This window comes from Ranitomeya variabilis, chromosome 4 (assembly GCF_051348905.1).
Source record: "Ranitomeya variabilis isolate aRanVar5 chromosome 4, aRanVar5.hap1, whole genome shotgun sequence".
NCBI lineage: Eukaryota > Metazoa > Chordata > Amphibia > Anura > Dendrobatidae > Ranitomeya > Ranitomeya variabilis.
The window spans coordinates 640,585,341-640,657,429 of NC_135235.1; the positions used below are offsets into that span (position 1 = coordinate 640,585,341).

Consider the following 72,089-nt stretch of genomic DNA (forward strand, 5'->3'; position numbering starts at 1 on the left):
ACCCCTCACACGAGTAAATAAGTGGAGATTCTTCGTCCGGAGACCTGTGTGAGAAGACATGGCATGGTGATGGAGGAAGAAGCGACAGATGGGGTTGATAGGACGGCCGGTGGTTGGCGAGGCCCGCTAGTCCGCATTTTAGCGCAGTGAGATTCCCAAACTAAGGCTTGTTGATTGCGCAAGTGGTGGTTCATGCATGTAGTTGTCAAATTATTGCAAATTTTGCCTCTACTGAGTTTATATTTGCAAATTTGACATATAATGTGGGTCATTCTTTGTGGTGTCATAAAGGCCCTCTCTAGGCAACCCTTGCTGCCCATGCAAACTGCACAATCATGATCGGTGCTGGCCACAGCCTGAGTTGGGGCTCAGGATGCAGTGATTGTCATGTTTGTGTGTGGGAAGCCGCAACGTAACCTCCTCATCTTCCTCCTCCTCCTCCACCACCTCCACCTCCTCTGATGAGCTACTCAGCTGTGTACCTGTCACGATTCATTATTGGAATCGTGGCAGCTCTGGTTCTGTTATAATATAAATGTTGCTTTTTCCTTTTGGTCCAGCAAGGGTTAGTGTCAATCCTTGCTGACAGGTACTTTTTGGCTGGTCAGCTGATGTTGGGTGGTGGCCACTCCCACCATCCTTTAAATAGTCACATGACTCATCAGGTGACTGTTGGTTATAGAGGTAGTGTTTGAAGAACAGCCTGGAGTGAAGAGCTTGGGTGTATTGGTATATTTCTGCAGCTGTTGGAGTTCAAAATCCTGGTGCTGTATTGTTTGCTGTTGTAGTGCTTTAGGATGAGTATTTTGTAACTTTGTCTTTGTCTGTCTTATGTTTGTCACTTCCCCTTTGTTTTTACCATCTGTAGTGGTAAGGCCAGCATCCTTGCCACTCAGTGCTCTAGCCAGGGTATATTGAGCTGACAATCAGGGACAAGGCACATGACAGCGGTGGAGAAAATGGATGTGCATAAGGCATTAGGGGAGCTTAAGGACAAGTACAGGTTGGTGTCATGAGGTGTCCCATCCCTCGCTCCCTATTCCTAAGACATTCCTCTGCCCTTTCTATCCTGTCATTGTATGCTGTGGCGTCCGACGGATTTACCCGAGTCCGATCATGACAGTACCTCTGGGTTCACGCTAACTGGGATCTACATCCTCATCGACATCCTCTCTGTTCTCACACTCCTCACCCTGAGAGTTACCCTCGTCCTCTTCCTGGCCTGACACCACAGTACAGTCCTTGTGCGCCTCAGATCTCAGATATATGAGTCTCATCAGGATTACCTCCACCCTTGGTGGTTAACGTCTGGTGATGAGGGTCTGGATTCTGCTTGGACCTTACTTTGTCTGGCCCCTGATCCAACATGAAAAATTTGAGGCATCAGTGTAAATGCTTTCCTCTTCTGGATACTGTGATTCTTCGGATCATACCTCTGATGCCCATGGAATAGAATGTGTGATCAGCTCTGCAGAATAGCCCATCTGTTGTTCCCCAAAATAAGTTGGTCACTTGGAAATTTGTGACGCAGGGGAAAACAAGGTTGATTGGTGTGCCACCTCTGAGGATTGTACTGTGTGTGATGTTAAGGAAAAGGAGGTTAGGCCACTTGATGCAACTCTTGCCATCCAATGGAGCACATTCTTTTTCTGAGCTTCATCTATAAAACATATCGCTGTGCGGCTGCCAAGAAAGAGAGTTAAGTAGGCCGTCCAGTAACAAATGTTGTCAGTGGTCTTTGGATAGGACGAGATGCGGTGATTGTTCAGTTGAGCTTTCATTAACATTAACACCTAACCCAAGTACACGTCGAACACCAAGCCTATGCCCTCTTCTGTTTTTAGCTAACTGTGCCTCGTGGCTACACCCCAATATTAGGCCTAACGATTTTTAAGTGGAAATCTGGCTTTTAGATTTGCCACTGAAACACAGTTTTATCACAAATGATTTAAAGTTGGTAATTGACCCTCCAGGCTACACCCCAATATAAGGCCTAATGATTTTTAAGTGGAAATTTGGCCTTCTGATTTGCCACTGAAGCACAGTTTTATCACAAATGATTTGTAGTAGCAAATGGTGCCTCTGGAAACTGCCATACAGTTTTTGCACAATCTAGTTCGATGCTGGGAGATCGATTTCACACAGGACAGGATTCTATCTAGTTAGCTGACAAGTTCACTTTCTGCAGTAGCACTAGCGCAGGAGCGACATCTCTGCACTGTAACACTGTGACAATGGGGCCAGCAAAACAAGATGTCCACTTTTTATATTGCCAGAGACATGTGACTTTTGCAGCCAATCACATAAGACTTTGTGTCATGACATTGTGGATGATTTCTGCGCCCTGATGCCAGAATCGACATACATAAAGTCAAGTGGGAAAAAAAAGAGCGTGCTGCTCCTCTAACCTCTCCACACCCCCTCCCCTCATCAAACATCTCCCCTCACTCCCTATCGCTCATCAAACATCACCACTATCTAGTCAAAGTAATAACAAAATCATTAGTGGAAATGCATAGATTAAACGAACTGCGACCGAATTTTGCCGACTTTGAGTAAAAATGCTTGTGACACAGAACATGAATATGCTATATTCATGACAAATTTGAGATTGGTGAACGTTTTCCAAACAAGTTCACTCATTTCCATTACTGACAACGCCGGTTCTGTCGTCCCGATCTCTGTGGATGTTCCCTGCACTTTATAACTTCATGTCTTGTTTTTATGTAATATTTAAGAAAGTTTCAGATAATTTAGATTTTCCTTTTAGATTTTTTCTGTGTTTTTGGTGCTGGATTGGAGATATTATGTAATAAATCTCTGTATGTGACTATAATTGGATTGTGTGTTATACCAGGGGCAGGACGGGGCCATAACTGGATGTTGTGATCATGTGAAGCCGGTAACAGCTCCGGAGATTTCTTACATGGGATCTTTATGATGTTACATCGTCATCTTCTCCCCATTCAGGTCCCTACAATATCGGATCCTCTCAGTGGAGATCTTCTATATAAGAGAATTCTCCTGAGTGACCCTACAAGGATGAATAGGGACAGGGACAAGATGGCGGAGAGGATATTACACCTCACCCTACAGATCCTCTTCCGGCTTACTGGAGAGGTGAGAGATTCTGATGACGTCACATTACATCATTCTTATCTATGGGAATAACAGATGGACAGAACTGGAGAGGTGAGGACTCTGGGAATGTCTGTAGTGAGATTTATTAATGTGCCTCTCCATAACCAGGATTACACAGTAGTGAAGAAGACCTCTAGTGAGCGCTGTCAGGCCCCTGTGTCCGAGGGATGGGGAAGACCCCTGAGCCCAATCACAGGGCCTCCACCTCATCCCCTGATACATGAGGACATCAATGACCAGAAGATCCTAGAACTCACCTACAAGATGATTGAGCTGCTGACTGGAGAGGTGACACTGCTGGGAATGCTGGGACATTATACAGTAACAATATGGAGGGATCGGGGTGATGATGGTATCATTGTATGTGTCAGGTTCCTATAAGGTGTCAGGATGTCACCGTCTATTTCTCCATGGAGGAGTGGGAGTATTTAGAAGGACATAAACATCTGTACCAGGATGTCATAATGGAGGGTCCCCAGCCCCTCATATCACCAGGTAATAGACAGGACTATATACACATGACCTATAATTATCTTTGTGAAAATAATTAAATCAATTCCAGTATGTGTTTTCTCCAGTTCTATCCAGTAAGAGGACAACACCAGAGAGATGTCCCCGTCCTCTTCTTCCACAGGAAAGTAAACAAGAAAATCCCAATGTTCCTCAGCATCATCAGGTAGATTAAGACAAGATGCCATTAAATCTTCCTTATTATGTGTAGAAGGTCTTGTGTTAAGTTCTCTTTTATCCCCCAGTATTATACTCTGAATGGTAATTTATTAGAGACACGTCCCTCTTCATGGGTGGAAATTTGACTTGTGACCCTGAAGTGCAGCAGGAAGTAATATGAAATTATCTGTTTTGGTGTGAATCCACACAAGAATGGGATAATCGAGCAATCTGAGTAAGGCTACTTTCACACTAGCGTCGTTTGCAATACGTTGCAATGCGTTGTTCAGGAGAAAAAACGCATCCTGCAAAGTTGTCTGCAGGATGCGTTTTTTCCCCATAGACTTACATTACCGACGCATTGCGATGTATTGCCACACGTCGCAACCGTCGTGCGACGGTTGCGTTGTGTTTTGGCGGACCGCCGACACAATAAAACGTTACATGTAACGTTTTTTTGTGCGTCGAGTCTGCCATTTTCGACCGCGCATGCGCGGCCGAAGCTCCGCCCCCTCCTCCCCTTGCAATGGGGCAGCGGAAGCGTCGTAAGACTGCTTCCGCTGCCCACGTCGGGCATTTCTTTCACAGCATGTGTCGGTACTTCGGCCCGACGCACTGCGACGGGCCCGTACCGACGCTAGTGTGAAAGCAGCCTAACTTTGAACAAGTCAAGGTAATTTCAGACACTGCTAATCTGAAGAGGTTTTTTTTAGGCACATTCAGCATTAATCCGTGTATTCTTCCTATCAGGTGTCAACATTTTAGGCTGGTGGAGGTGGAGTGATTGTGCAGAGAATGTTTTAATGGCATATTCTGGGTCCTCAGGTTCCTGGATGTTCTACACTAGATCTTACAGTAGAAGGACAATGCACCATGCCACAAGAGTAATATAGTCATGAAATACTTCCCTGACCTTTATATTATTAATTAAAAAGAGCATCTAAGGGAGGACGTAGAATTGGTTGTTTAGGGCATGCACGTGCCTCCATCAAATTTGTGGTAACTACTAGAAGCTGTCCTATTGACATGGACCAATATTTCTGCAGAACTATTTCATTATCTAGTGGAATCTGTGACAGGATGATTTGCTGAGGTTGTGAAGCTCCAATGTTCTACTAGATGTCACTAATAATGTGGCCATTCGATGTATGTTTAATACTTGGTGGACATGAGAGGATAAAGCTAATCATGGACATTAGATGTTGTCTGGATCTTCACACAATTTTCTGGTTATGAAGACTGCTGGCTAGAATTAGGAGCCAACAGGCCAGATTTATGCAGGAGACCTGCAGCTATGTGATAACTATTGCTGTCATGTTATTTGTGATCGACATGATAATTTTTTATCTTTTCTGCTTTTCTAAATCATTACTATCAACTTCTCCATCTGTCTGTGATTTTTACAATATCTGTTTCAGGGTAAAGATCTGCCCCATATTAATACTACAGAGACATATGTGAGGGGTGATGAGAGGTGTAAAGAGGAGATTCCCACAGATAAACTCACAGGTGAGTAGTGACCACTAAATGCTGAGAAGTCACAGATTCCTCTGTCAGTGGCCGCTTCCATCTTAGGTTCAAATTTTGTGTTTTGTTTACATGTTTTTTTATGTGGGTTTATGGATTCAGATGAAATGCTTAAACGGAAAAAAGTTTGTTACACTATTTTGCGTGGTCTTCTCTGTAGAAGTGATCATTTGTATTCACAGCCCTAACACTGGACACGGTGGTTAATGGATGTGTCTAAATTTATGTTTGTCAGTTCCAGGGACTCCAAACTCTGGACTGATATGAAGGGCAGAAACATTACCAGTGAGCCGCAGGCAGCACTGTTCTGTCCAAGATCATTTTATCAACCTTATAACCTCAGTAGCATTCTTCTTTATAATCTATAATATACTGGTTAGTGATGGACGAGCACTAAAATGCTCGGGTGCTCGTTGCTCGGGTCGAGCATATTGAAATGGTCTGGTGCTCGACCCGAGCAAAGAGCCCAATGTAAGTCTATGGGAAACCCGAGCATTTTTGCCGCAACCCCGGAGAGGGTCTTTTTAGGGTCTTAAAACGTGGAAATTGATGGGAACAGTGCACTACTGACATGTGAACATCATGGAGAAGACCCCTGGATGCATTTCTGACTCCCAGGCCACAGCTGTGAACAATGTTGTCAGAGTCTTACGCCACTTTTCCAGCAAAACATACAAAAACGAAACCAAAAGTGTTTTTCCTGGGAAATATGTTAAGGAACATCCTTTCCAGGGTAATGACTTGTATGTAAGGCAAAATAAATAACCAAAAATGCTCCTCCACACCTTGGGCTATGTTCGCACGTAGCGTTTTTGATGCTTTTTTCAACTTTAACATTGCTTTCAACCAAGACAAATGCATTCACTAGGAAATGTCATTTTAACATTTTACAACCTTATTTGGCCATGTGGTGTGTGACACATTCTGTTTCATTTTTGAAGGCGGGACTGTTAACCCCTTAATGACCAGAGGTATTTTTGGTTTTGCATTTTCATTTTTGCTCCCCTTCTTCACAGAGCCATAACTTTTTTATTTTTTCGGTCAAAATTTCCATGTAAGGGTTTGTTTTTTGCGGAGCAAGTTTTTCTTTTGAACAACACCATTGATTTTAACATATCTTGTAATGGAAAATGGGAAAAAAACTCAAAGTGCAGTGCAATTGCAAAAAAGTGCAATCCCACAGTTGTTTTTTTTTTTTTGGTTTTTTTACTATGTTAACTGAATGCTAAACCTGACCTGAGTGTCCAGGTCATGACGAGTTCATAGACACCAAACATCACTGCACCCAGCAGGGAGTACGGCGGCGTCTAAAAAGCACTAAAGTTGACAAATCCCCAAGCTCGGATGGCATACACCCCCGAGTACTGCAGGAATTCAGTACAATCATTGATGGAGCATTATTTTTAATCTTCAAAGATTCCATAATAACAGGGTCTGTGCCACAGGACTGGCGTATAGCAAATGTGGTGCCAATATTCAAAAAGGGGACAAAAACTGAACTAGGAAATTATAGGCCAGTAAGCACGTCTACTGTGGGTAAAATCCTGGAGGGCATTCTAAGGGATGCTATACTGGAGTATCTGAAGAGGAATAACCTCATGACCCAGTATCAGCACGGGATTACTAGGGACCGTTCATGTCAGACTAATCTGATCAGTTTCTATGACGAGGTAATGACGAGGTAAGTTCTGGACAGGGCCAATGAAGCACAGTGGACGTAGTATATAGGGACTTTTCAAAAGCTATTGATATGAAACAACAAAAGGTTGATACATAAAATGAGTACAATGGGGATAGGGGAAAATACACCATGTTCCAAATTATTATGCAAATGACATTTCTCTCGGATTTTCCTAAATGGTCGGTGCAAATGACATTCAGTCTAATAAGGGTATGTGTCCACGTTCAGGAAACGCTGCGTTTTTGACGCAGCGCTGAGCCGCAGCGTCAAAAACGCAGCGTCCAGATGTTACAGCATAGTGGAGGGGATTTCATGAAATCCCGTCTCCACTGTGCAGTAAAAAAACGCATGCGTTTTTCCCGCGAAAACGCACATGCGGTGCGTTTTTTCAGAACGCAGCATGTTGCTACAATGAGCAAAACACGCAGGAACACCGCAGGTGACCTGCCCGTGACCTCAGGTGCATTTTTGGTCAGGATTTTACCTGCATAAAATCCTGACCAAAGCCTGAAGCAAACCTGAACGTGGACACATACCTTAAAAGTCACCACCCGTTAGAGTATACATGGAATTTTATTGAAGAAACCTCCCCATGATAACAGTATAATCTCCAAAATAAATAAAAACTCAAAATGCACTGTTCCAAATCATTAAACACAGCAGAATTTCTAAACATTTGATATGTTTCAAAGAACTGAAAATGCTCATTTGTGGAATTTGCAGCATTAGGAGGTCACATTCACTGAACAAAAAATCTATTTAACTCCGAAACATCCTAACAGGCCAAGTTACATGTTAACATAGGAACTCTTCTTTGATATCACCTTCACAATTCTTGCATCCATTGAACTTGTGAGTTTTTGGAGAGTTCTGCTTGTATTTCTTTGCATGAAGTCAGAATAGCCTCCCAGAGCTGCTGTTTTGATGTGAACTGCCTCCCACCCTCATAGATCTTTTGCTTGATGATACTCCAAAGGTTCTCTATAGGGTTGAGGTCAGGGGAAGATGGTGGCCACACCATGAGTTTATCTCCTTTTATGCCCATAGCAGCCAATGACTCAAAGGTATTCTTTGCAGCATGAGTTGGTGCATTGTCATGCATGAAGATGATTTTGCTCCTGAAGGCACGTTTCTGCTTTTTATACCATGGAAGAAAGTTGTCAGTCAGAAACTCTATATACTTGCAGAGGTTATTTTCACACCTTCAGGAACCTTAAAGGGCCCTACCAGCTGTTGCCCCATGATGCCGGCCCAAAACATGACTCCTCCACCTCCTTGCTGATGTTGCAGCCTTGTTGGGACATGGTGGCCATCCACCAGCTATCCACTACTCCATCCATCTGGACCATCCAGGGTTGCTCGACACTCATCAGTAAACAAGACTGTTTGAAAATTAGTCTTCATGTATGTCTGGTCCCACTGCAACCATTTCTGCTTGTGAACACTGTTTAGGGGTGGCCGAATAGTAGGTTTATGATCCAACGCAAGCCTTTGAAGGATCCTACACCTTGAGGTTCAAGGGACTCCAGAGGCACCATAGCTTCAAATATCTGTTTGCTGGTTTGTAATGGCTATTTAGCATCTGCTCTCTTAATCCGATGAACTTGCCTGGCAGAAACCTTCCTCATTATGCCTTTATCAGCACGAACATGTCTTTGCTCAGATTCAGCCACAAATCTCTTAACAGTACGATGATCACACTTAAGTTTTCAGGAAATATCTAATGTTTTCATCCCTTGACCAAGGCATTGCACTATTTGATGCGTTTCGGCAGCAGAGAGATCCTTTTTCTTTCCCATGTTACTTGAAAACTGTGGTCTGCTTAATAAAGTGGAACCTCATTTTTAAGTAGTTTTCCTTTAATTAGAAAATATAGGAAAACTGACTGAACAGCGATCTAGTCTGAACTGGTGCATAACCAAAAAGAGTCATATAGCAAATAGATCAATGGCTGCACTCAAGATTTACTGTGCTATGGCAAGGAAAGGTGCAATATATGAAATGTGAATAGCATAATGGCTAGGGAAATTTATGAAAAAACACATGAGATTCTTAGCACAAGATTTGGCCAAAAGTTGTGAGCCCATCCACTAAACGTCAAGGTAATCTCAGAACGGATGGGTACCTGAGCTGACTGCCTAGTGTGAACACTTACCTATGGCTAATAACATGGTAAAGCCTGCTTTTATAGGAAGCTCAGAACCAACTGTGTGTGGATGTAATTAAAATCACAGCATGGTGAAGGGCGGGGCGTTCAAGTCAGAAAAAATAGTACATAGTAAATATAGGAAAACTGACTGATCAGCGATCTAGTCTGAACTGGTGCATGACCAAAAAAAGTCATATAGCAAATAGATCAATGGCTGCACTCAAAATTTACTGTGCTAAGGCAAGGAAATGTGCAATATATGAAATGTGAACAGCATAATGGCTAGGGAAATTTATGAAAAAACACATGAGATTCTTAGCACAAGATTTGGCCAGAAGTTGTGAGCCCATCCACCAAACGTCAAGGTAATCTCAGAACGGATGGGTACCTGAGCTGACTGCCTAGTGTGAACACTTACCTATGGCTAATAACATGGTAAAGCCTGCTTTTATAGGAAGCTCAGAACCAACTGTGTGTGGATGTAATTAAAATCATAGCATGGTGAAGGGCGAGGCGTTCAAGTCAGAAAAAATAGTACATAGTAAATATAGGAAAACTGACTGAACAGCGATCTAGTCTGAACTGGTGCATAACCAAAAAAAGTCATATAGCAAATAGATCAATGGCTGCACTCAAAATTTACTGTGCTAAGGCAAGGAAATGTGCAATATATGAAATGTGAATAGCATAATGGCTAGGGAAATTTATGAAAAAACACATGAGATTCTTAGCACAAGATTTGGCCAAAAGTTGTGAGCCCATCCACCAAACGTCAAGGTAATCTCAGAACGGATGGGTACCTGAGCTGACTGCCTAGTGTGAACACTTACCTATGGCTAATAACATGGTAAAGCCTGCTTTTATAGGAAGCTCAGAACCAACTGTGTGTGGATGTAATTAAAATCACAGCATGGTGAAGGGCGAGGCGTTCAAGTCAGAAAAAATAGTACATAGTAAATATAGGAAAACTGACTGAACAGCGATCTAGTCTGAACTGGTGCATTACCAAAAAAAGTCATATAGCAAAAACCAGTTCTGCAACTTGCCGTACAGGTCTCTACCTGTCTCTTTATATTCACCAGTCCGAAAAGGTCCCTACCTGTTTCCATATACCCTCCAGTCTGAACAGGATCTTACCTGTCTCCATACACCTCTGCCAGAGTGCCAGCCGCACCCGCCTGTCTGCCAGAGTGCCAGTTGTGCCCGTCTGCCTGCCTGCATCTCCGTCAAGCCAGTCTGCCCGTCAGGGCCTCTGCCGTACCCATCCATCAGCCAGTGTCACTGCCGTGCCTGCCTGTGTCCTGTCCCCCAGTGGGATCAGCATCCAAAGTTAGACTCCACCCTGGAGTGGTACCTGGTAGCTACCTGCCGCACAAGTCTGACCTCACCATCAGAGGCTCCAGCGAACACCTAGGAAGCTACTTAGTTATGCCGCTTCCAGGGAAGTCTGGTCTGTGGTCCAGTGGGGCTACGCACGCCAGCGCCAACCAGTCTGGGCGCAAGCGATACACATATGGTCACACAAGGGATCTGAGGATATCATCTCGGTACCTAATGGCAGTCAGGCTACCTCTGGTGAGCACATGGAGGGCTGTGTTGCCCTCCAAAGAAATGCCACCCCAGACCATTACTGACCCGCTGCCAAACCGGTAATGCTGAAGGACGTTGCAGGCAACAGATCGCTCTCCATGGCTTCTCCAGACTCTGTCATGTCTGTCACGTGCTCAGTGTGAACCTGCTTTCATCTCTGAAGATAACAGGGCGCTAGTGGCGAATTAGCCAATCCTGGTGTTCTGTGGCAAATGCCAAGTGTCCTGCACAGTGTTGGGCTGTGAGCACAACCCCCATCTGTGGATGTCGGGCACTCAGACCATCCTCATGGAGTCGGTTTATAACTGTTTATGCAGACACATGCACATTTGTGGCCTGCTGGAGGTCATTTTGCAGGGTTCTGGCAGTGCTCCTCCTGTTCCTCCTTGTACAAAGGTAGAAATGTATAATCACTGCACTCTTACTATGGAAAATATTTGTTTCCAGTGAAAAGTTTATTCAATTTTTAGAAGTGATGTAGCGATAAGCAAAGACAGCGATAGGCAAAAACAACGTTTCGGCCAACCCGTGGCCTTGTTCACAATATTGCCTTATTTAAGGTTCTTTCTAGTATACGGTATTGTTGAGTTATCTGATTAGGTTTAGAGATGTGTGTGCCGGCATAGTATTAATGCGATTTGTGCCTGGTATGTGGTGGCTGAAATGGCATCGCCGTACGAGGTAGAAGGCAAATAGCTGAAAAAAGATGTGGAGCCAGCCAGATCCAAAATGTGGTATAGCTGTATTGTGCTTGTGCCCAAAAGGGGAATATGCAGAGGTACAGCGCGGTCCTAGTAGTTGGAGAAATGTCACACGTCCTGTGGGTAACACAGTCCTGGTCATGGGAACCAGCGTTGGTGGCTGAGTGGAGCTGACACAATTCGTGTTTAAGCAGGGAAGAGGCTGCTGCACAAAGGCTGAGGTAGCGGTCCTGCTGCTGAGTTGTTGCCCTCCTACGTCCCTCTCCACATCTCCTGGTGTACTGGCATGTCTCCTGGTGGCGCCTCTGGACACTACGCTGACAGACACAGCAAACCTTCTTGCCACAGCTCGCATTGATGTGCCATCCTGGATGAGCTGCACTACCTGAGCCACTTGTGTGGGTTGTAGAGTCTACAACCACGAGGGTGATGCTACCACGAGTGTGAAAGCACAACCAACATTCAAAAGTCACCAAAACATCAGCCAGAAAGCATTGGTACTGAGATGTGGTCTGTGGTCCCCACCTGCAGAACCACTCCTTTATTGAGGGTGTCTTGATAATAGCCAATCATTTCCATCTGTTGTCTATTCCATTTGCACAACAGCATGTGAAATTGATTGTCAAACAGTGTTGCTGCCTAAGTGGACAATTTGATTTCACAGAAGTATGATTAACTTGGAGTTATAGTCTGTTGTTTGTGTTCCCTTTATTTTGAGCAGTGTATATAGATTTCATAACTTTCCCAAATTACTAAGAAAACATTTTCAGCACTACTGCATCGTACTACTGTACTCAATGTGTTATATATTTTGGGAGTCGGAGTCGGTCCATTTTATGCCAACTCCACCGACTTGCTTTCAGCATCCGACTGGCATGCAGTTATACAGGTCCTTCTCAAAAAATTAGCATATAGTGTTAAATTTCATTATTTACCATAATGTAATGATTACAATTAAACTTTCATATATTATAGATTCATTATCCACCAACTGAAATTTGTCAGGTCTTTTATTGTTTTAATACTGATGATTTTGGCATACAACTCCTGATAACCCAAAAAACCTGTCTCAATAAATTAGCATATCAAGAAAAGGTTCTCTAAACGACCTATTACCCTAATCTTCTGAATCAACTAATTAACTCTAAACACATGCAAAAGATACCTGAGGCTTTTAAAAACTCCCTGCCTGGTTCATTACTCAAAACCCCCATCATGGGTAAGACTAGCGACCTGACAGATGTCAAGAAGGCCATCATTGACACCCTCAAGCAAGAGGGTAAGACCCAGAAAGAAATTTCTCAACAAATAGGCTGTTCCCAGAGTGCTGTATCAAGGCACCTCAATGGTAAGTCTGTTGGAAGGAAACAATGTGGCAGAAAACGCTGTACAATGAGAAGAGGTGACCGGAACCTGAGGAAGATTGTGGAGAAGGACCGATTCCAGACCTTGGGGAACCTGAGGAAGCAGTGGACTGAGTCTGGTGTGGAAACATCCAGAGCCACCGTGCACAGGCGTGTGCAGGAAATGGGCTACAGGTGCCGCATTCCCCAGGTAAAGCCACTTTTGAACCATAAACAGCGGCAGAAGCGCCTGACCTGGGCTACAGAGAAGCAGCACTGGACTGTTGCCAAGTGGTCCCAAGTACTTTTTTCTGATGAAAGCAAATTTTGCATGTCATTCGGAAATCAAGGTGCCAGAGTCTGGAGGAAGACTGGGGAGAAGGAAATGCCAAAATGCCTGAAGTCCAGTGTCAAGTACCCACAGTCAGTGATGGTGTGGGGTGCCATGTCAGCTGCTGGTGTTGGTCCACTGTGTTTCATCAAGGGCAGGGTCAATGCAGCTAGCTATCAGGAGATTTTGGAGCACTTCATGCTTCCATCGGCTGAAATGCTTTATGGAGATGAAGATTTCATTTTTCAGCACGACCTGGCACCTGCTCACAGCGCCAAAACCACTGGTAAATGGTTTACTGACCATGGTATTACTGTGCTCAATTGGCCTGCCAACTCTCCTGACCTGAACCCCATAGAGAATCTGTGGGATATTGTGAAGAGAAAGTTGAGAGACGCAAGACCCAACACTCTGGATGAGCTTAAGGCCGCTATTGAAGCATCCTGGGCCTCCATAACATCTCAGCAGTGTCACAGGCTGATTGCCTCCATGCCACGCCGCATTGAAGCAGTCATTTCTGCCAAAGGATTCCCGACCAAGTATTGAGTGCATAACTGAACATTATTATTTGATGGTTTTTTTGTTTGGTATTAAAAAAACACTTTTATTTGATTGGTCGGGTGAAATATGCTAATTTATTGAGACAGGTTTTTTGGGTTATCAGGAGTTGTATGCCAAAATCATCAGTATTAAAACAATAAAAGACCTAACAAATTTCAGTTGGTGGATAATGAATCTATAATATATGAAAGTTTAATTGTAATCATTACATTATGGTAAATAATGAAATTTAACACTATATGCTAATTTTTTGAGAAGGACCTGTATAACTATACCATTGTTATCATGCCGTACACACACGGCTCCTCTTCGTGCACATTGTCCACACGCAGCTCCACTCCTTACACCTCGTACACACAAGGCTCTGCTACATCCACCCTGTAAACCCCTCCTGACCCCACACAGAAACTTCCCCTCATCCAGCACCATGACAACCAGCACAGCAGAGTCCTGCATACACTGAGGCCCCTGATCATGTGACCCCTGACTCCTCCCCTCCTGTGACCTCATCCCAGGTCCTGTGCGCACAGAACAGCCATATATGTGGTGTGCGGCTCTGCAGGTGGAGGTAGGTGCTGGAGATTCCCCATTACTGGGCGCAGGGGACATTAACCCCCTCAGTGCTGAGAACATTTAGGTGTTTTTTGTGTTGCTGTGCTCTTAAGATACATAACTTTTTTCCTTTCCTCTGATATGGCTGCCCCCTCCTCCCTCCCAGCTATGAAGTACAGGGATACATAGTACACTCAATATAATGCCCCCACAGTACCACAGCCCACACACAGGATGATACCCACACAGCACCACACCCCAGACCAGACAGAGGATGATGCCCCACAGTGCCGCAGCCCACACACAGGATGATACCTCCACAGTGCCGCACCCCACACAGGATGATGCCCCCACAGTGCCGCACCCCACACAGGATGATGCCCCCACAGTGCCGCACCCCACACAGGATGATGCCCCCACGGTGCCGCACCCCACACAGGATGATGCCCCCACAGTGCCGCAGCCCACACACAGGATGATGCCCCCACAGTGCCGCACCCCACACACAGGATGATGCCCCCACAATGCCGCAGCCCACACACAGGATGATGCCCCCACAGTGCCGCAGCCTACACACAGGATGATGCCCCCACAGTGCCGCAGCCTACGCACAGGATGATGCCCCCACAGTGCCGCAGCCTACGCACAGGATGATGACCCCACAGTACCGCACCCCACACAGGATGATGCCCCCACAGTGCCGCACCCCACACAGGATGATGCCCCCACGGTGCCGCACCCCACACAGGATGATGCCCCCACAGTGCCGCAGCCCACACACAGGATGATGCCCCCACAGTGCCGCAGCCCACACACAGGATGATGCCCCCACAGTGCCGCACCCCACACACAGGATGATGCCCCCACAATGCCGCAGCCCACACACAGGATGATGCCCCCACAGTGCCGCAGCCTACACACAGGATGATGCCCCCACAGTGCCGCAGCCTACGCACAGGATGATGCCCCCACAGTGCCGCAGCCCACACAGGATGATGCCCCCACAGTGCCGCAGCCTACGCACAGGATGATGCCCCCACAGTGCCGCAGCCTACGCACAGGATGATGCCCCCACAGTGCCGCAGCCTACGCACAGGATGATGCCCCCACAGTACCGCACCCCACACAGGATGATGCCCCCACAGTGCCGCACCCCACACAGGATGATGCCCCCACAGTGCCACACCCCACACAGGATGATCTCTTCATTCTCCTCATAATACTACATGCAGTAATAAATAGAGTAGAATGCTTCTGCGCTGAGTGCAGAAGATCTACGAGTTCTGCTCTGCGCTGCGTGTGTGAATCAGTACAGCCATGATGATATAGTGATTACAGTGGCAGATCGCTAATAGCAGCAGACAATGCACCTGCAATGGGGCCCATGAGTCGCGGGGCCAGCAGGCCCTCCATCTGGGGTCATTCTTTCCATAGTGCTAGGATCCTGGATGCAGATACAGTTGAAAGGGATGATAGAACAGGGAACCATCAGCTCATTGCTCCATCATTCACTGTGTGCATCTGAGCTGTGTGTCTCATACTGTGGGGGATCATACTATGTGGGGGCCATCTTACTGTGTGAGAGCTGTAGTGCAATTATACTGTATAGTGCCTTAATGTTTGGAAGGGAAATGTTGGGGCATCATACTGTAAATATACTATGTTGGTAGCACTCTGGGGCAACATACTTTGTTGGAGGCACGGTGGTGTCGTCATACTGCGATTCGGGGACATGAAAGGGTTATCATTGTGGGTGAATACACTAAGGGACTCCAATAGGGGCACAATTACTTTGTGCCACAGTACATGTCCCACTTCCTGTCTTTAAAACTTTGGACATTGGATTCATGCCCTTTTGTGACTGCGCCTATGTGCCATAACCTGCCTTAAATATATATTTTGTGGAGGTAGGGTTGGTAATTAGAACTTCTGTTGTGGGGCTCCGTGATTTCGATACATGGCCCTGGTGACATTATTGCTCCTACATTGCTGAGACTGACGCACAGATGAAGGACGGAGATGCAGATGGAATAGCGAGATACCACGGACCTCCCAAGTCAGGATCCCAAATCTGGGATGGTTAAACTGAACCCAGCATAGTAGGGGGGCATGTATGTAGGTATGGATGTGGGGCAATTATCTGCATTAGGAGCTGGATACTGTAATAGAAGCATGTTGGGTACATAAAATTCCAGAAGTTAAAACTTTTTAACCTTTTTTATCAATGCCACTGTACTTTGTCGCTTGTTTCTTGGTAGGAGTCATAATGTTTAATGAAACCCTTCTAGATTGTTGTCGTTATATCCATGGCTACCATGGCAATTCATGTGAACATATCTCAGTGCGCCAACGGGTTGACAGAAGAAGTCCAGACACTACCGCAATTCGAGCTATCTCCGATCATGGCAGCAGGATCCCTGTAATTAATCAATTGTTTTTTAAGGGACTCACCTTCATATAGTATAAATCACAGAGATCGAACAGGGTTAGAAGCCATGCCCTGGTGATCACTATGATTAATAATAGGCCAAGGGGTAAAAACTTCAGTTACATCGAGGTACAGGAAGTGGTAAACTCTTCACTTAAATCTACCCAATCAGTGTTTGTTATTTTTCTATATTTTCACATACAGTATATTAGAGAGTAGTATGTGACTATTAGGCCACATTCACACTTTCGGTATTTGGTCACTATGTTATCTTAGTATTTGTAAGCCAAGACAAGTAGTGGAACAATCAGAGGACAAGTATAATAGAAATACGTCACCACTTCTGGTGGAGGAGGCCCACAAATGAAATGAATGGCAAATAGAGTTGAAGACCGGTTGGCTGCGGTTGTTTTAGTGTGGGATCCACGCCTAGTTAATTTTAGCGAATGTTACGTCACCCACGTTGGATGTGTAAAAGCGGATGCACCTGTCTGTGATGCGCCCCCTGCTGTGCTAAACACACGTTCCAACAGTACACTTGCTGCAGGGAAGGCATATACCTCCAAAGCACAAAGGGCAAGCTCACGCCATGTGTCCAATTTGGAGAACGAGAAATTAAATGGGGGAAACCCATCTGTTAGTACGTGGAGACGTGTGGACAGGTAGTCTTCCACCATGTTGCTTTTATGCTGCCTTCACTTAATACGAGCCATATCAGATGGTAGTATTGGGGCATCTCATAAAGTTTTCCATATTTCGGCCCTGCTAACCCTGCCTTCTGAGGTGCTGGCGGTGCCCCAGCTGTGTTGATGACTTCCTCTTCCTCCTTGTTGTTCCACTGAGCCCCCGCTGTCAGGTGAGAAAGCCATTAGTAGTTTTTCTACCAGCGTGTGCTTGTATCCACACGTTTGGCAATCCCTCTACAGCAGTGTTCCCCAACTCCAGTCCTCAAGAGCCACCAACAGGTCATGTTTTCAGGATTTCCTTAGTATTGCCCAGGTGATGGACTTGTTGCCTGTGTAGGTTCTGCAATTATCACCTGAGCAATACTAAGAAAATCCTGAAAACATGACCTGTTGGTGGCTCTTGAGGACTGGAGTTGGGGAACACTGCTCTACAGTTATGGAAGTAATGATGGTATACTGTCCTTGTAGAGGAGATTCGTCAGGATGGCCACTCAGTAATCTGCACTTGTAACAATACGGGCAACTCAGTGGTCATTCCGAAGGCACTGCAGCATGTATTGGCTCATGTGTGCCAGGGTGCCCAGAGATGACAACAAGCTGTCATTGGTGGGACGTATATCATCTAGGTATTCTGTATCCCCGCAGCCATGCTCCAGTGATGCCCGTGAGCTGCTCTGAGTGCCACACTGCTGTGAAAATGGTTGTTCCTCTTCCCCCGCCGCCTCCTCATCACTCTTCCCCCACCGCCTCCTCATCATCCACCATCATTGGTGGAACATTCAAAGCAGTGCTACGAGGCACACACGTCCTGCAGGAGGCCTACTAATTGGTGGTGAAGTGATGTTCTGCAGAGCAACTCATCCGTGTGTGCTGCAGCTGAAACTCCACTATTGTCTACTATTGCTCGCACAGTCTCTCCAGCATATGCAAGGCAGAGTTCCACTTTGTTGCTATGTCACATATCAGCCGATGATCGGGAAAGCAGAAGTTGAGCAGCAGGGTGAGAACACCGGTAGTTTTTAGGAAACTCTGCACCACCAAGTTTAGCACATGCGCCAGGCAAGGGATCGGCATCAAACTGGCCAGCCCCAGAGCTGCAATGAGATTTCGCCTGTTATCGCACACCACCAGGCCAGGCAAGAAGTTCGCCCGGAGCAACCACTCATCTGTCTGATGTTTGATCCCAGTCCACAACTCCTGCGCATTGTGGGATTTGTCCCAAAACAGAGGAGGTTAAGAACATCCTGCTGTCATTTCCCCCTGGCTATGCTCAAGTTGGTTGTGCTGGTCTTCCTGTGACCGAATGCTGAGGTGGTGGAGGAAGAAGAGTAGAAGGAGGAGGGAACCTGAACAGATAAACGTCCAGCAATACTAGGTGGTGGTAGAACATGAGGTAGAACGCACTCCACCTCTGCCCTAGCTGCCACTACATTTACCCAGGGGTCAATTAGGGAGATATAACGTTCCTGGTCGTGCTTACTGGTCCACGTATTGGTGGTCATGTGGACTTTGCAACTGATGGCGTTGCACTGTGCATTCTTGATTTAGGCTGCAACATGTTTGTGCAGGGCAGGGATGGCCTGCCTGGAAAGGTAGTGGCGGCTGGGAACAATGTGCTGTGGGACGGCCACCGACATCATTTAAAAAAAAAAAAAACTGTACTACTCCACCAGCCGGTATGGCAGCATTTCAAAGGAGTAAAATTTTGAAATGCTGTCATTCATGACCATGGTTCGCGGATGGCTAGGTTGGTATCTCCTCTTTTTCTCAAGGATTTGGGAAATGGAAAGCTGAACACTTTCATGGAATGGTGGGGAGCTGCACGGTGACACTAGTGGTGGTGATGCTGTCACATCCTCTAAATGCAGGGAGGCAGGTGGCACTGTTGATCATGAGCAGGAGGAAGAGGCTGAGACCGCAGCTGAAGAAGGAGTAGGAGGAGGCTCAGATCTGTCATTGTTTATAAGGTGTGTATTCCACTGCACCTCATTCTTGGAATTCAGATGCCTCGTCATACAAGTGATGCTCAGGTTCAGATCATTTATACCTTGCTTCAGGGTCTGTCGCCACAAAGTGCAAACCACCTGTCCCTTGCCAGCAGCACTTTCTCTGAAGAAATGCCATGCCAGGAAGCTCTTTCAGGCTGTCTATGGTTTGCTTATAGCAGCGGCATGATGGGCAGTAGCAGACGATGTACTGGCAAGGGACTGCCTGCTGTGCCTTTTCACCCTGCTCCCTCTTGCTGTTGTGGGTGGCAGCGTGGTCACCTCCTTCCTCCAAACTGCGCATGTCACTAAGATGGCCTCCGCTCCATGTAAGGTCTAGGACCTCATTATCCCCTGCGTCGTCTTCCACCGACTCCTTAACCCTGCCCTCCTTGCCAGTCTGCAGATTGCATAAATACGCTTCAGTTGGCAACTGAGTTTCATCATCATCTGACATGTGCTATGATGGTCCACTGACTTTGGGCACTAGCCCTCCCATGTACTCCTCCAACCTAACTAATGGTTGGTCATCAGTGCACTCATTCTCTTCCACTTTTGGAGCAGGTGCAGGTGAATGCGCCATGGAACCCAAGCCATCAGAGTCATCAAAAAGCATAAGAGACTTCTGCATGACTTAGGGCTCACACTGCTTAGCTGATTTTCAAGGGAGTGAGGTGGAAGCCGGATTACCATGGTCTTCTGGTGACAACTTTGCACTTTCTTCGCTGGACCGGGTGGAAGATAATGCAAAGGAATTGGAGCCACTCTCAGCCACCCAATCGAACACCTTTTCAACATCTTGTGGTCTCACCATTCGTGCAGCAGTATTCGAGCCTACGAAAGAACGCATAACGTCCTATCGCCTGCGTGCACCAGAGGAAGGTGTAATTGAGCACGTAGCAGGTACAGAGCCACCCAGTCCTCGCCCTGCATCATCTACACCACAAACATGAGCACCATGTCCATGTGCCTTATTTGATGCTCTCCTCATTTTTGTAAGTTTATTTTGTATACACTAATCTCAAAGAGATGGCGGAAGAGTTAATTTATTTATTTGCAGCGGTACTAGAAAAAACACTGCGGTCCTGAAAACTTATGTATTTGGACTAAAAATTGCAAGTAGACAGCTGATGCCAATTATTTATTTCCCAGACTCATATAAACCATACAACCTGAAAAATTAGTTTTGGGGCCTAGAAATGGCAACGACATGGCTGATGCGATATATTGATTTGCATGAGTACTAGAAAACAAACAAGGCCTTAAAAATTGTTTTTGGGGCCTACAAATGGCAACAAGATGGCTGATGCCATATATTGTTTTGCAAAAATACTAGAATACACACACCAGGCCTGAAATATTATTTTTGGGGACTACTAATACCAATGAGACGACTGATGCCAATCATTTATTTCTCAGACTAATAGAAAACACACAGTGGCTTCAAAGGCAGTACTCCCACAGGCGTGGGGTGCAAAGTACACACAGCAGCTTCACAGCAGTACTGCCACAGGCTGGGGTGCAGAGTAGACACAGCGGCTTCAAGGACAGTACTCCCACAGGCGGGCGGTGCAGAATACACACAGTGGCAGGGCGCTACGATAGGCTATGCCGATAGACAGAAATGAGGGAAGAGATTAAACAACTACAAGATGGATTTCATCAACCGAGATATCATTTTAATCAGTACAATGGTGCCAACCTGACACTGTCTGTAGGTTCCTCAGCTGCTGACAGGTTCCCTTTAAGGTTGGCCGAAGAATTTGTCCTAGTTTTTAATTTTTGCCCTCTGTGTATATGAGATTGACATTACTGTATTATATTTAGGACTATGGAGAGTGCATTATACTATATAGAAGACTTTGGCCTGTGCATTATAATGTATGGAGGACTCTGCAGTGCATTATACTATATGCAGGACTATGGGCTGTGCATTATACTGTATGGAGGACTATAGGCTGTGCATTATACTATATGAAGGACTATGGGCTGTGCATTATACTATATGAAGGACTATGGGCTGTGCATTATACGATATGAAGGGCATGTGCTGCTGTGTATTATATAATTATGGAGGACTATCGGCTGTGCATGATATATGGAGGTGCATTTTACTATATGGAGGAAATTAGGGGTCATTAAATATGGAGGACCTTGGAGGGTGCATTATATTATAATACCATTGTAATTGTGCAAATCTAATGCATTCTGCTGTACTTTGTGGTGTTCCTTGTCCATGAGATGTAGTGCATTTGATTAGTATAATGTAAAATGCCCATTCTACCACACTTAAGGCCCCGTCTCACATAGCGAGATCGCTAGCGAGATCGCTGCTGAGTCACAAGTTTTGTGACGCAACAGCGACCTCAGTAGCGATCTCGCTATGTGTGACACGTACCAGCGACCAGGCCCCTGCTGTGAGATCGCTGGTCGTGTCGGAATGGCCTGGCCCGTTTTTTGGTCGTTGAGGTCCCGCTGACATCGCTGAATCGGTGTGTGTGACACCGATCCAGCGATGTCTTCACTGGTAACCAGGGTAAACATCGGGTTACTAAGCGCAGGGCCGCGCTTAGTAACCCGATGTTTACCCTGGTTACCAGCGTAAATGTAAAAAAAAACAAACAGTACATACTCACCATCTGATGTCCGTCAGGTCCCTTGCGGTCTGCTTCCCACACTGACTGAGCGCCGCAAAGTGAAAGTACAGCACAGCAGTGACGTCACCGCTGCGCTCTGCTCTCACTGTACGGCGGCACTCAGTCAGAGCGGGAAGCAGACGGCAAGGGACCTGACGGACATCAGATGGTGAGTATGTACTGTTTGTTTTTTTTGGTAACCAGGGTAAACATCGGGTTACTAAGCGCGGCCCTGCGCTTAGTAACCCGATGTTTACCCTGGTTACCCGGGTGCTGCAGGGGGACTTCGGCATCGTTGAAGACAGTTTCAACGATGCCGAAGTCGTTCCCCTGATCGTTGGTCGCTGGAGAGAGCTGTCTGTGTGACAGCTCCCCAGCGACTTACCAACGATCACGGCCAGGTCGTATCGCTGGTCGTGATCGTTGGTAAATCGCTATGTGTGACGGGGCCTTTAGAAGCTACATGATCACGGTAGATCCCACCAGACAACTGAGCTGTAACCCAGCTTTTCCACTGCTTATAAACTGTAAATGATCATGACTAAGTGGGTAAGCTGGTTTGCTGAGACTTGGGTCTTTGTTGAATGATAATACTTTCTCCTCCATATTTCCATGTCTTTGTCATGTTTAAATTGTCTTATCAAGAGAACAATAGCATTGTCATCCTGTGAGTTTTTCCAATCAACCACTTACTACTATAATTAGATTACTTTACAGCAAAAGTAAAATTGAGATTCCTGTGTTGTCCCTTAAGGACCTTTAAGAGTATGTCAGTAAACGCTGCAGATTGGACGCTGCGTACATCCACAGCGTCCAAATGTTACAGCATAGTGGATGGGATTTCAATAAAGATATTATAAAGGAGACAATATCATATGTACAATACAGATTACAAATAAAATGGGATTAAAATTGAAAAGAACAATAGTGTGAAGGTGTGAGAGAGTTAGCTTGGCGGCCACAGAGGAGTATATTGCAGTAGTCGAGGTGGGACATGATGATGCACTAACATTTTAGTTAATAGAGGGTTGAGGAAAGGACAGACTTTGGAGATAAGTCAAGGGTCACTCTGAGGCAGTGGACTTCAGGTACTGCGTAAAGCATAGTGTCATTAATTGGGATATATCATTGTGGGGGGTTAGGTGAAATGGAGGAAGATGATGAGTTCAGTTTTGTCCACACTGAGTTTTAGGAAGCGAGAGAAGAAGGAGTATATGGAGTATATGGCTGGTAGACACTCTGGGATTCTGGACAGTAGAGAGACAGTGTCTGGGCTAGAGCAGGAAATCTGATTGTCATCAGAGTATAGTTGTTATTGGAACCCTGGGACTTTAGGAGTTGTCCGAGGCCAGAGGTATAGATTGAGAGGACAGAGCATTAAGGGACACTAACAGATGGAGGGATGAGGAGATAGTGTGGGAGTATGAGATGCTAACTGTGCGTTTACAATGGTATGAGGAGATCCATAAGAGTTCAACGTCTTTGACACCAAGGGAAAAGAGGATTTGTAGTATGAGAGAGTTGTTGACTGTGTCAAAGGCGGAGGACAGGTTTAGAAGGAGTAGTATAGAGAATTGTCTGTTAGGTTTGGTAGTAAGTAAAACGAACAACAAAATATATTTACATATGCAAAAAAGAAAAAAAATATAACGGCACTGCTGTGGGGCCAGACAACCATATGCTGAATGGAGTGCTTTCCGGATAGAGACCGCCTCTATGGACTCCGGGTGCTCATGCAAAAACAGGGTGTATGCAGCAAAGAAGAAAAATGCAGATAGCACTCACCGGTCCTTAAAACTTCATCCTTTATTCGAACTTTAAAATGTCATGGCCAGAGGAACAGGTTGCTGGGATGTGCGAGCTGGTGTAAGACGACGGCCGTTTTGCGCCACTTAGCGCTTCAACGGGTCTAACCGTCAATAGACCCGTTGAAGCGCTAAGTGGCGCGAAACGGCCATCGTCTTACACCAGCTCGCACATCCCAGCAACCTGTTCCTCTGGCCATGACATTTTAAAGTTCGAATAAAGGATGACGTTTTAAGGACCGGTGAGTGCTATCTGCATGTTTCTTCTTTGCAACAAAATATATTTGTTTTGAATAGATTTTCTCACCAATAATGTTGCTTCTGCTGCTTACAAGAAAATAAAACAGATACACTTTATATCTCAACATAGGTTTTCCCGCTTATTACAGAATTTTCCTGATTGACTCGTCAAGAATGGATAGGGACAAGATGGCGGAGAAGATATTACACCTCTCGCTAGAGATCCTATTCCAGCTTACTGGAGAGGTGAGAGATTCTGATGACGTCACACTACATCATTCTTATCTATGGGGATAACAGATGGACAGAACTGGAGAGGTGAGGACTCTGGGAATGTCTGTAGTGAGATTTATTAATGTGTCTCTCCATAACCAGGATTACACAGTAGTGAAGAAGACCTCTAGTGAGCGCTGTCAGGCTCCTACGTCTGAGGGATGGGGAAGACCCCTGCTAAATGAGTTCATGAATGATCAGACGATCCTGAAACTGACATACAAGATGATTGAGCTGCTGACTGGAGAGGTGACACTGCTGGGACATTATACAGTAATGCTATGAAGGTATCAGGGATGACGGTATCATTGTATGTGTCAGGTTCCTATAAGGTGTCAGGATGTCACCGTCTATTTCTCCATGGAGGAGTGGGAGTATTTAGAAGGACACAAAGATCTGTACAAGGACGTCATGATGGAAGTTCCCCAGCCCCCCGCATCTCCAGGTAATAGACCGAATTTAATACACAAAACCTATAATTATCTGTATGTAAAGATTGAATTTAGTCCCTGTATTCGTTTCCTCCAGTTCTATCCAGTAAGAGGACAACGCCAGAGAGATGTCCCCGTCCTCTTTTTCCACAGGACTGTAAACAAGAAACTCACAACATTCCTCAGAATCATCAGGTATCAGATGGAGAGAAGGTGTCATGAAATCAATTAGGAGGTTGCCTGTAACATAGCAAGGGGGGTCTTTGAATAATATTTTTAACCAGTTATCCTTGTGTAGAATATGGTGAAGTTTCTTAGCCATTTTTCTCAGTATTTCAAGCTGTGGGTTGTAGGTCACTACTAGAGGTACACGATTTTCCTCTTTTTTTCTGTATTGAAGTACTTGCCTTCTAGGGATCCTTGTGGCCCTAATGATCTGATCATCAATGGAGGTGGGATGGTAACCTTGGTTTAAAAATGACAGTTTAAGCTGGGTTAGGTGTTTATCCCTGTCCTTAGGACTGGAACAGATACGGTTATATCTGAGGGCCTGGCTGAAGACAATGGACTTTTTAATGTGTTTTGGATGGAAGCTGTCCCATCTGAGGTATGTGGGACGGTCAATTGGTTTCCGCTACACTGATGTTTGAAACGAACCATTTTGGACTTTTATGGTGGTGTCTAGAAAGTTGATTTTTGTTTTTGAGTGGCGCAATGTCAAGTTTATGGTATGGTGAAATTTGTTGAATTTTTCATGGAAATTTAGAAGTTTTTGTTCGGACTCAGTCCAGATTATTAAGATAACATCGATTTAACGGAAATAGGCAAAGGGTTTGATGCAGCAGGATGTTAAAAAGTCATTTTACACTTTAGCCATGCAGTGGTTGGCATACTGGGGTGCCATTTTACTTCCCATAGCAGTGCCGGTGCGTTGTAAATATAGCTCCTCACTGAAAGAGATAAAGTTGTGAGTGAGGATGAATTATTATTATTATTATTTATTTATATAGCACCATTAATTCCATGGTGCTGTACATGAGAAAGGGGTTACATACAGGGTTATAGATATCATTTACAGTAAACACGTTTACAGTGACACACTGGTACAGAGGGGAGAGGACCCTGTCCTTGCGGACTTACATTCTATGGGATAGTGGGGAAGAGACAGAAGGTCGGGGTGAATCTGGTGTTATCACAGACTCGGAAGGGATCCCATTGTCCTCAAGAAACATTCAGAAGGCGGTTAGTCCATCTTCGTATTGGATGTTAGAATATAAGGATTCAACATCCATGGTGGATAAGATGGTGCTTTCGGGGAGGGGACCTATCGTGGATAGCTTATCTGTAGTGCCCTGTATGTAGCTGGCTGTCTTCCTTACCAGCGGCTTAAGGATGTATTCTACCCACCATGAGATTTTTTCAGTGAGTGTTCCCACCCCTGAGATGATTAGTATCCCTTGGTTGCCTGGCTTATGAATCTTGGGAAGCATACAGAAAGTACCCATCAGTTGTCTGTGTGCCTCTTTGATGTAGTCGGTTATATTAAAGAGAACTATGGCACTACCTTTATCCGCAGGCTTAATAGTGATCTCCCTGTTGTTCTTCAGGCCGTGAATCGCCTTTCTCTCCTGCAAGCTGATATTAGATGTTTCCTTTGCTTTTTTACTCAATATTGTGGACCGCACCGAATGTCTAAATGAGACAATATGTTGGTCCAAAATGGTGTTGCGGCCAGAATTAGGTGTCCAGTCAGAATTTTTCTTATTCTGTAGTCTGACTTGAGTTTGGCTGTCCAGATGTCCCAAGTCATCTTTGGCAGAGAAGAACTTTCTCAGTCTAAGTCTCCTGAAGTATTGTTCCATGTCACTACAAAGTTCTGTTTTGTCTAGAGATTTTGTAGGACAGAATAATAATAATCTTTATTTATATAGCGCCAACATATTCCGCAGCGCTTTACAGTTTAACAGAGACCTCTGGAAAGTACATTGATTTCTAGATTAGTGGGGTTGTGAGATAACAAATTAATAACACAGCTGACTGTACCTGTGTCCTTCTGGCAGTTATGCCCCATGCTGTAGTGTTTAAGAGAATCCTGACTGGTGCTGGAGCATAATCCTGCTTTCAGTCGAAGCCTGTGGAGTTTCTTTTTCTTGTTGTATATTAGGTACGACTGCAGGGTTGTATAGTCAACTGCATTTTCTGCTTATATCTGGTGGCAATGACAGGATAAAACTGATCATAGACATTAGATGTCTGGATCTTCTCACAATTTTCTTTTTATGGAGACTACTGGTTAGAATTAGGAGCCAACAGGCTTATACAGATTAATACAGGAGACCTGCAGCTATGTGATAATTACTGTTGTCATTGTGGTTGTCATGTTCATGTACTTACAACCTCTCCATCTGCCTGTGACTTTTACAGTATTTCTTTCAGGATGAAGATCTGACCCATATTAATACTACAGAGACATATATGAGGGGTGATGAGCAGTGTAAAGAGGAGATTCTTACATTTAACTACCCAGGTGAGTAGTAACTTTTGAAAGCAGAAAAGTTACAAATTCTGCTGTATTCCCTGACTTTCACAATTATGTTTAGTTATTTAGGGTTTGTTTGTACAGATTTAGCCTTTAAAGAAAAAAATATTCTATTTTAAACTATTTGCATAGACATCTATCCTCTGCAGTCATAGCACCCTCCTGACCTGCCGCAGAGGAGATACTTGGACATTATGCTCAATGTGTGTCCATTAACTGAACAAGTATAGACTATGTTGGAAATGTTTCCTTGTGGACCATCAGTTGCCATTTTCTTCTATGATGCAGAACTCCACAGTGTGAATATGTGAACAGCTGATCACTTAATAGCACTGACTTACTTTACAAGTAATTAATATAACGTGAAACAATTGGCTTAAAAAGGGAAGTGAAAAATTGAAAAAGTAGAAGCTGGTGGCCTAACATCATAATCCAATAGTCGCTGATTTGTCTACCGTCTTAGTTAATGCTATAAAATATAGAATAATATGAATATAATTTCAAGTTTTTGAAAACATATCGGTTTTATTCTTGGCAGATGACTGGACCAGCCGATCGGAGGGACATATGATATTTTCAGATTTTGATGCAAATGATTATGACATCACACCAAATACATGTGAAGAGCATGACATTATCCCAGATGCACCTCTAGCCCTTCATAGAAAAGATCTATCATCAGATCATTTTCAACAGGTTCTCTCTTCTGCAGCATCAAAGAACAATATGCAAAACAAAAGACTTGTTACAGATCAGAGAATTCAAACCGAGGAAAAGCCATATTCATGTTCAGAATGTGGGAAACGTTATAGCAAGAATTACCAACTTGTCACACATCGGAGAATTCACACAGGGGAAAAGCCATTTTCATGCTCAGAATGTGGGAAATGTTTTACAGAAAAATCATACCTTGTTACTCATCAGAAAAGTCATTCAGGAGAGAAGCCTTTTTCATGTTCAGAATGTGGGAAATGTTTTAATCGGAAAACAATTCTTGTTACACATCAGAGAATTCACACTGGAGAAAAGCCATTTTCATGCTCAGAATGTGGGAAATGTTTTACAGAAAAATCCTATCTTATTACACATCAGAGAAGTCACACAGGGGAGAAGCCATTTTCATGTTTAGAATGTGGAAAATGTTTTTGTCAGAAATCAAACCTTGTTACACATCAGAGAATTCATACTGGGGAAAAGCCATTTTCATGTTTAGAATGTGGGATATTTTTTAATCAGAAAACAAATCTCGTCACACATCAGAGAATTCACAAAGGGGAGAAGCCATTTTCATGCTTAGAATGTGGAAAACGGTTTACAGAGAAAAAACATCTTGTTGCACATCAGAACACTCACACAGGGGAGAAGCCGTATTCATGTTCAGAATGTGGAAAAAGTTTTAACGAGAAATCACAGCTTCTTAAACATCAAATAAATCACACAGGGGAAAAGCCATTCTCATGTTCAGAATGTGGAAAATGTTTTACAGAGAAATCATCTCTTGTTAGACATCAAAGATCGCACATTACAACTTAACCTTTTTTTGTATTTTATTGACAACCTGCACAAGAAAAATACAAGTTATTGTAATATTACAAGTCTACAAGAGAAAAAATACACAATTTAGAGCACAAAACTATAATTAGAAAGTATATATGATTACCAATCACCGTTTTGTTATTGAAAAATTTTTTAAAAACACAGCTATATGTGAATATGTGAATAAATTATATAGAATAATTAACATCTATATATACTGTTTAGTTACAACTTTAAATGATTGTCTGGTGCTGCTCTCTTCTGTCGAGTTTGACACCTGCAATGGAGAAAAGCACCTCTACATGACTAGGACCGTTTGTGAAGCCACCATCCAACTCCTAACTAGTCTCTTCTATTTAACAGGCTAATCTAATAATTAGATGAGACAAGAGTCCTACACAAAAAATCCAAGGGGTAGCAAATCAAAAGTAGGAATTGACTGCTCTCGCAAAACCAAAATACAAAATAAAACAATTATATGTGGTGCACAAGTGCAGTGACAAAAGAGCATGCATCCCAACGCTTAAAGACAAGGGAAAGGTAAATGGGAAATAAAAAGAATGTCCTTATGGTCCCCATCTACAATTACCCTTAGCACAGTATGATTCCCCCAATACAATATGATGTCAAAACCATGGTTCATGTGTACCCACCAATGCAGTATGAGGCCCTCACAGTGCCCCTAATATACATTATGCCTCCGGTAGTCCCACCAATATAGTCTGATGGCCCACAGTACGCCAAACAGTCTATGACTTCCTCATAGTGGACGCAATACAGAATGAGCAATTCAGTGTGCTCTTTAATCCAGTTTTGTGCTCCTCCTCACCTCGTATTAAAATGCACTGAAACAATAGAAAAGCTACTCACCCAGCCCCATTCGCACCATGCGCTGATCTGGTCTTTGCTGTTTTGTGAATTGAGGCACCACCCAACAGTCATGATCTAGAGGCATGATCTCTCCATTTGTGCAGACTGAATAGGGGGAACAAGGAACTGTCTGCCTGAGGAAGCAGATAATTGTGAAACTGGGAAACGAATCAGGGTTGTTCGACACCGAGTTCTCCTGGCTCACAAGCCCCTATAGCAGCCACCTGATCTGCAGCTGGTAACAGTATACCACTGGATGAGATCAGTTAAAAATCATATCGTTGCCTCAGAAACTTTCCTGATCATGTACAGTAACATCTCCCGACCCCTGATGTCAGATGAAAAGGAGAAGAGAGGCACTAGACAACCCTTTTTTGTTAATTTGTTACCAATCATTATTAAAAACTGATCTTAAAACTTGTTCGAATCTATATTTTTATTCTTTAGATGTTAAGATATTGTCTTAATGTATAATAGAAAAATTATATTGTTGTACGGTTTTAGCCAGAAAAATCGATGTAAATACTTTCATGTCCAAAGATGACAAAAATAATCTAGGAAGGAGACCTTTATTGGCTAACCATTCTTCTTCTTAACCAATGAATGTATCACGCCTAGAATACTTTTGTTATTTTTGGGCATAAAGGGATTTACAAAGACATTGCCTTAGAATCTATGGCGTTGAGGGAGAGCAAAGGAAGCATTACATAGTATGATGGAAAAATAATAATTTAGAATTTAAATCTGTTATTTCTAAGTCCTATAAGCAGGACAACATGTGGGGATGTAGCAATTAAATCCCATAGGGAGAAACCAACTGTAGTGATCTTAAAATGGACTCCCAAAGGCATTCTCTTCTGTAGATCTTTCACAAAGTCTAGGCCACGTGCACATGCTGCGGAAAGGGGTGCGGATTTTTCCACACTGATTCTGGTAAATCCACAGGAAAACCGCACTGCGGAATTACTGCGGATTTACCCCGGTTTTCGTGCGGATTCCACCTGCGGTTTTACAACTGCGGATTCCTATTGAGGAGCAGGTGTAAACTGCTGCGGAATCCGCACAAAGAATTGACATGCTTCGGAATGTAAACCGCTGCGTTTCCGCAGCATGTGCACTGTGGATTTTGTTTTCCATAGGTTTACATGGTTCTGTAAACTCATGGAAAACTGCTGTGAATCCGCAGCAGCGTGTGCACATACCCTTACAATGGGGAAAAAAATTAGGAGAAGCAGAGTAGTGTACAATAATATTTGAGGATTTGAGGAGGTTCTAGGTATAGAGGACTTTAATAAATTGCTGAAAAATAACCTTATGCAGCATCAATAGTAAAAAGATCTAATGTTAAAAAAAAATAAAAAACAGTGATATACTCACCGTCCGTCGGCCCCTCGGATCCAGAACAGGCCTTTCCCGCTCCTCGCGACGCTCCGATGACCGCTCCATGCATTGTGATCTCGCGAGATGATGACGTAGCGTGTTATGATCCTTAGTGGCTGAGGATCACAGATTTGACCAGCTAAGTAACTGAACATAGGACGAGCTCTGGGAATGTGGTATCTGGACTGACCGCAATCCTAATCCTATCCAACACACACTAAAGGTAGCCGGTGAACGTGCCTAGAATTCCTAGACGTCTCGACTCAGCCTGAGAAACTAGCTACCCCTAAAGAGAGAGTAAAGACCTCACTTGCCTCAGAGAAAATACCCCAAAGGTATGGAAAGCCCCCCACAAATAATAACGGTGAGTTATGGAAAAATACAAACGCAGAAATGAAACAGATTAAGCAAATGAGGCCCGCTAATCGCTAGATAGCAGAAGATAGATAGGAAGCTATGCGGTCAGTAAAAAACCCTATACAAAAATATCCACGCTGAGAATACAAGAACCCCCACACCAACTAACGGTGTGAAGGGAGAAACTCAGTTCCCCAGAGCTACCAGCAAGCGAGGAAATCACATGTTAGCAAGCTGGACAGAACTAATCATTAACAAAGAAACATAGAACGCTGATGAACAAAAAATGAACAAACAGAAACTTAGCTTCTCTTGGAGAGACCGGTAACGAGTGTAGTCAGGGGAAATCAGAATAGCACTGAATACATCGACAGCAAGCAACAACTGAAAATCCAGGTGAGCTAAATAGGGAACCAACTAGCAGATAACGAGACAGCAGATCCCAGCCACAAACCTGCAGAATGACAAAAAGAGCCACCAGAGGGAGCCCAAAGATAGCACTCACACAGTACCACTTGTGACCACAAGAGGGAGCCCAAGAACAGAGTTCACAACAGTAGCGGTCTCGCGAGACCGCAATGCACTCTTTGGACCGGAGCGCGCGAGGAGCATCGGTAAACTCTTCGCCTGGATCCGGGGGCCAACGGAAGGTGAGTATATAAATATTTTTTTATTTTAATTCTTTTTTTTATAGGGATATGATGCCCACATTGCTATATACTACATGGGCCGTGCAATATACTACGTGGGCCGTGCAATATACTACATGGGCTGTGCAATATACTACGTGGGCTGTGCAATATACTATCTGGGCTGTGCAATATACTACGTGGGCTGTGCAATATACTGCGTGGGCTGTGCAATACACTGCGTGGGCTGTGCAATATAATACGTGGCTGTGCAATATACTACGTGGCTGTGCTATATACTATGTGGGTTGTGCTAAATACTACGTGGGCTGTGTTATACACTGTGGGCTGTTATATACTACGTGGCTTGTGTTATACACTATGTGGGCTGTGTTATACACTACGTGGGCTGTGTTATATACTGCGTGCGTGGGCTGTTATATACTACGTGAGCTGTGTTATATGCTATGTGGGCTGTTATTCACTCCATGGGCTGTGCTATATACTACGTGGCTGTGCTATATACTCCGTGGGCTGTGTTATATACTATGTGGCTGTGCTGTATACTCCGTGGGCTGTGCTATATACTACGTGGCTGTGCAATATACTACGTGGATGTGCTATTTACTACATGGGCTGTTATATACTACGTGGCTGTGCTATATACTACGTGGCCGGCCGCGAACAGTCAGCGACAGGCACAGTCCCGTGTATTCAGTGTATTATTCTAAAATCTTCATAAATAAACTACATACATATTCTAGAATACCCGATGCGTTAGAATCGAGCTACCATCTAGTCTTCAATAAATGCACAAGTTTATGTTGATATTTTGGACACTTTTCTTATCCCATCAATTGAAAGGATGTTTGGGGATGATGAAATCACTTTTCAAGATGGTAATGCATCCTGCCATAGAGCAAAAACTGTGCAAACATTCTTTGAAAAAAAGACACATAAGGTCAATGTAATGGCCTGCAAATAGTCCAGATCTCAATCCAATTGAAAATCTTTGTTGGAAGTTGAAGAAAATGGTCCATGACAAGACTCCAACCTGCAAAGCTGATCTGGCAACAGCAAACAGAGAAATCTTTGACGAAAGAAAAAGAAAAAAGAGGGACGGCACTACCTTCCAACTTGGAGACCTTCAGCCTCTGTGCACATCAAGTTCTTTCATGCAGAAAAGCAGTCCAAATTCCACCACAAGCTACCGGGTGCTCCTCCAGAAATCACATGAAAATCAGTGCATTGCATAAGAAAGGAAGGAGGGCACTCACTGATCTGAAGCTTGACTTTGCTTTATTAAATGTTCATTAAAACATCATGGCCGGAAGAGTAAACAAGGAGCTCCTGTGAGCATTGTGAAGACGACGGTCGTTTCGCGCTCTCACTGCGCTTCCACGGGTCTGTATTATATGATACAGACCCGTGGAAGCACAGTGAGAGCGCGAAATGGTGAGCAATCAGAGAAAGTTGGAGCCAGATTGATGAAGAGTACTGTTTGACACTCATTAAGTCCATGCCTCAGAGACTGCAAGCTGTTATAAAAGCCAGAGGTGGTGCCACAAAATACTAGCGATGTTTGGGTGTGTTTTTTGTTTGATTTTCATGATTCCATAATTTTTTCCTCAGAATTGAGTGATTCCATGATTTTCCCCCTATGCTTGGTTAAAAAAAAGTAACCATTAATGACTACCACATTTTTTGTTCTTGATTTCTTTTAGTGTTTCTTAAAGCCAGAAAGTTGCCATTTGAAATGACTTTAGTTTTGTTCTATGTCTGTGATCTGCTTTTATTCTACAGAATTAAACAACTGAATGAACTTCCTCCAAGGCCAGTGATTCCATAATTTTTGCCAGGGGTTGTAGAATTCATTTGTTTGAGGCTATCCTGAAATTCATAAAAAAAAAAAATTCCCCGTTTGAAAATGCTGCTTGCGCACCAGCAACTATTGGTCATCAATTGAACTCAGGTTGTTCAGTAAAGTTGGACTGGTTATAAAGCTAGTGTCCCCTGATTTGTGTGCAGCTGATCTTGGACCAAAGGACATGGAGGCCTCCGGACAAATACACGCACGGCTCTGCTCTGCACAACACACACGCTCGGCTCCGTACACCTCATACACACACGGCTCTGCTACATCCACCCTGTAAACCCCTCCTGACCCCACACAGGAACTTCCCCTCATCCAGCACCATGACAACCAGCACAGCAGAGTCCTGCATACACTGAGGCCCCTGATCATGTGACCCCTGACTCCTCCCCTCCTGTGACCTCATCACAGGTCCTGTGCGCACAGAACAGCCATATATGTGGTGTGCGGCTCTGCAGGTGGAGGTAGGTGCCTGAGATTCCCCATTACTGGGTGACATTAACCCTTTTAGTGCTGAGGCTGTTATATAATGATGTAATGACATAATTGCGTCTTCTGCGCTGACCTGAGTTGGTGCGGAGGTCGCAGATACAGGTGATATGAGGACATGACACCCAGGCAGTTTCCACATCTGATGATGTCCCCCAGGATGTGGGGAGGAACGGTGGATACATAGAATTCCAGTTGTGGTCTAATTTTTTTTTTTTTGCTTTATGATGAGTTCTATTTCTAGTGGAGCCGACCCATTGAAACAAGTCGTGGGACGCCAATGGGGCAAAACATCGGCCCCTCCCTCCATCTAATCACCAAAGGGTTAAAGGCCAAGATTGGAGTTATCTCTGATCATGGCTGCTACAACTAGATTCCGTGGTCCATTATAGGTCATGGTGCTTACCTCCACCTTAATCACAATGGTTACATAGTCTTAGAAGCTGCCCCTTTTTTGTAAGGCAAGCCCTGCATGTGTTGTGGCTGTCTAACAGCTCCGGGGGCATTTTTCGAGCACGACAAAGATACTCGGTTAGCACCCGAGCGTGAAGGATAACACCTTATCTGAGGATGTTCCCTCATCACTACTGGCCAATCCACAGCCCGCCTATGTTAATCTTCTGGAATCATTCACTCTCTCCACAGGGGTGTCCCTCATCATCAAACACCTAGAGGTGCATCTCACAAAACTAGAATGTCATCAGTTAATTTATTTCAGTTCTTCAATATAAAAAGTGAAACTCATATATTATATAGCGTCATTACAAACAGAGTGATCTATTTCATGTGTTTATTTCTGTTAATGTTGATGATTATGGCTTACAGCCAATGAAAACCCAAAAGTCATTATCTCAGTAAATTAGAATACTTTATAACACCAGCTTGAAACATGATTATAAAGTCTGAAATATTGGCCTACTGAAATGTATGTTCAGTAAATGCACTCAATACTTGGTCGTGGCTCCTTTGCATCAATTACTGCATCAATGCGGCGTTGCATGGAGGTGATCGGCTTGTGGCAATGCTGAGGTGTTATGGAAGCCCAGGTTGCTTTGATAGCAGCCTTCAGCTCGTCTGCATTGTTGGGTCTGGTGTCTCTCATCTTCCTCTTGACAATATCCCACAGATTCTCTATGAGGTTAAGGTCAGGCGAGTTTGCTGGCGTGCACATAGTACAGACTGAAACGCGGATGTGTGAAACTGACCTTACATTAGGGAAGATAAACTAATCACTTATTTCAGTTCCACTTGTGATTTTGTCCTGAGGAAGAAGGTGTATATACTTTGCAACGCGACAACAAACTGTATTTTATCCGATTCTTCATTGGCTCCATGCATCTTCTTTTGCCCGAACAGGCAGCGCAGGATTAACCCCATCTCCTCCCCATACATTGTATTGTACATCCAAATGGGTCTGCAGGAGCCTTTTTAAGTGATTTCTGTATGTGGTTGTTGCACAACCAGAGCCAGGTGAGTAATTCCGTCACCCACCCGTCCTATCTTTTAACCGGTTAAGACCCTATTGCACGATTGTTTTCTTTCTGCTCTACCACTTTAAACCAGGAGATTCACAGCTAGTCCGAGGTTCTATCTCTGTCAGTGACCTCAGATATAATGGAGGAGGCTCTGTCTCTGTCAGTGACCTCAGATATAATGGAGGAGGCTCTATCTCTGTCAGTGACCTCAGATATAATGGAGGAGGCTCTATCTCTGTCAGTGACCTCAGATATAATGGAGGAGGCTCTATCCCTGTCAGTGACCTCAGATATAATGGAGGAGGTTCTATCTCTGTCAGTGACCTCAGATATAACGGAGGAGGCTCTATCTCTGTCAGTGACCTCAGATATAATGGAGGAGGCTCTATCTCTGTCAGTGACCTCAGATATAATGGAGGAGGTTCTATCTCTGTCAGTGACCTCAGATATAACGGAGGAGGCTCTATCTCTGTTAGTGACCTCAGATATAACGGAGGAGGCTCTATCTCTGTTAGTGACCTCAGATATAATGGAGGAGGCTCTATCTCTGTTAGTGACCTCAGATATAATGGAGGAGGCTCTATCTCTGTTAGTGACCTCAGATATAATGGAGGAGGCTCTATCTCTGTCAGTGACCTCAGATATAATGGAGGAGGCTCTATCTCTGTCAGTGACCTCAGATATAATGGAGGAGGCTCTATCTCTGTCAGTGACCTCAGATATAATGGAGGAGGCTCTATCCCTGTCAGTGACCTCAGATATAATGGAGGAGGCTCTATCTCTGTCAGTGACCTCAGATATAATGGAGGAGGCTCTATCTCTGTCAGTGACCTCAGATATAATGGAGGAGGCTCTATCTCTGTCAGTGACCTCAGATATAATGGAGGAGGCTCTATCTCTGTCAGTGACCTCAGATATAATGGAGGAGGCTCTATCTCTGTCAGTGACCTCAGATATAATGGAGGAGGCTCTATGTCAGTGACCTCAGATATAATGGAGGAGGCTCTATCTCTGTCAGTGACCTCAGATATAATGGAGGAGGCTCTATCTCTGTCAGTGACCTCAGATATAATGGAGGAGGCTCTATCTCTGTCGGTGACCTCAGATATAATAGAGGAGGCTCTATCTCTGTCAGTGACCTCAGATATAATGGAGGAGGCAGGCTCTATCTCTGTCTGTGACCTCAGATATAATGGAGGAGGCTCTTTCTGTCAGTGACCTCCGATATAATGGAGGAGGCTATATCTGTCGGTGACCTCAGATATAATGGAGGAGGCTCTATCTCTGTCAGTGACCTCAGATATAACGGAGGAGGCTCCATCTCTGTCAGTGACCTCAGATATAATGGAGGAGGCTCTATCTCTGTCGGTGACCTCAGATATAATAGAGGAGGCTCTATCTCTGTCAGTGACCTCAGATATAATGGAGGAGGCAGGCTCTATCTCTGTCTGTAGCCTCAGATATAATGGAGGAGGCTCTATCTCTGTCAGTGACCTCAGATATAATGGAAGAGGCTCTGTCTGTCAGTGGCCTCAGATATAATGGAGGAGGCTCTATCTCTGTCAGTGACCTCAGATATAATGGAGGAGGCTCTATCTCTGTCAGTGACCTCAGATATAATGGAGGAGGCTCTATCTCTGTCAGTGACCTCAGATATAATGGAGGAGGCTCTATCTCTGTCAGTGACCTCAGATATAATGGAGGAGGCTCTATCTCTGTCAGTGACCTCAGATATAATGGAGGAGGCTCTATCTCTGTCAGTGACCTCAGATATAATGGAGGAGGCTCTATCTCTGTTCGTGACCTCAGATATAATGGAAGAGGCTCTGTCTGTCAGTTACCTCAGAAATAATGGAGGAGGCTCTATCTCTGTCAGTGACCTCAGATATAATGGAAGAGGCTCTATCTCTGTCAGTGACCTCAGATATAATGGAGGAGGCTCTATCTCTGTCAGTGACCTCAGATATAATGGAGGAGGCTCTAACTCTGTCAGTGACCTCAGATATATATATAATGGAGGAGGCTCTATGTCAGTGACCTCAGATATAATGGAGGAGGCTCTGTCAGTGACCTCAGATATAATGGAGGAGGCTCTGTCAGTGACCTCAGATATAATGGAGGAGGCTCTATCTCTGTCAGTGACCTCAGATAGAATGGAGGAGGCTCTATCTCTGTCAGTGACCTCAGATATAATGGAGGAGGCTCTGTCTGTGACCTCCGATGTAATGTAGAATGCAGGATTCACTAAACCATCTCAGACAGATGTCTGTCCAGCCTGTGTTTGAAGACTTCCTTTGAAGGGGAACTGTTCCACTCATTGGTCACCCTCACTGTCAAAAAGTTTTTTCTACTTAATAATCTGTATGTTCTTCCTTTCAGTTTCATTCCATTGCTTCTTATGATTCCATGTGCAAATGAGAATAAGGATGATCCCTCAACACTGTGACATCCCTTCAGATATTTGTAGACAGTTATTAAGTCTCCTCTCAGCCTTCTTTTTTGCAAGCTAAACATTCCCAAATCCTTTAACCGTTTCTTGTAGGACATACTTTGAAGTCCACTCCCCATCCTAGTAACTCTCTGAACTTGCTCCAATTTTTCAGTCTTTTTTAAAATGTGGTGTCCAGAATTGGACACAGTAATGCAGATGATGCCTGACCAAGGATGAGTAGAGGGGCATAATTACTTCACGTGATCTAGATTCTTTGCTTCTCTTATTGCATCCCACAACTGTGTTGCCTTTTTTGCTGTTGCATCACACTGTTGACTCGTGCAGTGTGTGATCTATTAGCATACCCAAGTCTTTTTCACACATGCTGTTGCTTAGTTCTATTCCTCCCATTCTGTAGATGTATTTTTTATTTTTCTTGCCACGCTGTGAAATCTTGCATTTCTCCCTGTTAAATACCATTCTATTAGTCGCTTCCCACTGTTCAAGCTTATCTAGATCCTTCTGAATCCTTTCTCTGTCTTCTCTAGTGTTAGCTATCCCTTCTAGCTTTCAGTTGTTTGCAAATTTAATTAGTTTACCTTCAGTTCTCTTATCTAGATCATTTATAAAAATGTTGAACAACACTGGAGCTAGGACAGGCCCTACCCCACTTGAAACAATCTTACAATTGGATGTGCAACCACTTATTACTACTCTTTAAGTACGATCACTGAGCCAGTTATGAATGCACCTGTCCATAGCCTTGTCAATCCCATACTTGGTCATTTTTTCAATAAGGATAGTATGAGATACTTTATCAAATGCTTTGCTGAAGTCGAGATATGCTATATCTGCCACATTTTCCTAATCCATCCAGTCAGTGATTCCATCATAGAAGGAAATGCAATTAGTCTGACTTGACTTGTTTGTTATAAACCCATGCTTGCTCTCTTTTATTACTGTTACTTTGTTCACAGCTCTTTCCTGGTACAAAAGTAAGGCTCATTGGCCTGTAATTTCCAGGCTTTATCATCTTTCCTTTTTTGAAGAGAAGGGCAACATTTGCCCTGGGTATACCATATTTTTTGGACTACAAGATGCACTTTTTTCCTCCAAAAATGTGAAGGAAAATGGAGGGTGCGTTTTATAGTCTGGATGTACCAGCTATGGCTGTGGTGGGGGAGTTGCAACGGCGAGGCAGCGGGTCATAGAGGTAGGAGCCGACTGCTGAGGCTAACTCATGTGCCCGCTGCTAAAGAAAAATTAATATTAACTGCATTCCATGCCCATGGTCGTGGAAGGCAAGGAATATTCATTTCTTTTTAATAGCATCCTGGTATGATTGGCCCCCATCCCCGTCCTGGTATGCATGGCCCTATCCTTATCCTGGTATGATTGGCCCCCACCCCCATCCTGGTATGAATGGCCCCATCCGAAAACATTAAAAAAACAAGCAAACCATTACACTTACCTTCCCGGTGCTCCCTTTCAGCTTCTTGTTCCGATGACCCCAGCTGCTTTATGCTTGTAAGCAGCGCATGGCAGGGACATCATGCACTGCTTGCTAGCCGAAGGGCAGCTGCCAGAGTACTCGCTGCTCTGCATGCCTGGACTGTATTCGTGGAGAGCAGTGAGTATTCATTGCTCTTTAATAGCAATCACAGTGTCAGCTGGAGCCTTCCTGCAGCTGCAGGCGGTCACGTGTGCTAAAGGGAATGAATATTCACCGTATTCCCACCCATGGGAGTGGAATGCGGTGAATATTAATTTCTCTTATAAAGCAGCTGCTGGCATCGGAATAAGACACTGCGAGGGAGTGCCGGTAAGGTAAGTGTAATGTTTTGTTTTTTTTAATGTTTTCTGATGGGGCCATGCATACCAGTTTAAGGATGGGGCCCTGCATTCCAGGGTAGAGATGGGGCCATGCATACTAGGACGAGATAGGGCCCTGCATACCAGGATAGAGATGAGGGGGCCGTGCCTACCAGGCTAGAGATAAGGGGGACATGCATACCAGGCTAGGGATGAGGAGACCGTGCATACCAGGATAGGGATAAGGGAGCCATACACACCAGATTAGGGATGAGGGAGCCATGCATACCAGGCTAGGGATGAGGAGACCGTGCATACCAGGATAGGGATAAGGGAGCCATACACACCAGATTAGGGATGAGGGAGCCATGCATACCAGGCTAGGGATGAGGGAGGCCATGCATTCCAAGATAGAGATGAGGGGGCCATGTGTACCAGGATGGGGATGAGGGGACCATATATACCAGGATAGGAGATGTTAGGTAAAGAATTGACCACATTTTTTGCTTCAATTTTTTTCCCCTAATTTCCTCCTCTAAAACCTAGGTGCGTCTTATGGTCTGGGGTGTCTTATAGTCCCAAAAATATGGTACCTACCACTGTTGTTGACTTTTGTTTCAATATATTGTTAGAGATGAGGAAGTCAACATTGTATACTTTTACTTAAATGCCCTACTTTCATGATAAAATATTACTGTAGCGTTATTGTTTTACGTTTTCCATAAATTTCACCTGAAAGCCAAATATCCCTAACTTTTTGTGAGTAGTATATGTGTGCAGTAATTGCCTCTGAAGGTTATGCAACAAAATAATAAGATGTTTTTTTTTTATTTTGAACCACAATTCAAAAGAAAAGTCTGATTTCCATTAGTTGTTGTTCAATAAACTGACATTGAAAATTACCGTATATACTCGAGTATAAGCCGAGATTTTCAGCCTACTTTTTTGGCCTGAAACTGCCCCTTTCGGCTTATACTCGAGTCATTGTCCCAGGGGGTTGGTGGGGGAGGGGGAGCGGCAGCTGTCACATACTCACCTGCTCCTAGCGTGGTCCCTGCATGTCCGATGGTCTTCGGGCAGCTCTTCCTGTGTTCAGCGGTCTCATGGTACCGCTCATTAAAGTAATGAATATGGATGCATATTCATTACTTTAATGAGCGGTACGTGACCGCTGAACATAGGAAGATGCCGCCGGCTCCCGGAGACCATCTGACAGTGTGACGCTGCCAGGGATCGCGCTGGGAGCAGGTGAGTATAATGGGGGAGGGTGAGCATTGCGCGATATTCACCTGACCCCATTCAACCGCTGCGCGCCGCTCTGTCTTTCGTCCTCTGCCTGTGACGTTCAGGTCAGAGGGCGCGATGACATAGTTAGCGTGCGCGCCGCCCTCTGTCTGAACAGTCACTGCGGAGGATGGTAAACAGAGCAGCGCGCAGCGGTGGAACTGGGAATGTGAATATCGCAAGTGCCGGGGGCCTGAGCAAAGGGAGGTATGTGATTTTTTTATTTTAATCGCAGCAACAGCATATGGAGCATAATGTGTGAAGCATCTTATGGGGCATAATGTGTGGAGCATCTTATGGGGCATAATGTGTGGAGCATCTTATGGGGCATAATGTGTGGAGCATCTTATGGGGCATAATGTATGGAGCATCTTATGGGGCCATCAACCTTTATGCAGCATTGTATGGGGCAAATGTTTCTATGGAGCATCTTATGGGGCCATTATTAACCTTTGTGCAGCATTGTATGGGGCATATTTTAATATGGAGAATCTTATGGGGCATATTTAGTATGGAGCATCTTATGGGGCCCATCATGAACTGTATGGAGCATTATATGGGGCTCCTGATTCAGTATGGATATTCTTAAACACTTAACCTACTGATGTCTCAATTAATTTTACTTTTATTGGTACCTATTTTTATTTTTGAAATTTACCAGTAGCTGCTGCATTTCCCACCCTAGGCTTATACTCGAGTCATTAAGTTTCCTGTTTTTTTGTGGCAAAATTAAGGGGGTCGGCTTATACTCGGGTCAGCTTATACTCGAGTATATACGGTACTTGTCATTTTCAAGTTATTTCAGTGACTATTGTGGGTTTTCTTACTTTACCAGAAGGCACCAACAATTTTGACCATGTGTGTATATACAACTGTCATATAAAATGAAAATGTTGTCTCTCATGCAGCAGTTACTGCACGTACCAGGTTCACAAGTATCAGTGATGCAGAATTCGGTGTAGATGACAGAGACATGAATGACCTTTATGGAAGATGAATCTACGGACAACATATTCAGATGCCAACTCTGAAGAAGAAACTGCTGGTTGCTGTGTGTGGTCTAAAATAAATCGGTTGTCTCAGTAGGTAAATATGAAGAAAGAACTCTCAGAATACTGTAAAATAATAAATGTAGTAATATTCACATTAATGATCCATCAGAGCTCCCGTTCAAACACTGCCAGCCTCTGTACTTCCTCCTTGGTCCTGAAAAATAGTGGCCTAAGCAGCTCCAGTCCTTAAGGAGAATAGAACTTCTACACTTTGCAGCTTCTGTATGTTTCCCTTTTTATGTCTAGTTATTGTATTATTACATTGGGATATTTATGATATTACATCTGCTCCTCTTCTCCTTCAGGTCCCCTACAATATCGGATCCTCTCAGTGGAGATCTTCTATTTAAGAACATTTTCCTGACTGACCCATCAAGGATGTATAGGGACAGGGATAAGATGGCTGAAAGGATATTACACCTCACCCTAGAGATCCTCTTCCGGCTTACTGGAGAGGTGAGCGATTCTGATAACCTCACATTACATCATTCTATCATTCTTATCTATGGGAATAACAGATGGACAGTAGCGAACATGCTTAGTGATACTCTGATATCATTTGAGTATCTGGGTGCTCGGATATGATTGGCACTTGACGAGCATTGGCTGGGGCTCAGATTTCATGCTCGATTCCCCATCCTGCATGTTTGGCGTCTGTTACAGAGCCAACATTCGTGGATTGCCCGCTAGTCACTGTAATGCCGTAATGTAATGCTTCTTGGTAGTGGCGTTACTGAGAATGGTTGGTAGCAACCAGCAACCAGGACAGACGCCACCACGCTCGGCACAGTGACACCGTTGCACAACTCAGGGACAGTTGTGATTGAAGGGAGAGAGCTGTTATCCAGGCCTGTGTGTGCACAGTTTAACTAATCAGAGTCCACTAGTGTTGATACTGAATCATCTCACTAACAGTCCTTCTAAGGCCGGTTTCACACGTCAGTGGCTCCGGTACGTGAGGTGACAGTTTCCTCACGTACCGGAGCCACTGACACACGTAGACCCATTAAAATCAATGCATCTGTGCAGATGTCATTGATTTTTTGCGGACCGTGTCTCCATGTGCCAAACACGGAGACATGTCAGTGTTCGTGGGAGCGCACGTATTACACGGACCCATTAAAGTAAATGGGTCCGTGTAAAACACGGACCTCACACAGACGTTCTCCGTGTGCGGTCCCTGTGGCATGCAGGAGACAGCGCTACAGTAAGCGCTGTCCCCCCCACATGGTGCTGAAGCCGCCATTCATATCTTCCCTGCAGCAGCGTTTGCTGCATAGAAGATATGAATAATAGTGTTTAAATGAAAGATCTACCTGTCCACCCCCCCCCCACCCCCTGTGCGCCCCCCCCCGCTGTTCAGAAAATACTCACCCGCTCCCACGTTGGCTGTCGCTGCTTCCTGGTCTGGCCGCGGCTTCTACTGTATGCGGTCACGTGGGGCCGCTCATTTACATTCATGAATAGTCGGCTCCGCCCCTATGGGAGGTGGAGCCGCCTATTCATGACTGTAAATGAGCGGCCCCACGTGACCGCATACAGTGGAAGCCGCGGCCAGACCAGGAAGCAGCGACAGCCAACGTGGGAGTGGGTGAGTATTTTCTGAACAGGGGGTGGGGGGGCGGCAGACAGGTAGATCTTTCATTTAAACACTATTATTCATATCTTCTATGCAGCAAACGCTGCTGCACAGAAGATATGAATCGCGGCTTCAGCACGATGCAGGGGACAGCGCTAAACTTTAGCGCTGTCTCCTGCACGCTCCGTGTGGTACCCACTCGCCACAGGGGCGGCACACGTGTGCCGCACGTATGGCCTACGTGAGCTCACGGGCACACGGACACGGATAACTCCGGTACCGATTTTTTCCGGTACCGGAATTATCTGGACGTGTGGGACAGCCCTAAGGGCTAATCTTGTGATTTGCTGTTTGTATAAGATGCTTTTAGCCTAGGGACAGTGGTAAGAGTCGGGAGAGTGGCTGAATACAGCCTCTAGGCAGGACTTAGGGCTTTGCAGTTCGTTGCTAAATATATAGCTGCCGCGTATGACCACATTCTTTTTTGAGGGGGTGAAAAAATTTACTGTGTTGTCATATTTACATGCTTTGTGTTACATTTCAGTGGTATATAACACTCCAAAAAATTGTTCAAAATGTTTTTCTGAATTTAATTAGTAACCCATACAGTGTAACATGTTTAGTAGCCGACAAGGTGACAAAGGTGGCAGAATTCCGCGAGACTTCCAAGAGCACAATTGGAGGAATATCGGAGAAATACCAAGTTGACACGACAGCAGAAGTGGCTGTGATCCGGAACCAGCTGCTTTTCCGGAACCACCAAGGCCCTAACCCAGGCCACAGCCTTTACCGATGGGGTTCTTGTGGACTGCGGATGGGAGAGCTAGGATCCATCAACTGGTAAATGGATTGCAGGGCTGGTCTGAACAGAGAAGGAGGGGAGCTAGGACCAGGGCTGGAGACATGCCAGCGGTCTTACTAGCCACAAGTTACCAACAGTTGGCATCCTGGGGGAGGTCGTTACGTACGACCGGCAGCGGAGGTGGGGGTCCATAGAAGAGTTGGAGACTAGAGACAGAACACTTGCCTCAAAGGCTGCAAGAGCTGATGGCTGGAACCAGGGTCACGTTCCTCAAAATGGAGTGGTGATATATCTGTAATGCTTTCTTAACATTTTTTCTGTAAACTCAAATTTCTCGTCAATTTTGATTGTTTTACTGTCAGTCCTTAAAGTGGAGTAAAATTGTGACAACATTGTTCTCAGCAGTGATCTAGGCGTCAGAGATGCATCCAGGGGTTTTCCCCATGCTGTTCTCCTTCCATTCAGCACTTTTTTCATCCATTTCAACATTTTCACTGCCACCCAGACCTCCTTGTAGGGTCTACCAGAAAAATGCTCGGATTTCCCATTCACTTTCATTATACTCCGTTATTTGAAACGAGCATCCGAACATTAGGAATTGCTTGGTTTAAGAAACGTGCATTTTAGTGCTCGCTCATCCCTAATGGACAAAACTGTAGAGGTGAGGACTCTGGAAATGTCTACAGTGAGATTTAGTAATGTGTCTCTCCATAACCAGGATTACACAGTAGTGAAGAAGACCTCTACTGAGCGTTGTCAGACCCCTGTGTCTGAAGGATGGGGAAGATCCCTGAGTACAATCACGAGGCCTCCACCTCACCCCCTGATACATGAGGACTTCAATGACCAGAAGATCCTAGAACTCACATACAAGATGATTGAGCAGCTGACAGGAGAGGTGATACTGGTGGGAATGCTGGGACATTATACAGTAACGCTATGGAGGGATCGGGGGGATGACTGTATCATTGTGTGTGTCAGGTTCCTATAAGGTGTCAGGATGTCGCCATCTATTTTTCCATAGAGGAGTGGGAGTATTTAGAAGGACACAAAGATCTGTACAAGGACGTCATCATGATGGAGGTTCCTCAGCCCCTCACATCACCAGGTAATAGACAGGACTAAATACACACGGCCTATAATTATCTGTATGTAAAGAATGAATTCAGTCCCTGTATGTGTTTCTTCTAGTTCTATCCAGTAAGACGACAACACCAGAGAGATGTCCCCGTCCTCTTCTTCCGCAGAACTGTAAACAAGAAAATCATCCCAATGTTCCTCAATATTTTCAGGTAGATGCAGAGAAGTTGTCATGAAATCTTTCCTATGATGTGTAGACGGCCGTGAAGATCTTGTGTTCAGTTTTTTTATCCACCAGTATTATACACTGAATGGACAATTTATTAGAGATAGTATGAGTTCACCGCAAACCTGAGCTTCAGGGAAACGGTGAGGTGAGCATTTTTTTTTTACATCATTCTTCAGGTAATGAAGGACATAATACTATGCAATGGGGCTGTGTGGGTACATCATTCTGAGTGGGGTTGTATGGGGACTTAATACTATGTGTGGGGGCAGTGTTTAGTCATCATTCTGAATGGGAGGCTGTGTGGGGACATACCATGTAAGGGTAATGTGTGTCAACATTATTCTAAGTGGGGGGCTTTGTGAGAATATCATTCTAAGAGGGGAGCTGTGTGAGGACATAATACTGTGTAAGGACGTTTTGTGGTGTCATCATTCTGAATGGCAACTGTATGGGGACAACATTCTGAGTGGGGGGTTGTAAGGACCTACTACTATGTAAAGGGGCTGTGTGGGGACATTATTCTGTGTGGCAGGGCTGTTTATCAAGGTTGAATAACTGGAGCAGTGTGATTTATTGCTTTATATAAAAATTATAAAAAGCAGATGCGGTACATTATATGTATAAGAAAACTTTACAATAAGTCCTATGTATTCACAGGAACAGCTAATCGGCAGACTTAATTCTACGCAATGCTAAGTGATAAAAATTGATATAAAACAGTAATAATGAGCAGAATTAAGTTCAGCTGGATGGCTCTGCCTTCCACAACAGTCACAGTCTCTCATGTGCCCCCCCACTTGGAAAAATTAATTGCTCAACCCTGCTATAGAGCATGTCTAGGACAAGGTAAAACGGGCTGTTCAGAGCAAGTCAGGACCTCCACTTAATTTGCTGCAACTGTAAAAAGCTTTTGTGCCCACATGGGCCAATATTCCTGTAGAGCTGTTTCACTACCTAGTAGAATCTCTAACACAAGGGTGTCTGTAATAATGTGGCCATTCAGTATATGTTTTATGGTTGGTGGAGATGACAGGATAAAGCTGATCATAGACTTTAGATGTTGTCTGGACCTTCTCATAATTTACTAGTTATAGAGACTACTGGTTAGAATTAGGAGAAGACAGGTTGGATTTATGCAGGAGACCTGCAGCTATGTGATAATTACTGCTGTCATTATAATTTCACATGACTTCTCTTCTGTCTCTGACTTTTACAATATTTGTTTCAGGGTGAAGATCTGACCCATATTAATACTACAGAGACATATGTGAGGGGTGATGAGCGGTGTAAAGGGGAGATTCCTACAGATAACCGCACAGGTGAGTAGTGACCACTAAAAGCAGATTCTACGCTGTCACTGGCTACTATAATTATGTGATGATTTTCATGTGTGTTACCAAGAGTTTTGATGTGAATTTTACTGTCAAAAAATTTGATGCATAAATGGAAAAAGTTTAAATCATCAAATTGAAATGGTACTTTTTTCCATGTAGAAAAAAAATTCAAGGCTTCATAGGAGATAATCATTTTCTATATATACTGCAATGCTGTTGTTTTGCAGTTTACAAAACAAGCTATCACAATTTCATATTTGTTAAGGAGGTGTAAGAAAGCAGGAGGTAAGGTCCTGTATGGCAGATATGTGTCACCGAGGTGGTTGGCCTCGGAAATGTAAAGTATATACCAGTAATACTAGGTTATACTGAGAAAGTTTAAAGGTACTCTGTCAGCAGAGAATGACCTTTCAAACCCAGTAAAGTGTTTCACGGCGGGGCCAAATATTTAAATCATTTTTCCACCTGCTTTGTTTCCATCTATCTCCTCCCTTCTCTGGCTCTATGAAGCCAGAGCTGTCAATCAAAGAAGAAGGGGTGCAGAATGAAGGAAAACAAGCAGGTGGGATGGGAAGATTCAGAAGAAAAAAGGATTTGTTCCAGCTCCCAAGAATAAAATTCCAATTCTTTATTAATCCATATTAAAAATACAGGCTGAATTACTCTCCATTGCACGGTAGGAAACGAGCTACGCGTTTCGATCTTAACAATCACAAGCCAGAACGTAATTTTAAAATCCTGAAGGACCTAAAATTACGTCACGGCTTGCTGTGATTGGTCGCGTCGCGGCCACATGGGCGGCACGCGACCAATCACAAGCCGGGACTTCACGTAAGGAAGGAAAAGCGCGAATTTTAAGCAAAGAACGCTGCCGGTTCCCTCGGAGAGGTGAGTATAGCAATATTTTTTATTTTAATTCTTTATTTTACACATTAATATGGTTCCCAGGGCCTAAAGGAGAGTTTCCTCTCCTTCAGACCCTGGGAACCATCAGGAATACCGTCCGATACATGAGTCCCATTGACTTGTATTGGTATCGGGTATCGGTATCGGATTAGATCCGATACTTTGCCGGTATCGGCCGATACTTTCCGATACCGATACTTTCAAGTATCGGATGGTATCGCTCAACACTACTCATCACTAATCACAATCTGTATTAAAAATAAAAAATGTTAATCTTGCAATTTTCACATTGGTCATTCGGTGTTTTCTGTGTTTTAGGAAATAAAATGGTTATAGCTATAACGGTCAGATTCTGAACCTATTTTTTGTATTGAGCATGTGCACAAATTATTGTGAACAGAGGGGGAGTTGGGTCAGCTGCGACACCACCTATTGTGATTGGTGGATCATGTGCTATAGCGGTGTTACCTGTTATTGTAATCCTATCTGTGATGATAAGAAAACAACTGAAAACTCTTCCTGAAAGGACAGGAAGTATGAGTCTAAAAAAAGTGTTAAGTATCAATGTGAAAATTGCAAGATTACTAATTTTTTTCTTTTCTTTTTTGAAAGATTGTATTCTAAAAAAAAAAATGCTGTTTTTTTTAAATAATACATATAACACACATAAATGATTTAAATAATACGTCTTTTTTTAAGATAGCATCCCTTTAAAAATAAAGAAAAAAAAAATTTGTTATTGCCCCATCCATAAAAGTCTGATCTTTCAAACTAAAAAATGATTTAACCTAAATCGTAAAAGCCATAAAGCAGAAAAAAATTAAATCCTGCAAAAATGCAATAAAAAGTGTCTAAGCCAAAATATTACCAATAACATTACTAGCTCACCAAACCATGCTCTCGGAGAGGTCCATCGATGGAACAATAATTCCATGTTCACACTTTGCGGTTTTTACCGCGGATCCGCGGCGATTTTGATGCTGCGGGTCCGCAGCAGTTTCCATTGCGTTTACATTTACATGTAAACCCTATGGAAACCGCAAACCGCTGTGCACATGCTGCGGGAAAAAACGCGCAGAAACGCAGCGGTTTACAACCCGCAGCATGTCACTTCTTTGTGCAGAATCGCTGCGATTCTGCACCCATAGGAATGCATTGAACCGCTTACTTCCCGCATGGGGCTGTGCCCACGTTGTGGGAAGTAAGCGGCTAATGTGCGGGTGGTACCCGGGGTGGAGGAGAGGAGACTCTCCTCCAGGCCCTGGGAACCATATTTGTGTGTAAAAAAAAGAATTAAAATAAAAAATCATGTTATACTCACCTCTCAGCGCTGCACGCGGCCGGCCGGTCAGAGTTGCTGTGCGAACAGGACCTGCGGTGACGTTGCGGTCACATGACCGTGACGTCACGAAGGGTCCTTCTCGCACATCATCTTTGGAACCGGACCGCCGGGTGCAGCGCCGAGGAGATCGGGACGTCAGTGGGTGAGTATATAAACTTTTTATTTTATTTTAACATTACTATTGATGCTGCATATTGCTGCATATGCAGCATCAATAGTATAGGCGGAAACCCGCAGCGGAAACCGCGGAACAAACCGCGATAAATCTGCAGGGATAACCGCAGTGGTTTGCCCTGCAGATTTATCAAATCCGCTGCGGGAGAACCCACAGAGGTCACCCGCAAAGTGTGAACATGGCCTAAAATTATGGTACAAGTTAGCTTTTTTAATTTTTTGCACAGTTCTTAAATATTTTACCTCTTAAATGAAAAGAAAAAGAAACACCTTTCAAAAGTTTAAAATTGTTGACATCATACTGAATTAGAGAATCATATTGCCAGGTCATTTTTACAGCACAATGGATGCCTTAAAGGGAACCTGGCATGTCCTTTTTGTGTTTTAAACTGCCCTTAGTGTGCATCACTAACATTGCGTGAATGGCCTGAAATCACGGCAATGACCTCAGAAATCCCATGCTTGCGCACTGAATCTGAGGGTACGTCCCCTGCTTTTCTTTCGCATGTGTGCATGCTCCGTGGCGGCGGACGGGAACTCAGTGGTGTGCAGTGTGCGCGCTCACAAACTATCATGTGGCCATTGACTCACAGCGACTACAGCGCATGCGCTCATGTGAAAAGCAGCTGGGGACTTACACCCAGATTCAGTGCACATGCCCGGGGAGCTGATGGGCAGTGTGCAAATGTGCGATTTTCGCGGCCCTTGCTGTGATGACAGGTCAGTCACGGCAATCAATCACAATGCGGTGGGCGTGAATAATTTTGAATAGGACCATGACTGACTGTGACCGAAGCGGTAAAAAGTGCCACCCCTATGACCGAAGCGAAAGGTATGTGATGCAATCTACTAATGATATAAAGGTTTTTTTTAGACGTACAGTATATCTCAAAATTGACTCCACTCCTTAGGGTGCTTTCACATTGCGTTCTGGAAACCTGGGAGTCAGGCAATAGAGGAGATGGAGAAATTACTTTCTCAGTCTCCTCCGCACCTTTCCTGTGATTCTCTCATGCGAGAGGATCGAAGCACAGTAGCATGACACTCAGCTCATGTACGCAGCAGAGCTGGAGCGTAGGGTCATTAGCATATCACATCCAATGCTCTGGCATAGGATGCCATAAGCTACTGTGATTCCAGCCTAAAGAGGCTCTGTCACTTGTTTAAAATATTTGAGTTAATTAGCTTGTAAAAATCACTGAGCTCCCCTGATTCTGATGCTCTTTTCCATTTTGTGCTGCTTGGCTCCTTTACAGAGATAATCACATTTGTTGCTGTTGGAGCACAGCATGTGAAATTCCTGCTTGAAGTTCAACTGGGTGTTACTTTTATATGTTTTTAAGTGGTTAGAGAGTTGCTTTTGTGTTTTTGTTAGACTGCACTTCAGTATTAATCTAAATGGTTAATAAAGCTTTTTTTTATATTTTTACATAAACACTTTCTCCATTGTTTGTATAACCTATTTTTGTTATATGGAAAGTGAACGTGGAAGACGGTTTTGAGGATTATTTTGGGGTTGACCTTTATTGGTCTTTACTGAATGTTTTACTAAATATAAATAATGTATGGTGTGTAATACAGTAGTTGGCTTCCAAATCAGAGTAAATAAAAAGTGCACAAACTTGCTGGATTAACATCATAATTTATTAGTCTCTGCTCTGACTTTTACTGTTTTCACCACTGCCTTAATCAGTTGATTATTGAATTTTACTGCAATTTCTTTAGAATTGTTATAAAATGTATATTATACAGGAAGTCCCTGCCTTACAAACATCAGACTTCAGTACGACCTCTAGTTAAAAACACTGGATGTTCAAAAAGATCCTCACACCACCATTGCCTTCTGATTATCCTCCATCATCTATACCTCTCATATATAAACCTTAGCCTCCTAATGAACCGCCAAAAGGAGAAACGCTTCGAGGCAGAGGCATAGAAGCATTGAACATCCTAATGCATCAGATTGATAAGTAACATCTAGGTTTTTCTATTACATGGTATCCAACATGCCTTCCCCGCTTATAGTCTAGTTGCTCACTGTCTAGTATAGGCTCCCTGTAGACACAATAGTGCAGGGCCTACAGGGTAAGTGAGGGTCTGCCGCTGTGGAGCAGGGGCCCCAAATATCGTGTTTAGGGTGCCAACCTCCCCTGGTAGGTAGAGATGTGGGAGCGGACACGTAGGGCGTCTTAGGCTGTGTTTGGTGGTACCTGGGACTTCATCCACAGAGCTTACCTAGTCCACTTCCCCCATTGCCCTCTAAACACTTTATCTCCATCTTGGTGTGTGCAAGGGGAGACAAAGATAACTTTTTTGTATATGTATCACCATATGTATCACCATTTGTGCAGAAAGGATTCTTTTGGTATGATTTTGAGTTTTTTCAATTAAAACATACTTTTAAGGGTTATATGTTTGCACTCATAGTCCCTTAGTATTATTTATACCTTCTCCAAACGCTGTCCAGTTCTCTTCTTTCCACTATTGTGCACTCTTCAATACAATCCAGGACTCCTGACTGTGTCCATGATGGAGCTCAAATTTTCATCCTCTTATTGCAGTCATCATATTATATGGCACTGTATACTTACAATTGCTCTCTTTGCCCTTCTACTCAGCTAATTATTCTCTTTTCTATGCTCATTGTAGAAACAGGAAGGGTCTTGTCCTAGCTTGACTTATTCCACTCAACTTCTGATCCAGCTGCTCCCTCCTCCTCCTACCATAGACTTTTGCAGTGACTCATGATTTGTGCAGAGAAAATTGACTTCCTGTTTCAAGAGCTTAGAAGCTTTCATCAAGTCTGTTTTTAATCATGTGATTTCATAGACCTAATGGAAAACAGAAGAATTATTTACATAGAAGGGCAAAATGAGCAATTGTTAATGCACAGTGCTATATAATATGATTGTAATATATTAATAGGATAAAAATTTTGATGGGAGTGTTTCTTCATGGTCATGATGTCATCACAACCTTATGAAGTGCAGTAAGTGCCTGATGACAGAAAGATGACTAGACAGCGAGATGAGTATTTGTTGGAGAAAAAAAATGACCTCTCTGGCTGCCCTAACGCTCGCCATCCAATCTAATTTTTTACACCATCACATGCTGCATCTCCAAGACTTCTAACTGTGTCCAGGTCCATAGGTCACTGCGCGTTATCGATACAGTTGCAAACTTGTGTGACGCAGTAACCTCCGAGCCTAGACGTGGTCGTAAATCATAGGGTATATTGAAAAGTACGGAGATGTGGTGTGCCCAACTGTATAAAGAAGAGGACTGGGTGGCAAGCAGCACGGCTGCTAAAGTGGTCAGTGGTGAGGTGACTATTAGGTGACTTTTTTTTCCTTACCCTGTTCCAACTTACATTCACATCTGGCTAACGAACAAAGCTACAGAACATATAATAATAATCATCTTTATTTTTATGTAGCGCTAACATATTCCGCAGCGCTTTACAGGTTGCACACATTATCATTGCTGTCCCCATTGAGGCTCACAATCTAAATTCCCTATCAGTATGTCTTTTTGGAATGTGGGAGGAAACCGGAGTACCCGGAGGAAACCCACGCAAACACGGAGAGAACATACAAACTCTTTGCAGATGTTGTCCTTGGTGGGGTTTGAACCCAGGACTCCAGGGCTGCAAGGCTGCAGTGCTAACCACTGAGCCACAGTGCTGCCCGTGCTAACATATCTACTTTGTAAAACAGGAAACCGCCTGTATTATAATTATTAATATAATTTCAAGGCCATTTAATTGAAAAATAATAATTTCACTTTTATTGTTGACAGATGACTGGTCTGGCAGATTAGAGGAACATCTGATGTTTTCCGATTTTAAAGCAGATGATTATGTTATCACACCAGATACATATGAAGAACATGCCATTATCCCAGAATTGCCTTCATCTCTACACAACAAAGACCTATCAACTGTTCAAACTCTCCTATCTTCTAATTTATCACATATTAGAAAGCAACATAGAATTAACAGAAGGGATGATGAACATCAAAAAGCACAGACAAAAAAGAATCCATATTCATGTTCAGAATGTGGGAAATGTTGTTCTGTGAAATCTGATCTTACTAAACATCAGAGAATTCACACAGGAGAGAAGCCATTTTTGTGCTCAGAATGTGGAAAATGTTTTACAGTGAAATCAACGCTTAATAGACATCAGAGAATTCACACAGGAGAGAAGTTATTTTCATGTTCTGAATGTGGGAAATGTTTTACACAAAAATCAACCATGGTTACACATGAGAAAAATCACACAGGAGAGAAGCCATTTTCATGCTCAGAATGTGGGAAATGTTTTACACGGAGAAAACATCTTGTCATACATGAGAGAATTCATACAGGGGAAAAGCCATTTTCATGTTCCAAATGTGGAAAATGTTTTATTGAGAAATCAAATCTTACTGCACATCAGAGAACTCACACGGGAAATAAGCCATTTTCATGTTCAGAATGTGGGAAATATTTCACAAAGAAATCAAGTCTTGTTACACATCAGAAAAGACATACAGGGGAGAAGCCATATTCATGTTCAGAATGTGGGAAATGTTTTACAGAAAAATCACATGTTATCACACATCAGAGAATTCACACAGTGGAGGAGCCATTTTTGTGTTGAAATTGTACAGGGAAAAAATACAACAGTTACAGTTTGCAAAGAATATTGGAAAGAGCGATAACTAATTTTTATGAAATGTATGCATTGTGGTTTAGCTATGCTGTTGGTCTTATCAGATGTGTTAAAGCAGAGCTCCTGGCATCCTGATATTTCCCAGTGGAGATTCCAGTTGTTTTTTGAGCCAATTTCACCCTGACACTGTCCCACAAGGATGCCTCTTGATTGATTGATAGATCACTGTGTAATGTCAGGCACCACACAAGGAAGTCAGAAGAGAGAGGATCCTTAAGTGGTCTGCCATAATGAGAGCACTTAAAGTCTCGTGAGCAAAAACGGAATGCAGCAACAAATAGAAGATGTAAAGGTAGTGATATACTGTATGTAGCTTTCAAAGTCCTATATACAGATATCTAAAGTTTTGGAGGATAAATCTTAATGACAGACCCTCTTTAAATCTTTTTACCAATCATCATTAATCCCTTAGCAACATCCATCGTACATACAGTGCCTTGCGAAAGAATTCGGCTCCCTGGAACTTTTCAACCTTTTCCCACATATCATGTTTCAAACATAAAGATACTAAATGTAAATTTTTGGTGAAGAATCAACAACAAGTGGAACACAATTGAACAATTGAAGTTGAACGAAATTTATTGGTTATTTTTAATTTTTCTGGAAATTCAAAAACTGAAAAGTGGGGCGTGCAATATTATTCGGCCCCTTTACTTTCAGTGCAGCAAACTCACTCCAGAAGTTAATTGTGAATCTCTGAATGATCCAATGTTGTCCTAAATACCTAATGATGATAAATATAATCCACCTGTAGGTAATCAAGTCTCCGTATAAATGCACCTGCTCTGTGATAGTCTCAGGGTTCTGTTTGAAGCACAGAGAGCATCATGAAGACCAAGGAACACAACAGGTGGGTCCGTGATACTGTTGTGGAGAAGTTTAAAGCCGGATTTGGATACAAAATGATTTCCAAAACTTTAAACATCCCAAGGAGCACTGTACAAGTGATCATATTGAAATAGAAGAAGTATCATACCACTGCAAATCTACCAAGACCCGGCTGTCCCTCTAAACTTTCATCTCAAACAAGGAGAAGACTGATCAGAGATGCAGCCAAGAGGCCCATGATCACTCTGGATGAACTACAGAGATCTACAGCTGAGGTAGGACAGTCTGTCCATAGGACAACAATCAGTCGTACACTACACAAATCTGGCGTTTATGGAAGAGTGGCAAGAAGAAAGACATTTCTCAAAGATATCCATAAAAATTGTCGTTTGCAACAAGCTACCTGGGAGACAAACTAAACATGTGGAAGAAGGTGCTTTGGTCAGATAAAACCAAAATTGAACTTTTTTGGCAACAATGCCAAACGATATGTTTGGCGTAAAGGCAACACAGCTCATCACCCTGAACACACCATCCCCACTGTCAAACATGGTGGCGGCAGCATCATGGTTTGGGCCTGCTTTTCTTCCGTAGGGAGAGGTAAGATGGTTAAAATTGATGGGAAGATGGATGGAGCCAAATACAGGACCTTTCTTGAAGAAAACCTGTTGGGGTCTGCAAAAGACCTGAGACTGAGACGGAGATTTGTCTTCCAACAAGACAATGATCCCAAACTTGAAGCAAAATCCACAATGGAATGGTTCACAAATAAACGTATCCAGGTGTTAGAATGGCCAAGTCAAAGTCCAGACCTCAATCCAATCGAGAATCTGTGGAAAGAGCTGAAAACTGCTGTTCACAAACGATCTCCATCAAACCTCACTGAGCTCGAGCTGTTTGCCAAGGAATAATGGGCAAGAATTTCATTCTCACAATGTACAAAACTGATAGAAACATACCCCAAGCGACTTGCAGCTGTAATCGCCGCAAAAGGTGGCGCAACAAAGTATTAAGTTAAAGGGGCCGAATAATATTGCACGCCCCACTTTTCAGTTTTTGAATTTCCACAAAAATTTAAAATGACCAATAAATTTCGTTCAACTTCACAATTGTGTTCCACTTGTTGTTGATTCTTCACCAAAAATTTACATTTGGTATCTTTATGTTTGAAGCATGATATGTGGGAAAAGGTTGAAAAGTTCGAGGGAGCCGAATACTTTTGCAAGGCACTGTATATGTTACAAGTTGGTAGGAGGTATATGTAACAGGCTAGCGGGGTGAGCTTGTTCCATACCCAACATGTAATAGCAGTGTGTTACAGTCGGCAACTGTCTCTAACAGCTGTCCGCAACTGTTAACCTGTTAAATGCTGGTTTCAATCTCTGACAGCAGCTTTAACGGCGTGCCAGCATCTGGACTCGTCATTCCATGCGCCGATCAGTACTCTTGTGATGCAATTGCGAGATGCCTAAGGGTTGTTATGACAACTAGGGTTCTCTTGAAGACAACCATGCCTGTAACAATAGAGCTCTCTCGAAACACAGTATGTGGTAGAACAGGCACTGAAACGATCACAGGTTCAAGATCTCTAAAAGAACCAATAAATAGTGAAAAGTTAAAAATAAGTTTTAAAAAACAAATTCGAATCACTCCCATTTTCCCACCATTAAAAATAAAGATTGTAACAAAATTTAAAAAAATACACATATGTACATCCAGAAAAGTCCAAACTATCAAAATATTAAAACAACCCGATCAATGAACACCATAAACAGAAAAAAATTAAAGCCAAAATTGCGATTTTTTTTTTTGTCCACCACAATACCACAAAAATGTTGTAAGACGTGATCAATATGTCATATCTATCCCAAAATTGTATCCATAAAAGCTCCATTGACAAAAAATTTAAAAATACGGGCCTCGGAAAATAGATACACAATAACATTGTTTGGTTTGTTTGTTTGTTTTTTCATTTCTTTTTTTTCCCACCACTAGAAGAATAATAAAAAAATCAGGACGTTTGATATTGCTATAATCGTAATAATGAGGAGAATCATCTTACCAGGTAATTTTTACCACACATGCCGTAAAAACAGTTCCCCAAAAAATAATGTCAGAATTGCTGGAGGGGGTGGGGTTTAGCAATTTCACTACACTTGGAATTTTTACCCGTTTTCCTATACACTGTGTGCAAAAGTACCATATTTTTCAGATTATAAGACTCACTTTCCACAAATTTGGGGGGAAAAATTGGGGTGCGTCTTATAATGCGGATATACCTTACCGGCTGCAGACTGAGGTGAGGGAATGTTCAGAGGTGCGGTGCGCCGCTGCCGGTGTCCTGTGCAGATGGAGATCTCCCATCAAGATTTTGGGAGATGAGATCTCAGCGCTGAGATCTCATATCCCGAGATCTCCATCCGGCAGCCATTTTCCTGGAGTCCAGTCCATCGCACAGGAAACCTTGTAACTGCGGGGGCTCTGGACTTTTACAAGATGTCGGCAGAGCCCCCTCAGCGCCGGACACCTGCAGCGGCGCACCGCACATTTGAACACCCCTCATCCCAGCCTGTGGTATAGCAACGCTCCACTCGCCTCCTCCAGCGGCGACCCTAGGACCCCACTTCACTGCAGCCACCACCCCCGGTAGGCAATAAGATGCATGGATTATAAGAAGCACCACCATTTTATTTACAAAAAAGTGTGTTTTTTTTCCTATTTTTCTTCTCAAAATTTGGGGTGCGTCTTATAATCGGTAAAATACGGTAAATGATGTCATTAAAAAGGTACAACTTGTACAGAAAAAAAACAAGCCAAAACACATCTATGTGGAAAGAAAAATAAAAACGTTATGGAAAAAGGGGAGGAAAAAAAACTAAAATGAAAAAATGGAAATTGGCCATGTTGGGAAGGTTAAAATCGCCTTTTAAAACGTATATACTAGTATTGTACGTCCAGATTCCATTATCCTTTTATCTTTTAAGGTATTTCCTCAGAACCGGTGAAGTTGAGCTTACACTAAGCATAGAAATAGTGAAGAATTGCACAACTACATGTCTAGTATGGTTAAAAAAAGACATGAACTGTACATCCATCAAGTTCATGTAGAGGATAAGAATGAAGGTAAGGCATATAGGTAAAACTATTAATGCATGAACAAATCCACTCTAAATGCTCAATATTGACCTCTGAACCTGAGTGTCGATCAGACTGAATCGATATTTAGAAAAATAATGTTTTACTTTCACATAAGCATTTTTTTTACTTTAAGTAATCATCTAAGCCTTTTTTGAAAGCATTGATGGTTTCCTGATTTGATCATCCCTTGAGGTCATTCCTTCCATAGATTAATCTTTCCCATTGTACACAACACTTGTATTTTAAATGAATGGGCGCTGATTTAATGAGCCACTTGCAGTTTCACTCTACGTTCATGTGTACTTACAGGAGCATGGCTTAATCTCTGAGACAAGCATATGCTACTGGCAGGATCAACCAGGTAAACCCTCAACATGACTGGAACGCGTGTGTAAATGTGTAAGACATTTGAGGACTGGCTGTCTCCTGATCCTGTACATGTTACATTGGTGATACCTACCTAGGTTACAATTTTCAATAAAATGTATCATGTTCAGTGCATCAATTTTTCGATACAACAAACACACCCTCTTTCTAATTTTGGGTGAAATTACGTTTGTGAGAGAACAAATGTCCAACTCACCTGCATGTCATCTTCATCAGTTTAGAGCAACAGTGCCATCTAAGCCTAAATGCATAAAGTCCAAAGAAGAGAAGGAGAGGTCCAGCTTCACAAGTGGTGAAGCTGGACCTCTCCTTCTCTTCCTTACAGTTTAATGTGAATCCATCTGGAATTTTCTTTAAAAAAAATTATACATTTTTTTAAACAATTGTTAAGAATTTTGGGGGGCAAGGGAATTAGCATATTATCGGGAAAATCTGATCTCTAATCGGTGAAGCTTTGGCATGGAGTATGCTTGCCATTCATATACATGATCAGGTAATCTCTCTCTGCTCCCTGTAGAGTCAACAGTTCCCCATGTGTGCGTCCCCTGCAAAGAGCAGCTTAGAAATGGAAAAATTGTTTAACAGCTTAATTACCAAGCCAAATTTTACAATTCTGACCATTGTCACTTGATGTTTTCTTGTGACATATTGTACTTCATGATAGTGGTAAGATTTCTTTGATATGACTTGCGTTTATTTGTGACAAAATTGAAAATTTGGTAAAAATGTTGCAGTTTTCAAACATTTAATTTTTATGCCCTTAAACCAGAGAGGTATGTCACACAAAATAGTTAATGAATAACATTTCTCGCATGTCTACTTCAGCACAATTTTTTAAACATATTTTTTTTTGTTAGAAGGATTAAAAGTTCACCAGCAATTTCTCATTTTTCCAGCAAAATTTACAAAAACATTTTTTAGGGAACACATCATATTTGAAGTGACTTTGGGGGCCCTATATGACAGAAAATACCCAAAAGTGACACCATTCTAAAAACTGCACCCTTCCAGGTTCTCAAAACCACATTCACAAAGTTTATTAACCTTTCAGGTGCTTCACAGGAATTTTTGGAATATGGAAGGAAAGAATGAACATTTCACTTTTTTCACACAAATTTTACTTTAGACACAATTTTTTCACTTTTACAATGCTAACAGGAGAAAATGGTCCCCAAAAATTGATGCACAATTTCTCCTTTGACAATTGACTTTTTGAGCCCAAAACTTGCTTGAATCATTGGCGGACGCCAAGTCATGTTTGGAGAGCCCCTGATGTGCCTAAACAATGGAAACCCACAACTGACCACATTTTGGAAACGAGACCCCTCAACGAATGTATCTAGATGTTTGGTGAGCACCTTGAAACCCCCCCCCCCACACACACACACGTGTTTCACGAAAATTTATAATGTTAAAATAAAATTTTAAAAATAAAATTTTTCCCACAAAAATGTTATTTTCGCCCCAGTTTTTTTTATTTTCACTAGGGTAACAGAAAAAGTTGGAAACCAAAATGTTTTGTAAAATTTTTCCTGGGTATGCAGATACCCCATATGTGGAGGAAAACTACTGTTTGGGCGCACAGCAGGGCTCAGAAAGGAAGGAGTGATGTTTTGGAATGCAGACTTTGATGGAATGCGGGTGTCATGTCGCATTTGGAGAGTCCTTGATGTGCCTTAACAGTTGAAAGCACACAGAAGTGACCCCATTTTGGAAGCTAGACACCTCAAGGAATTTATAAAGACTTGTGGTGAGCACCCTGAATCCCCACAGAATTTTACATTGGTCTGTGAAAACAATATATTTTTCCCACAAAAATGTTGTTTTAGCCCCAATTTTTTCATTTTCACAAGGATAGCAGGTGAAAATGGATCCAAAAATTTGTTGTGCAATTTCTCCTGAGTACATCAATACCCCATATTTGGTTAAAAACTACTTTTAAGGCACAGTGCAAAACTCAGAAGGGAAAAAACACCATATTGGAGTTCAGATTTTTCTAGAATGGTTTGAGGGTTGCATTGTCACATTGGCAGAGCTCGTGAGGTACCAGAACAACAGAAACACCAATATGTGACTGCATTTTCCAAAATACACCCCCCCAATGAATTCATCTAATGGTGCAGTGATCTTATTGACACCACGTGTGTCTCACAGATTTTATACCATTGGGCGGTGAGGAAAGAATAAACTACATTTTTACCACTAAAATGTTATTTTAGCCCCAAGTTTTTATTTTTTTCTAAGGGCTAATAGGAAAAAATGGACCTCAGTTTGTTTTAAAAATTTCTTCTGAGTGTACCAATATCCTACATGTAATCAGGAAATACTTTTCAGGCACAGTGCAAAGCTCAGAAGAGAAGGAGCGCCAGATTAAAGAGCAGATTTTACTGTTATGGTTTACAGTTGCCACAACCTACTGGTTGAGAGAGCCCCTGACGTGCCAGAAGAGCAGAACCCCTCATAAGTGACCCCCATTTTACAAACTACACCTCTCAATGAATTAATCTAGTAGGGTTGAGCGACTTTTATTTTTATAGGATCGGGTCGGATTTCACGAAACCCGACTTTCTCAAAAGTCGGGTCGAGCGAAATCGGCCGATCCTATAAAAAAGTCGGGGTCGGGGTCGGCCGAAACACGAAACCCAATGCAGTGCAATGGGATACTATGGTTCCCAGGGTCTGAAGGAGAGGAAACTCTCCTTCAGGCCCTGGGATCCATATTAATGTGTAAAATAAAGAATTAAAATAAAAAATATTGATATACTCACCCGTCCGGAGGCCCCTGGACATCACCGCTGGTAACCGGCAGCCTTCTTTGCTTAAAATGAGCGCGTTCAGGGCCTTCCATGACGTCACGGCTTCTGATTGGTCGCGTGCCGCTCATGTGACCGCCACGCGACCAATCACAAGCCGTGACATAATTCTCAGGTCCTAAATTCCTAATTCTAGGAATTTAGGACCTGAGAATTATGTCACGGCTTGTGATTGGTCGCGTGGCGGTCACACGGGCGGCCGCGACCAATCACAAGCCGTGACGTCATCTAAGGCCATGAACGCGCTCATTCTTAGGAAGGAAAGCTGCCGGAAAGAAGCCGAGGGTGAGTATATTCCTATTAGGTATATACTCACCCTCGGACGCGCCCTGCTTCTTTCCGGCAGCCTTCCTTCTTAAGAATGAGCGCGTGAAGGGCCTTAGATGACGTCACGGCTTGTGATTGGTCGCGGCCGCCCATGTGACTGCTCGCGACCAATCACAAGCCGTGACGTAATTCTCAGGTCCTAAATTCCTAGAATGAGGAATTTAGGACCTGAGAATTACGTCACGGCTTGTGATTGGTTGCGTGGCGGTCACATGGGCAGCCGCGACCAATCAGAAGCTGTGACGTCATGGAAGGCCCTGAACGCGCTCATTTTAAGCAAAGAAGGCTGCCGGTTACCAGCGGCGATGTCCAGGGGCCTCCGGAGAGGTGAGTATATCAATATTTTTTATTTTAATTCTTTATTTTACACTTAAATGTGGATTCCGATACCGATTTCTGATATCGCAAACATATCGGAACTCGGTATCGGAATTCCGATAACAGATTCAGAAGATCGCCGACCTCATGGCCGACCCCAAACAGGGGTCAGGTTTCATGAAACCCGACTTTGCCAAAAGTCGTCGACTTCTGAAAATGGCCGACCCGTTTCGCTCAACCCTATCATCTAGTGGTGCAGTGATTGTATTGACACCACAGGTGTGTCATAGAATTTTATACTATTGGGCAGTGAAGAAAATATAATTACATTTTTAGCACCAAAATTTAGTTTTAGCCCCAGATCTTACATTTTCATTCATGGAAATAGGTAAAAATGGCACCAAAATGTCCCATAATTTCTGTTGAAAGTGGCAATACCCCATATGTGACGGTACAGTACTGCTTAGTCATACGGCGAGACTCGAGAAGGACGGCGCGCTATTTGCCTCCTTGAGCGCATATTTTCCTAGAATGGACTCCATTTACAGAGCTCCTAAGTGCTAGAAGATCAGAATCTCCCCTCAAGTAGCGCCATTTTGAAAATTATACCCCTTTGGGATTTTATCTACAGGTGTAGTGACGATTTTCACTCCATGAGTGTTTTTCAGAAACAAGCAGCAGCGTTTGTTGCTGAGTGAAAATTGCAAACTGACATTGTAGTGCCCAGAACATGTTAGTGCCCAGCTCATCCTGCTGAAGACATGCACCCATAAATTAGGTGGGATGTCATCGTTACAAAAAATTCAAACATGTCGATGCTAAATGTCATTTAGGCACACTGTGAGTCTCAGAAGGGAGAGGACATTTGGATTTGGGAGCACAGAATCCTTAGGATTTCTTTTGAGGGATGAGGAGCCATAGCGCTTTTCCAGAGCCTTTGTACTACCAGCAATGTGGAAGCACCCATTTCTGTTAACAGATGTGTAGCGCCCCCACTGCCGCAGGGCCGAGGGGTACCCGGTACCGGGCCTCTGAGTCTCTGCTCCGGGGTTGTCACGGTGGCTAGACCCGGTCCGTGACCCTGCTGAGGGGCGCACAATGATAGATGTAGATGGTGGTGGTGCGGTTCAGTAAATAACGAGGACACCAGGTTGCAGTCTCTTTACCTCTTTACTGAAGGCTTCTGGGTCCGGAGTACGGTTAACCAGGCTGCGCAAGTCTGGCCGGTCCGATGGCACCTCCAGAGTTCCCTTTGCAGGTGGAAATCTGTGCCTTCCTTCTAGCGCTTATGTGTTGTGGTCCTACCCTGCTGTGCTTACGGGATAGTCCCCACAACTGTTGTGTCTGTTTCTCGTGTTCCCTCACAACAACTCGATTCTGATGTTCTTCTTAATCTCATCCCCCAGATCTTATGGTAGGACGCACCCGTATGACGGGAAGGCTCGGAGCTCTTCCGGGACCCTAGAGTCGCCCCTCTCCACAAGTTGCCCCCTATGTCTGCGTAGGTGATGTAGGTGAGACAGCCAGCCTATAGCTCTCTGTCCTGCCATTGGTTTGAAGTAATGCTTAGAGCTCTGTACTTCCTCGGTGTTCCGGCCACCGGTTAGTTACGCCTCAGTAGGATGTTGCCTCGGTCTAACAGCACGACTCCTACTGGTATTTCTCCCTGTTGCGTTGATCTCGTTTCTCACTCAGCACAATAAATCTCGCTTCTTGTCCTTTCTTAGGGCACCGCCGCTATCAAGTGCAGGCGCGGTCCTATAGCTTTCTCTCTGTTTTCCAGGCCTCTGTCAGGATCCCATCCCTGACAGGGACCCTACCGAATCTTCCCCTACAACACCCTCTGCCACAAGGTGTTGTCTGGTTCCAACCCAGTCAGCGTTCTCTCTAACTTCCTGCCTAACCCCCAGTTTTACCAGACTGTGAGGAGTGGCCTAATGAATAGTACCCTTAGCTCCCCCTGGAGGCCAGACTGAAATGTATTGGTGTATGTGATACCTGGTCAGATGAACTCCTTCAGTGCCATCAGACGTACCATAGCCCCCCTTAGCGGCGGAGCCACAGTACTGCAACGACCAGGACTCTGGGGCGCTGCACTCCCCCCCGGTTAAATCCAGTACTCCTGGACTGGGAAGAAAACAACAATACATGTCAGCAAAAAGACATACAATTTTGAAAATGCAAGTACAAGTCAACTTTTTTTTTAACAGAGCTTCCCTTTATGGGAGGTGAGGACACTTGAACGTTACAAACATGGTTAAATACTTTTAAATAACTTGACTATAAATAACTTTTCTTACCCAACCGGGTATTCTACTAAGTGCAAAATTTTTGAACAATAATCCAACTTTGCCTTTAAGGACGTACTCGCTAAATCCACTAAAGACCTTCTTATATCACATATAAGGCTAATTAACTTTTATGCATTCTCCTTCTTTAAATCTGCAGGATCGCCTGTCCTAACTGCTCCAGACCTACTGCCTCTCCTTTCTGTTACAGGACCGCTCCTTTCCGCCCGAGCCTACTGTCCTTCCACTACTATACACAGTATAGAACATATCATTTTTCTTTCAGTTTAGGATCACTGAGCCATCTCTATATGGCTCCTAGGAGGACTCACTACTAACCCCTACGGGTTCACTTCCTGTCCTCATTCTTCTATTAACATTATTGAACATTTCTTACAATCAACTAGTTGGTTACATTTTAACTTTCACATATCAACATCATCAATACTTTCTTTTCAGGACATTATTGCCATTCAACCATCTTAAGGCAACACTGTTCATAAGTGCAGTATGCGAACATCCCCTTTAAGAGGGGACCAAGTCTCTATGAGGTAGTGCAACTTTTCAAGCTGCAAGTCCGTATGCAGCAAGGACTCCAGTGCAGGTTCCAAGAACCGTATCTTCGCAAAGAGTCCGTCTTTTATGTAAAACCAGTAGAGAGCACCTTTAAGAAGGTGCAAACTATATACAAGCAGTTTGTATCATGCATTGTTCATGATTCAGCAGTTCTGGATAACTTGTGCAAAAAGTAGAAAACAAACAAAAACAATAGGGATCCCGGGTCAACAAAGGGATCCCTTTAAGAGTAACCCTAAACGGGTTTTAGCAGCAAAATAACAGAGAAAATAATTAACTTATTTACAGTCATTAAAGCATTTTTGGTTACTCATTACTCAGTTTCTGGCAGCCCCCACCGAGGCTTTACCTGGCAGGTGGCCCTCTGCGGCCCGGACAGGCTGGACTCCAAGTTTACTCCCGCGGCCAGGTGTACCCCGTGGGTTCGGGTCTTCTGCACGACCAGGTCGTGCGCTGCAATGAGGGTCTGCGTGAGTCGATGGATGATGCTGGCAGCGGCGGCGGCAGCAGCGGCTTCAGCGGCAAGCTCCTCCCCCTCGGTTCGGGATACCGCCAGAACGGCTGTGCAGCGCTGCATATCCTGGGCCCACCAGATGCTCCCCTTTAGGTGCCGGCGATATGTGACCACATCCCCTGGCTTCAGGAAGGACTTGGCGCCGTCTCCACACAGGCAGGGCTCCACTTCATCCCGGGTGATGCGGACTCTACTCTAAGGGCTGTTCCAATCTCCTGCACGAAGCCTTTTCCTGTCTGGGGCAGGTAAACAATTACGACGCCCCACTTCGGCAGGGAGCCCTCCAGCAGCTCACCACGCGCCTCCCGCTCCACTTCCCGCTGGAACTCCACAATCAGATGATTCCTGTACTCTCCCCAAGGGAAGGGCCCCATGTCTGGTCCTCTCGGTTCCTTGGGATCAGGCGGCAGGAATGCTGGGGCACCAGTGGCCACAGCGGCGGCCGGGTCTGGTGCAGAGGTGAGGCAGTCTCCCTGGGGGTCGCGGCACTCAGTACCCCTACCTGGGGTGGCCCCTCCAGCGTCACTCCTTTCCCCTGGGGAAGGCACACGGGCTGGGGACCGCGCAGGCGAAGGATGCCCCATCGACAGCTCCCACGGATCCAAATCCTCCAGGGGGGGCATATCAGAATAATCCTCTGGTGACGGGGGTCGATGCGGGGCCATCCTTTTCTGCAGGCCTTCTCTAGTCTCCAGTCCCACCTCATCTGAGTCATAGTTTCGTTTCTTCGGTCTCCGCCCGCCATAGAAGATCAGGAGGCAGATCTCCCCTGTTGACGGGCCCGCCCTTAGGATGCAACAATATTTAGACTGGGCGGCCATTGACTTTCGCGCTCTCCAGCTTGTCTACGCCCACTCCACGCCTCTCTTCTCCTGCGCTCTCCTCAGCGCTGTAATGGCGGCGGATTTTGGCGGCAAGTGGCACAGCACAGTCTTTGTAATAAAGTACAGTCCAAGCACAGTAAATCACAGTTCCAAGGCACACATGACCCGATTCCTCAGGCTTAAGTAGATCCTGTTCGTGACGCCAAGTTGTAGCGCCCCCACTGCCGCAGGGCCGAGGGGTACCCGGTACCGGGCCTCTGAGTCTCTGCTCCGGGGTTGTCACGGTGGCTAGACCCGGTCCGTGACCCTGCTGAGGGGCGCACAATGATAGATGTAGATGGTGGTGCGGTGCAGTAAATAACGAGGACACCAGGTTGCAGTCTCTTTACCTCTTTACTGAAGGCTTCTGGGTCCTCAGTCCGGAGTACGGTTAACCAGGCTGCGCAAGTCCGGCCGGACCGATGGCACCTCCAGAGTTCCCTTTGCAGGTGGAAATCTGTGCCTTCCTTCTAGCGCTAATGTGTTGTGGTCCTACCCTGCTGTGCTTACGGGATAGTCCCCACAACTGTTGTGTCTGTTTCTCGTGTTCACTCACAACAACTCGATTCTGATGTTCTTCTTAATCTCGTCCCCCAGATCTTATGGTAGGACGCACCCGTATGACGGGAAGGCTCGGAGCTCTTCCGGGACCCTAGAGTCGCCCCTCTCCACAAGTTGCCCCCTATGTCTGCGTAGGTGATGTAGGTGAGACAGCCAGCCTATAGCTCTCTGTCCTGCCATTGGTTTGAAGTAATGCTTAGAGCTCTGTACTTCCTCGGCGTTCCGGCCACCGGTTAGTTACACCTCAGTAGGATGTTGCCTCGGTCTAACAGCACGACTCCTACTGGTATTTCTCCCTGTTGCGTTGATCTTGTTTCTCACTCAGCACAATAAATCTCGCTTCTTGTCCTTTCTTAGGGCACCGCCGCTATAAAGTGCAGGCGCGGTCCCGTAGCTTTCTCTCTGTTTTCCAGGCCTCTGTCAGGATCCCATCCCTGACAGGGACCCTACCGAATCTTCCCTACAACACCCTCTGCCACAAGGTGTTGTCTGGTTCCAACCCAGTCAGCGTTCTCTCTAACTTCCTGCCTAACCCCCAGTTTTACCAGACTGTGAGGAGTGGCCTAATGAATAGTACCCTTAGCTCCCCCTGGAGGCCAGACTGTGAAATGTATTGGTGTATGTGATACCTGGTCAGATGAACTCCTTCAGTGCCATCAGACGTACCATAGCCCCCCTTAGCGGCGGAGCCACAGTACTGCAACGACCAGGACTCTGGGGCGCTGCAGATGACGGACCTGAGTGGGGGCTTTTTTGTGGATTGAGTTTAAGCTTTTATTGGGAACATTTTACATAAAGTTTGAAATCACGTTTATCCAGTGCAGTATGATGAGCACTTATATCAGGGTTTCCAGTTAAATATCCAAGTGATGTGATTCAGATGAAACCCCCAAAGGATTAATTCACTAGAATGAGGCAGCAGAGTTCCTCTGGACTCTGTCTGGCCTCTGTTCAGCTTTGTCCTTTTTTTCCCCAGAGATGCACAAAACTGTGGCCAACAGCACTTTTATGCACACCTAAGAAGACTGACAATGCTGGATCATTGGCCAGACGTGTTCACAGTGCCACCATCATAAAGAATTAGCTTTATTTAGTTTTTAGACCATACCTCCTGCAGTATAAGTGGTTAGACAAATGTATTCTTCTGGCCAGTGTGATTACAGCAATACCAGATGTATATATTTTTTTCTGTTTGGCTACTGTCACACACTAAAAGATGTTGTTTTTTTTCAAAAACAAGTTTTTGCATCGCCATATTTGAGAGCTATAATCTTTCATATTTCAGAGTCATGTGAGGGTTTATTTTTTTGCGGGACATGTTGATATTTTTATTGGTACAATTTTCGGGAACATTTTTTGATTGCTTCCTATTCTGATTTTTGGGAGGCAGAATGGACAAAAAAACAGCAGTTCAGGAATTGTTTTATGGGTTTTTTTATGCCTTTTTGTGTATGGTAAAATTAATAAGTCAGCTTTATTCTTCAGGTCAGTATAATTCCAGCGATACCACATTTATATTTGTTTTGTGTTTTGGCGCTTTTACACAATAAAAACTATTTTATAGAAAAAATAGTTTTTGCATCTCTTTATTTTGAGAGCTATAACTTTTATTTTCTGCTGATGTAGCTCTATGGCATTTTTATTTTTTGCGGGACAAGATGACGCTTTCAACTCTACCATTTTATTTACATTAGTCGTTTTGATCGCATTTTATTCCACTTTTTGTTTGGTGGTATGATCAAAAAGCATTGTTTTTTGCCCTGTTTAGTTTATTTTTTTTCACATTTTTATGTTCACTGAAGGGGTTAACTAGTGTGACATTTTTATGGGGCAGGTTGTTCCGGACACAACGATACCAAACGTTTCTTTTTTACATAAAAATACGAATTTATCAGTGCAATTTTTTTTTTCATTATTATTTATTTTCTTGCATAAAATTTACAATTTGACAATTTAAAAAAAAAAAAAATATATATTATATTTATATATATACCAAACGATAAAAGGAAGGCAGCACTCCAATTCTTGAAAAGGTGAAAAAACTGTGAAGTTTATTTCAGACCCACATCTCTATACGACGTTTCGGCTCACACTGAGCCTTTCTCAAGCCTTGAGAAAGGCTCAGTGTGAGCCGAAACGTCGTATAGAGATGTGGGTCTGAAATAAACTTCACAGTTTTTTCACCTTTTCAAGAATTGGAGTGCTGCCTTCCTTTTTCCGTTTGGCATATTGTTTGGGTGGATGAGTGGACCATCTTGCCCAGGAGGCTTGGCACCCATCGGTGAGCATTGTGCTGTTCCCATTTTTATATATATATATATATATATATATATATATATATATATATATATACATACACAGTGACGAGCAAAAGGATAACAAGGTTTTGAACTTTTGACTTTGAGGTTCCATATCTCACCATCCACTCACAAACGCGAGACTACCATCATTTTATAGATGATCATCTTGGCTATCTCATACATAAATTTGACTTACAACTATTTAGCATATGATTACCGTATTTTTCGGACTATAAGATGCACCGGACTATAAGGCGCACCCAGGTTTTAGAGGTGGAAAATAGGGAAAAAAAATATTTGAAGCAAAAAAATGTGGTAAAATATTTAATAACATAAATAACATACTATTATATGTGGTGTTGTTATATATAATAGTATGTTATTATGTTGGAAGCTGCAGGACCAGTGTGGTGTCTGTGAAGTACTATATGAAGATGCTGGAGGGTGAGTATAAGAATGGGGGCACAGGGCTGATATTGAAAGCACCACTCCAGCACTGCAAAATAGCACTGGAGTGCTGCTTTAAAATCCCATGGGAGAACTATAACTCCCAGCATGTCCTGCAGATCCTATGACATGCTGGGAGTTATAGTTCACCACAGGAGTGGCTGAGTGCTTTATTGTGTATTGTAAAGACTAACCTCTAAATTGTGGCAGCCTGCCAGCCACTGTGGGGAGGTAAAAGCATCCCATGACTGCACACAGAGCCCTCCCTCTTGTTGCCTCTCCACAGCACAGGTTTTGAGGAATCCTGCAGATTCTAGTGGAGAGCCTGAAGGACCTGTGGTGATGTCAGGAAGAGGGAGGGCTCTGTGCTGCCATGTGATGCTCCAGCCTGCCCACTCCTGACATCACACAGGTCCTGTTTGTGCACAGCACTCGGCATCCAGGCATGGTAGGCAGGTATATAGCGATCTCTCCCCTGGCCCTGCTGCTGCTGCTGCCTCCTCCTCAGGACACACAAATCTCCGCAGCTGCTGCAGGAATCAGCGCTGAGGAAGCCATGCGTGTCCCTGCTTAAGTGCAGTATTCATTTGCTGCTCCCAGCTCACCACTGCACTTAATCATCGGGACCACATGGTTTTCCCAGCGCTGATTCCGGGCAGCGGGGACATCCTGAAGTGGGATAACAGTGCGATCCCACTCACTGCTGCCCCCTCCCCACATGCTACATCCGTACCATAAGACGCACCCACACTTTCCTCCCAAATTTGGAGGAAAAAAAGTGCGTCTTATGGTCTGAAAAATACGGTAGTTATGCAGATTCTTGTTATGTCACTGCATTGTTACTGTTTTGCTCCTAATATGGACAATGTATATTTAACATGATAAACCAAATGGTTTAACTACCAATACAAAAAAACTGATAACCATCACTAAACAGAGTTCCAATAAACAGTCTGGTTCAGTCATATCTGCACTGTGTCCTTTCTCCAGTAGATATCCGAAGCTTCGACCCCATGAACTTCTGGGTTGACAGATTGGACCAGTCTCAAGGCTGTGGGTTTTCTGTCATGTCCAACCTCCAGTCTAATGTCAAAGAAGCCTATTCTCAGCTAGGCATCCTTTTCCTGTTCATTGTCTTTTATACTGTAGTACTGCTACTGCCAGGGATGCTGTTGCTGCCCTATACTGTCAGACATCTTGCCTAGCTCTACTGTTGGGTTTCTGCCACTGTCGAGCCTACAATATTCTAGCTGCCCAATGTGTTTTACAGTGCTAGTCCATACTGCTGCTGCCAAGGCCTCTTCCTAATTCCCTACCTTGTAGCTTCTGCCAAAGACACTGCACAAACACAAAACCTCAACCTCCGGTGAGAGTTTGGCTTAAGATGTTCGATAGCGTCATCACTCCCATACTGCTGTATGGTAGTGAGGTTTGGGGCCAAGCGACTTACCCAGCCCACACAAAGCTGCCTGTCGGGCAGAGTTGGGACGATTTCCCTTATGGCTAACTATAAACAAGAGGGCGCTATCACACCAGGCGCACATACAACCCCAGCAACCAACCATCATAAAGCATACCTCCCAACTTTTGAAGATGGGAAAGAGGGACAAAGTTTGCGGCGCGCAAAGCGCGCAACGGCAAATTTTAGGCCACGCCTCTGACCACACCCATTCATAATTAGTCACACCCATATCCACGTCCCAACCACACCCATTTTGCACTGCTGATCACACTGTTTCATATACAATAATTATAAACAAAAAAATATGGCCACACAGTGCCCCATACTGTATAATGGCCCCACATGATTCTCCATACTGTATGACCGCACATGATGCTCCATACTGTATAATGACCGCACATGATGCTGCATACTGTATAATGACCCCACATGATGCTCCATACTGTATAATGACCGCACATGATGCTCCATACTGTATAATGACCGCACATGATGCTCCATACTGTATAATGACCACACATGATGCTCCATACTGTATAATGACCGCACATGATGCTCCATACTGTATAATGACCGCACATGATGCTGCATACTGTATAATGATCCCACATGATGCTCCATACTGTATAATGACTGCACATGATACTGTA

At 43.9% G+C, this 72,089-nt stretch overlaps 2 protein-coding genes across 4 annotated transcripts; both read left to right on the plus strand.

The window, feature by feature from the left end:
• The first annotated feature begins 2,467 nt into the window (after positions 1–2,467).
• Positions 2,468–30,095, plus strand: LOC143767354 (uncharacterized). 2 transcript variants are annotated; one of them, XM_077255613.1, is made up of 11 exons: positions 2,468–3,120; positions 3,250–3,429; positions 3,513–3,636; positions 3,720–3,817; positions 5,229–5,319; positions 24,156–24,271; positions 24,401–24,547; positions 24,620–24,743; positions 24,827–24,924; positions 27,166–27,256; positions 27,807–30,095. In XM_077255613.1, the coding sequence occupies exons 1-11, from the start codon at positions 2,938–2,940 to the stop codon at positions 28,799–28,801; spliced, it is 2,247 nt and encodes a 748-aa protein (XP_077111728.1). In that variant the 5' UTR covers positions 2,468–2,937; the 3' UTR covers positions 28,802–30,095. The 2 variants fall into 2 exon arrangements, with proteins under 2 accessions (XP_077111728.1, XP_077111727.1); XM_077255612.1 differs by having other exon boundaries at positions 2,471–3,120; positions 27,154–27,256.
• Positions 30,096–42,316: 12,221 nt separating this feature from the next.
• On the plus strand, positions 42,317–55,092 carry LOC143767396 (oocyte zinc finger protein XlCOF8.4-like). 2 transcript variants are annotated; one of them, XM_077255707.1, is made up of 7 exons: positions 42,317–42,490; positions 42,762–42,912; positions 45,556–45,735; positions 45,819–45,945; positions 46,029–46,129; positions 47,375–47,465; positions 53,701–55,092. In XM_077255707.1, exons 2-7 carry the CDS (start codon positions 42,835–42,837, stop codon positions 54,543–54,545), a joined length of 1,422 nt encoding a protein of 473 aa, XP_077111822.1. In that variant the 5' UTR covers positions 42,317–42,490; positions 42,762–42,834; the 3' UTR covers positions 54,546–55,092. The 2 variants fall into 2 exon arrangements, with proteins under 2 accessions (XP_077111822.1, XP_077111823.1); XM_077255708.1 differs by lacking the exons at positions 42,317–42,490; positions 42,762–42,912 and adding an exon at positions 44,211–44,875.
• The last annotated feature ends 16,997 nt before the right edge of the window (positions 55,093–72,089 follow it).

Excerpts from the sequence above, each read along its gene's own strand:
- LOC143767354 (XM_077255612.1), top strand. The coding sequence starts at position 2,938 with ATGATGTTACATCGTCATCTTCTCCCCATTCAGGTCCCTACAATATCG. Across the intron at positions 3,637-3,719 it reads CCAGCCCCTCATATCACCAG|TTCTATCCAGTAAGAGGACA; the intron begins GTAATAGACAGG and ends TGTTTTCTCCAG. Across the intron at positions 24,548-24,619 it reads TTGAGCTGCTGACTGGAGAG|GTTCCTATAAGGTGTCAGGA; the intron begins GTGACACTGCTG and ends TGTATGTGTCAG.
- LOC143767396 (XM_077255707.1), top strand. The coding sequence starts at position 42,835 with ATGTATAGGGACAGGGATAAGATGGCTGAAAGGATATTACACCTCACC. Across the intron at positions 46,130-47,374 it reads ATGTTCCTCAATATTTTCAG|GGTGAAGATCTGACCCATAT; the intron begins GTAGATGCAGAG and ends TATTTGTTTCAG. Across the intron at positions 47,466-53,700 it reads TCCTACAGATAACCGCACAG|ATGACTGGTCTGGCAGATTA; the intron begins GTGAGTAGTGAC and ends TATTGTTGACAG.